We start from the raw sequence: 72,089 nt of genomic DNA, 5'->3' as shown, positions 1-72,089 counted from the left end.
TAGATAAGTTACTGGTGAGATGACAAAGATCATGCTGGTAATGATTTGTAAGGTTGGATTGAGAAGTGAGTATGATGTCGGTGATTGTAATAGTGTCTTGATAGGCTGGGTTGGCAGAATTGTGATGTAAAGTTCATGGATATAAGGGGATTGTGGGTGTCGAGGTTGAAAAGGATTGTGACAGAAGTAGAATCGATGAAGTGATGTAGTAGTGTTTTTAAAAAAAACTTGGTATTCGAGTTGATTTCGTCTTGGTGGAGCCATGCTAGTTGCGTACCATTTCTTTATTTCCATGTTAAATGTGGTCATCATTTCCATGCATTTGCAATACAGATGAATGAACTTCTTGACCGGTGAAAATAGCATTGATTTGTATTTCAGTATATCCTAATATCATAGTCACTGATCTGGAGACCTACAGATCAGTGGCATGTATTTAGGTAAAATGTTGATTTGCACTGACCATGGATATAAAGACAGATGTATGGTTTGCTTGAATCTGTCACTATCGCATCAATTTGGGGCGAGGTCTTGAACTCTGCCATTACTGGATCTTCATGGCTGACTCTGTGTTGACATTCTCCTTCCATCACTTCCACGCATTACCTCTGGTTTCGCATCATGGCCCCTTCTATTCCAATTTCTATCAATCTCTATAACCTCTTCCAACTCTACCGCCTCCAGTGCACATTAAAAAATTCTATATTGTTTCTAAACATATGGTATTAAAACATGAATTTGATGTTAAATAAAACAAGTCAGTCAAATGCATACTTCCTGTGTCAAAACATATAGAGCTGAATTTTATCGAAATTACCACCTAGTGCCCTTTTGTTATGTGGATTACCATGTCATAAAATGCACGATTTAAAATGAAAATGTAACTTTTCCAATCATCCTAGAAATGGAAAATGCCATATGGAAATATATTGGCTCTTCTCAAATTGTTATTCATATTGTGAGCTTTTAAACTAGTCTTTGAACAAAACAACCATTTGAACTGTTTAAAAAGGGAACTTACTAAAAAAAGCTGGTTACAGGTATCTAATGATTCTTTGAAAATTACTGTGAAATTGAAATTCACACAAGCCCACCTTCCAGACCATATCTTTAAAACCAGAATATTACTTTGATATAATATTCTTCTATTTTTGATTATTTCAAATAGAAAATATAGTCATAAAATTTGGCAATTCAACATGGAATGCACCTATAGCGTCCAAAGTCAGCCAGTCATTGACAGCCTTAACACTCATTCATTTATTCAAAAAGCTCTTTAGTGATTAATTACTACCTGGATTCGTTATCGCCTCGTATGATTTTTAGTTGGTTGATTTTTTAAAACACATATCTTTGAATTATCATAAATTTCCATAAGAGGTAAATACGAAACTTCTTTAAAAATCTTATTATACAGTAGAATTATTGGACATGTAGAATGATCCGACTTTCATTTCAAACTCATTGCTCCGGCTTTCAATCTTATACTCTAGTTTAGATAAGTATTTTTTATATATCAATATTTAAAGGCTCTGAAATTATTTTTCAGATGTTATCTTATTCAGTGAATTGTTAAGATTTTCTGTCATTTGCCCCTTTCTTACGAGAAAGCACCGCACATACTCGCCACACGCGAGCACACACACACGCGCACAAGCACACACACACACACTTACGCTCGGCACACAAACACACGTAGACATGCATTTAAACCACTTAAGACCCTTTATCTGTCATTACGCATCTATTTGGGGCTAGGTCTTGAACCATGCCATTATTGGATCATTTCCGACTCTTGTGTTTGACATCTTGTCATCACCTCCAGGCATTGTCAGAAATGTCACATCATGGACCTATTTTATTGCAGTTCCTGTCATGTTACTATTCCCTATCATCTCCAACACTGTTGGATAGCCCGGTGGTCTATCTCAAAATACTTTCCGCCAGATTTATCAGAATTGCTGACTAAAACTCCTGATCAAAATAGAGTCGTTGCATGAGCGAGTGTTTCACCCAATTCATCAGTCGATGTTAAAATTAAGTCCTGTCTGTACTCTGAAGTTTGTGGGTATACATTTGAGTGTTGTCTGCGCGCGCGCGCGCCTGAATGCAAGGATGGCTGAGAGAGATAGAGAATAGAATGGGGATAGGGGGGGGTATATATATTTATATATATTATATATATATATATTATATATATATATTATATAATAATAGATGATGGATAGAAAACAAATAATAATGGGGAGAGGGGGAGGGAGTTGAGGGGAAAGGAGGGGGGGGGGGGGGGTGGGAGTAGGGAGGAGAGTATGGTCTCTTCAAAGTACAGAGTTATTCACAGGATGTACGTTTTAACTCGATTGACAGTTTTCGCGTCCTCCACTGATAGTTCCGTGCTCGTGTAGTTCCGCTACAAGTGATTTTTGGATCATGCAGAAGCAATTGGGAATGTACCATCCGCAGAGTTATTACGTTAAAAAGAAAACAGAATTTTGTGTTGGCCGATCTATATAAGAATGTTGATGTTGAGTAGTATGTGATGATGATGGCATTTGTTGTGATGGTGTTAGGAGGTACTGGAGCAGCACGATGACGGTGACAGTTGATGTTATGGTTGTCAGGGAGAAGATTGTGGGTGTTGGTGAGGATTGTGACGGAGGTAGAATTGGAATGAAGTGATGGTGGTGGTATAGTTCTGGACTTGGCAATCTCAATCCGACTTTGACTGGATGGAGACAGGTGAGTCACACTGGTCGTGTTTCCACGGTCATTGGTAGGGATGCATTGGTTTGTTTCAGTAATGAACCACATACATAAGGTGATCTGGATGTCAGATCATTTGAAAGTATTTGGTCAGGATGTTGGAGATAAGGACGTGTGTGATAGAAGTCGAATCACATCACTGCTAATTCTGGAACTGCCAATATTTAATCTTCAGTGCTGAATCTGCATCGTTGTCATCTCCTTACCATCGCCACCATCTTTGCCACTAAATCAATATATATCCCTTCCAAAACTAACACATCCCATCAAAACTATTGTCATCGGATTCACCTCTACCTCTAACCTGAAGCTCAATTATCTAATTCTACCCAAGTGATGCCGCTTTCGTCATCTTTGGCCTCTGTGTGGGGTCTTTTGTCCTCACATGATGGGCAGGGAGACAACTTGCTGTCTATCCCCCGTTTTTGTTTTCCAGGTTGTTTCTGTCTAAAATTAGGTTGCTTAATTTGTCCTTCAAATGATGCGGCGCTGTGGCCTTGTGGTATGACCCCCCCCCCTTTCGATAAAGTTAAGTATAGTTAGTTTAAAAGTTTTATTTCCTCCTCATCCATCCGTTGTGGACTACTGTAGTTTTTGTTTTCAAGGCAATATTTTTAAACATTGAGTTTATTTCTCTTCGTGGAATCCGGAGCTAGTGTCTGGACGCGACTTTGGTTATTTTTAAAGCAAATACACTGATAGTTTGTCTCTGGAATCCATTTATGTAGACAACACCTCCCTAATGTCTGTAAAGGCCTTGAGCTATATACGAGGCCGTCTAAGTGTAACTCCTTTTTGTTGCTTTATCTGACAACTAGTTCTAAATATAACTTTGTCAGGTGTTTTCTATATATTGTAATTTTCCGATGTAAGAGTTAGACTGATCAACACCTTTGTCAAAATATGCCATTAACGTATGATGTTGGTCATGGTGTAAATGTAGGTCGGATGATATTGTCATAATCTAAACGGTCCTCATGGCTGTATTACGGCATTATGCCTATTTTTACATGTATAGTTTTGGTTCTGACTCGAGAGTCGGTCATGAAAACAAATATAACTAAAATTTCATTCAAATCTGTACTCCACGATTGCTGCTCATTGCATTTTTGAATTGTCATTAGTTCCCAGCAATTTAAAAGATGTTTGCAATGAAGTCTAAACTAGTGCGAGGCGGTCCTTGGCAAGCTTAAGGACCACGGTCCTACGGTCCCTGGGAAATGAAAACCGCAAGGACCGGTCCTAGGACCGGCGGTCCTTTTCGACATTGAACATTCTTGAGAGACCGTTTTGACCTTTGGGACCATGGGATCGTTCATTCTTGAACCGTTAAAGACCGCTACACGATGAAAACCGTGGTCTACAGGAGTAAAACACACGGAGTAGTCACACTCATTTCAAATTGTAACCTAATTAGAGAAGAGGGGTGATGCCTTCTTTATTTGATCACAGTACTTCATTGTTACTTCGATAATTTAGCGTGAATAAAATTTGAACTTTATCCCCATTAACGGAGATAATGGAATCACCCAAGGCGTTGATCGAGTTGTTCGTGGCGTTTATACACACACGCAACTCCTACCCCCCCCCCCCCCCCCCACACACACACACACATGAGAGGGCAGCGAGCATTGAAGAGTAAGAGAGAGACGTGAAGTTATAAGAGGGGGTGGATGCGGTAATAAGTAATAAGTAATAAGTGGGGTCGATGGTGACTTTTCGCCAGATCTAACAAACCCAGCTACCCATTCACTGCTGAGTAGACAAGGATTCAGAAAAAAACTCGACTGCACCCGGGATCGATCTCTGGCCCTTTGCGTATAAAGAGAGTGCTCTATCAACTGAGCTATCGGGGTCCCAAATATTCTATTGGACCTTTTAAAAATACAGACGTTATAACTGGTTTTTTTGGAAGGAAGAAACTAATGAAACTCATATTATTTGATTAGTTAAAACACCAAACGAAATTTTAATATTATTGTATTATTTTAAATGACAACAATGCGATAGAAAGGAGTGGCGACAAGAGATGGACAAAAGAAAACAAAAAATCAGACTTGCAACTTGCTAGGTTTGAGACACACACACACACACACACACACACACACACACATCTTTAGTAGTCACATACATTTCAAACAATAACCCATTAGAGAAGAGGGGTCATGCCTTCATCATAGATCATTGTCATTGCGATCATTATGGTGTAGTAAATTTTGAAATTTCCCCCGTATAATGGAATCGTCCAAGGCGTGCGCCTCCTGTTCCCCCCATCTCACACACGAAAGGGCGGTTTGCGGAGTGGAGGGAGGTGGTCGTCTGCCTCTATGGTCGTCTGTGTCGTTTAGTGTATGGCAAAGGGGGGTGGGTGCGATTAAGTGGGATGGGTGGTGATTGGTGGAAGATAGGCAAAGGACCGAGGCAACGAATCGCTGGGGAAGTAGTATGGCGCCAGACCGTTGAAAGGTGATAAGAAGTGAGGACCGCCGGCGGTCTTCCTCTTTGGGACCAGACCACGGTTCACAGCTAAAAGACCGTGGGACCGGTCCTCGGTCCGGTCCTCAGCGCGGCACTAGTCTAAACGGGAACATCTCCAAACACGAGTCCATTTTATAATTACAGACGTCCGGCTTAAATCGACACATTCCAAAATAAAAGAACAATCACTAAAAATAAAGTTGAGATTCACGGAGTCACAACACTCCCGAAAGAAAATGAAAAAGGAAAAGTGTTACGTGAAAGTTAAGCGTATGAAATGTTAAGAAATATGGATATCCAAAACTATTGAAACGATAAACCCAAATTTTCTTAATTTTCAAATAACAGCAGCCACTGTTCAAACTATTCCATAGTGCGAATTTTAATGCGAGATCGTTTGTTAAAGGTTTAAAACGTTTTTAAAATGTTTTTCTAAATTGATATCAATTTCAATTAAAACGAGTTTTTAGTTTCTATAATCTGAAATAAAATTATGTGAAATAGAAATGGAAATAAATTAAAAAGGAATATTTTCACGATGTCCTAGGTGAACATAGGTCTGATAACCGAACAGGGCTTGTTTAACATTGTAATGAAAACATTTTTGTAGTTTTATTGGAAATATTTCCAAACCTACAATGAGCCCGTAACAATGTGGGTTATTAGACCTCAAAATAATTACACCTTGCAATGGCCATTTTAGCGCCGTCTAAATGCTTTTAATTGTATATACAAATCTAGTATGTTTTATAGCAAAAAAAAAAAAATGAAGCTGAGATTGATGTGCTTTCATTTGAATTAAAAAAAAAAGATTGGGATTTTTTAAACATTTATCAATCTTCTTCCCCTCAGGATGCCGTCTATACGTCATATCATGATAAAGTAAATGTTTCCTTAAAGTAAAGGGGTTGATGACACAGTTTATATAGTCCCAATTTTTTAAGAGTTTAAAATGTTGAAAATAAAGGGTATTTATTAACAAAATGAATTGTCAAATTTGAACAAACGAAAAAGAAATTCAATTAAAAATAGCAGTAGCCATTATGCTCAAACAATATTCTATATTGCTTATTCTTATCCCCCTTTCAACTTATAAACATTGTTTAAATGAAAGAAATGAAATGAAAATTGATCATATCACCAAGTCAACATCAACTTCATCATAATCCTTTCTAATGACATTATACAAGTTGTTTTCAGGGAGGTTTATAGAGTTGTAAAAATTATTTTTTAAAAGAATGTAAAGTCTTTTCGGTTTTAAATATTCTTGACATTTCTATAAAAGATGTTGGAAAGACGAAGTGACCTTTAAAGATAACCTTGAATCAATAACATAATCTTACATTTTATAGAGCTTATATTGGTTATTTTAGTAAATAGATGCATCTAGTTTTGATACGAGTAGTGTGAGCATATTTGTATGTAACGCAATTTTAAAGATAAAAAAGATAATCACTGAAATAAAGATTGAGATCGACGTGCACTTATTTGTCTGATAACCCAAATTTGATTGTGGTTCATTTTTGTAACGCAAATAAGTTTATAACAAGCCCATAATTGTTTGGCTATCAGACCGAATTTGTGCAAGTAAGTTGAGATTTTTAAAACCCTGGATTTTTCAAACAAAAAAGAAAATAGAGATGTAAATAAAATTATGAAACAAATCATTGGAATGTAAGCGGTGAAATGTTTTAGAGATAGAAAATAAAACGGAAAAAGGATGAATACATTTTAAAGAGGACAATTTTTTAAAAAACTCAATGAAAATTGTATAAAGAATGAATATTTTAATGTTGTGCATTTTATCCATGTTGTGCATTTTATCCATGTTGTGCACTTTTATTCTACCAATGACAATGCGATGATATGACAATGTGATTTGACAATGTGATGATATGACAATGTGATGATTTGACAATGTGATGATTTGACAATGCGATGATTTGACAATGCGATGATATGACAATGTGATATGGACAGGACAATGTGATATGGACAGGACAATGTGATATGGACAGGACAATGTGTGATATGGACAGGACAATGTGTGATATGGACAGGACAATGTAATGACAGGACAGGACCATGTGATGACAGGACAGGACAAAGTGATGACAGGACAGGACAAAGTGATGACAGGACAGGACAAAGTGATGACAGGACAAAGTGATGACAGGACAAAGTGATGACAGGACAAAGTGATGACAGGACAAAGTGATGACAGGACAAAGTGATGACAGGACAAAGTGATGACAGGACAAAGTGATGACAGGACAAAGTGATGACAGGACAAAGTGATGACAGGACAAAGTGATGACAGGACAAAGTGATGACAGGACAAAGTGATGACAGGACAAAGTGATGACAGGACAAAGTGATGACAGGACAAAGTGATGACAGGACAAAGTGATGACAGGACAAAGTGATGACAGGACAAAGTGATGACAGGACAAAGTGATGACAGGACAAAGTGATGACAGGACAAAGTGATGACAGGACAAAGTGATGACAGGACAAAGTGATGACAGGACAAAGTGATATGACAGGACAAAGTGATATGACAGGACAAAGTGATATGACAGGACAAAGTGATATGACAGGACAAAGTGATATGACAGGACAAAGTGATATGACAGGACAAAGTGATATGACAGGACAAAGTGATATCGACAAGGAATGACAACAAAGTGATATGACAGGACAAAGTGATATGACAGGACAAAGTGATATGACAGGACAAAGTGATATGACAGGACAAAGTGATATGACAGGACAAAGTGATATGACAGGACAAAGTGATATGACAGGACAAAGTGATATGACAGGACAAAGTGATATGGACAGGGACAAAGTGATATGACAGGACAAAGTGATATGACAGGACAAAGTGATATGACAGGACAAAGTGATATGACAGGACAAGTGATATGACAGGACAAAGTGATATGACAGGACAAAGTGATATGACAGGACAAAGTGATATGACAGGACAAAGTGATATGACAGGACAAAGTGATATGACAGGACAAAGTGATATGACAGGACAAAGTGATATGACAGGACAAAGTGATATGACAGGACAAAGTGATATGACAGGACAAAGTGATATGACAGGACAAAGTGATATGACAGGACAAAGTGATGAAAATGATAGACAGGACAAAGTGATATGACAGGACAAAGTGATATGACAGGACAAAGTGATATGACAGGACAAAGTGATATGACAGGACAAAGTGATATGACAGGACAAAGTGATATGACAGGACAAAGTGATATGACAGGACAAAGTGATATGACAGGACAAATGGTGATATGACAGGACAAAGTGATATGACAGGACAAAGTGATATGGACAGGACAAAGTGATATGACAGGACAAAGTGATATGGACAGGACAAAGTGATATGGGACAGGTACAAAGTGATATGGACAGGACAAAGTGATATGGACAGGACAAAGTGATATGGACAGGACAAAGTGATATGGACAGGGACAAAGTGATATGGACAGGACAAAGTGATATGGACAGACAGGAGCACAAGTGATATGGACAGGACAAAGTGATATGGACAGGACAAAGTGATATGGACAGGACAAAGTGATATGGACAGGACAAAGTGATATGGACAGGACAAAGTGATATGGACAGGACAAAGTGATATGGACAGGACAAAGTGATATGGACAGGACAAAGTGATATGGACAGGACAAAGTGATATGGACAGGACAAAGTGATATGGACAGGACAAAGTGATATGGACAGGACAAAGTGATATGGACAGGACAAAGTGATATGGACAGGACAAAGTGATATGGACAGGACAAAGTGATATGGACAGGACAAAGTGATATGGACAGGACAAAGTGATATGGACAGGACAAAGTGATATGGACAGGACAAAGTGATATGGACAGGACAAAGTGATATGGACAGGACAAAGTGATATGGACAGGACAAAGTGATATGGACAGGACAAAGTGATATGGACAGGACAAAGTGATATGGACAGGACAAAGTGATATGGACAGGACAAAGTGATATGGACAGGACAAAGTGATATGGACAGGACAAAGTGATATGGACAGGACAAAGTGATATGGACAGGACAAAGTGATATGGACAGGACAAAGTGATATGGACAGGACAAAGTGATATGGACAGGACAAAGTGATATGGACAGGACAAAGTGATATGGACAGGACAAAGTGATATGGACAGGACAAAGTGATATGGACAGGACAAAGTGATATGGACAGGACAAGTGATATGGAAGGAAGTGATTGGACAGGACAAAGTGATATGGCAGGACAAAGTGATATGGACAGGCAAAGTGATATGCAGAAAAGGAAAAGTGATATGGACAGGACAAAGTGATATGGACAGGACAAAGTGATATGGACAGGACAAAGTGATATGGACAGGACAAAGTGATATGGACAGGACAAAGTGATATGGACAGGACAAAGTGATATGGACAGGACAAAGTGATATGGACAGGACAAAGTGATATGGACAGGACAAAGTGATATGGACAGGACAAAGTGATATGGACAGGACAAAGTGATATGGACAGGACAAAGTGATATGGACAGGACAAATGAATGGACGACAGGACAAAGTGATATGGACAGGACAAAGTGATATGGACAGGACAAAGTGATATGGACAGGACAAAGTGATATGGACAGGACAAAGTGATATGGACAGGACAAAGTGATATGGACAGTGAAACAAAGTGATATGGACAGGACAAAGTGATATGGACAGGACAAAGTGATATGGACAGGACAAAGTGATATGGACAGGACAAAGTGATATGGACAGGACAAAGTGATATGGACAGGACAAAGTGATATGGACAGGACAAAGTGATATGGACAGGACAAAGTGATATGGACAGGACAAAGTGATATGGACAGGACAAAGTGATATGGACAGGACAAAGTGATATGGACAGGACAAAGTGATATGGACAGGACAATGTGATATGGACAGGACAATGTGATATGGACAGGACAATGTGATATGGAAGACAAGTGATAGGACAGACAATGTGATATGGACAAGGACAATGTGATATGGACAAGGACAATGTGATATGGACAAGGACAAAGTGATATGGACAGGACAAAGTGATATGGACAGGACAAAGTGATATGGACAGGACAAAGTGATATGGAGGACAAGGATGACAGACAAGTGATATGGACAGGACAAAGTGATATGGAACAGGACAAAGTGATATGGACAGGACAAAGTGATATGGACAGGACAAAGTGATATGGACAGGACAAAGTGATATGGACAGGACAAAGTGATATGGACAGGACAAGTGATATGGACAGGACAAAGTGATATGGACAGGACAAAGTGATATGGACAGGACAAAGTGATATGGACAGGACAAAGTGATATGGACAGGACAAAGTGATATGGACAGGACAAAGTGATATGGACAGGACAAAGTGATATGGACAGGACAAAGTGATATGGACAGGACAAAGTGATATGGACAGGACAAAGTGATATGGACAGGACAAAGTGATATGGACAGGACAAAGTGATATGGACAGGACAAAGTGATATGGACAGGACAAAGTGATATGGACAGGACAAAGTGATATGGACAGGACAAAGTGATATGGACAGGACAAAGTGATATGGACAGGACAAAGTGATATGGACAGGACAAAGTGATATGGACAGGACAAAGTGATATGGACAGGACAAAGTGATATGGACAGGACAAAGTGATATGGACAGGACAAAGTGATAAGGACAGAGACCAAAGTGATATGAAGCAAGTTATGGACAGGACACAAGTGATATGGACAGGACAAAGTGATATGGACAGGACAAAGTGATATGGACAGGACAAAGTGATATGGACAGGACAAAGTGATATGGACAGGACAAAGTGATATGGACAGGACAAAGTGATATGGACAGGACAAAGTGATATGGACAGGACAAGTGATATGGACAGGACAAAGTGATATGGACAGGACAAAGTGATATGGACAGGACAAAGTGATATGGACAGGACAAAGTGATATGGAGGACAGGAATGACAATAGTAGATATGGACAGGACAAAGTGATATGGACAGGACAAAGTGATATGGACAGGACAAAGTGATATGGACAGGACAAAGTGATATGGACAGGACAAAGTGATATGGACAGGACAAAGTGATATGGACAGGACAAAGTGATATGGACAGGACAAAGTGATATGGACAGGACAAAGTGATATGGACAGGACAAAGTGATATGGACAGGACAAAGTGATATGACAGGACAAAGTGATATGACAGGACAAAGTGATATGACAGGACAAAGTGATATGGACAGGACAAAGTGATATGGACAGGACAAAGTGATATGGACAGGACAAAGTGATATGGACAGAAAAGTGATATGGACAGACAAAGTGATATGGACAGGACAAAGTGATATGGACAGGACAAAGTGATATAAGGAAGGACAAAAAGTGATATGGACAGGACAAAGTGATATGGACAGGACAAAGTGATATGGACAGGACAAAGTAATGGACAGCAGTATATGGACAGGACAAAGTGATATGGACAGGACAAAGTGATATGGACAGGACAAAGTGATATGGACAGGACAAAGTGATATAAGGACAAGTGATATGGACAGAAAAGTGATATGGACAGGACAAAGTGATATGGACAGGACAAAGTGATATGGACAGGACAAAGTGATATGGACAGGACAAAGTGATATGGACAGGACAAAGTGATATGGACAGGACAAAGTGATATGGACAGGACAAAGTGAATGGACAGGACAAAGTGTATGGACAGGAAAAGTGATATGGACAGGACAAAGTGATATGGCAACTGAGGACAAAGTGATATGGAAACAGTGATAGGACCAAAGTGATATGGAGACATGAGACAAAGTGATATGGACAGGACAAAGTGATATGGACAGGACAAAGTGATATGGACAGACAAAGTGTATGGACAGGACAAAGTGATATGGACAGGACAAAGTGATATGGACAGGACAAAGTGATATGGACAGGACAAAGTGATATGGACAGGACAAAGGATTGGACAGACAAGTGATATGGACAGGACAAAGTGATATGGACAGGACAAAGTGATATGGACAGGACAAAGTGATATGGACAGGACAAAGTGATATGGACAGGACAAAGTGATATGGACAGGACAAAGTGATATGGACAGGACAAAGTGATATGGACAGACAAAGTGATATGGACAGGACAAAGTGATATGGACAGGACAAAGTGATATGGACAGGACAAAGTGATATGGACAGGACAAAGTGATATGGACAGGACAAAGTGATATGACAGACAAAGTAATGACAGCAAAGTGATATGGACAGGACAAAGTGATATGGACAGGACAAAGTGATATGGACAGACAAAGTGATATGGACAGGACAAATGAGTATGGACAAAGTGATATGGACAGGACAAAGTGATATGGACAGGACAAAGTGATATGGACAGGACAAAGTGATATGGACAGGACAAAGTGATATGGACAGGACAATGTGACATGACAATGTAAAGCGCTTGGGCTCGTTTGGTGGATATTGCGCTGTATACATTTTTAATGTTATGATGATATAGTGATAAAAAGGGAATAATCACTGAAAAAGAAAGTTGAGATTAACAAGCACGGAATCACAAGTCTGATATTATTTTTCAAAATAACAGCAGAAGCCATTAGGTTCAATTATCCTTAAAAACAGATTTTAAATTTAAATAATCTTTTTAGACTTAAATGTTTTTAAAATGCATTTTACTAAATCGATAGTAAATTTCAATCGACACAAGGTGCACATATAAGCATGTTTCATGATTATCGAAGCAAATGCTGCTGCTACCAATACTGATACCAATATTGCTAACAACACTGCTACCGACACTGCTCACAATACTGCCACTAACACCACTAATATTATAGCTACTAACACCTAATATTGTAGCTACTAACACCTAATATTGTAGCTACTAACACCACTAATATTGTAGCTACTAACACCACTAATATTGTAGCTACTAACACCACTAATATTGTAGCTACTAACACCACTAATATTGTAGCTACTAACACCACTAATATTGTAGCTACGAACACCACTAATATTGTAGCTACGAACACCACTAATATTGTAGCTACGAACACCACTAATATTGTAGCTACGAACACCACTAATATTGTAGCTACGAACACCACTAATATTGTAGCTACGAACACCACTAATATTGTAGCTACGAACACCACTAATATTGTAGCTACGAACACCACTAATATATGGCATATAAATGGCATTGTCTTTTCGGTTATAAAAATACTTGTCATTTCCATAAATGACAGGGAACAGACAAAATGACGATTAAAGATGTCCTTGAATCAATAACATAATCTTACATTTTATAGAGCTTATATTGGTTATTTTAGTCAATAGATGCATCTAGTTTTGATACGAGTCGTGTGTGCATATCTGTATGTAACTCAATTTTAAAGATAAAAAAGATAATCATTGAAATAAAGATTGAGATCGACGTGCACTTATTTGTCTGATAACCCAAATTTGATTATGGTTCATTTTTGTAACGGAAATAACTCTCAAAACAACGCAAAATATTGTCCATTACAAGTTTATAACAAGCCCATACTTGTCTAACAGACCGAATTTGTGCAAGTAAGTTGAGATTTGAAAAAAAAACCCTGGATATTTCAAACAAATAGGAAATGGAGATTGAAATAAAATAAACAAATCGTTGGAATAGAAGCTGTGAAATGTTTTATAAATAGGGAATAAAACAGAAAAGGATGAATGAATACATTTTAAAGAGGAAAATATTTTTTAAAACTCAATGAAACTGTATAGAAAAATTAAATATTTTGATAATGTTGTGCATTTTTATCCGTGTTGTGCATTTTTATCGGCGTTGTACATTAACAATGCGGCTGCTACCAATACTGATACCAACATTGCTAACAACACTGCTACCGACACTGCTCACAATACTGCCACTAATATTGCTATTAACACCACTAATATTATAGCTACTAACACCACTAATATTATAGCTACTAACACCACTAATATTATAGCTACTAACACCACTAATATCATAGCTACTAACACAACTAATATCATAGCTACTAACACCACTAATATCATAGCTACTAACACCACTAATATTGTAGCTACTAACACCACTAATATTGTAGCTACTAACACCACTAATATTGTAGCTACTAACACCACTAATATTGTAGCTACTAACACCACTAATATTGTAGCTACTAACACCACTAATATTGTAGCTACTAACACCACTAATATTGTAGCTACTAACACCACTAATATTGTAGCTACTAACACCACTAATATTGTAGCTACTAACACCACTAATATTATAGCTACTAACACCACTAATATAGCTACTCATATATGGCAAATAAATGGCATTGTCTTTTCGGTTATAAAAATACTTGTCATTTCCATAAATGACAGAGAACAAACAAAATAACGATTAAAGATGTCCTTGAATCAATAAAATAATCTTACATTTTATAGAGCTTATATTGGTTATTTTAGTAAATCGATGCATCTAGTTTTGATACGAGTAGTGTGTGCATATTTGTATGTAACGCAATTTTAAAGATAAAAAAGAAAATCATTGAAATAAAGATTGAGATAGACGTGCCCCTATTAGTCTGATAACCCAAATATTGTCCATTACACGTTTATAACAAGCCCATAATTGTCTGGCTATCAGACCGAATTTGTGCAAGTTGACTTTGAAAAAAACCCCTGGATATTCCAAACAAATAAGAAAATGGAGATGGGATTAAAATAAACAAATCATTGGAATATAAGCCGTGAAATGTTTTATAAATAGAAAATAAAACAAAAGGATGAATGAATACATTTTAAAGAGGAAATATGATTTTTTAAACTCAATGAAACTGTATAAAATTAAATATTTTAACAATGTTGTGCATTTTTATCCATGTTGTGCATTTTTATCCATGTTGTGAATTTTTATCTATGAAGTGCATTTTTATCCATGTTGTGCATTTTTATCCATGTTGTGCATTTTTATCCATGTTGTGCATTTTTATCCATGTGGTGCATTATTATCCAAGTTGTGCATTTATATTTTACCAATATATAATGACAATGTGATGATATGACAACGTGATAGGGACAGGACCATGTGATATGGACAGGACCATGTGATGACATGACAGGACAATGTAAAGCGCTTTGAGCTCGTTTAGTGGATATTGCGCTGTATAAATGAACGTTATTTTTAATTCGATGATATAGTGATAAAAAGGGAATAATCAATGAAAAATAAAGTTGAGATTAACAAGCACGAAATCGAGTCTGATATTATTTTTCAAAATAACAGCAGAAGCCATTAGGTTCAATTATTCTTAGTACTGTAAATGGCCTTTAATTTAAATAACAAATGTTTTTAAATGCATTTTACTAAATCGAAATCAAATTTCAATCGAAGCGTTTTAATTCCTTTAGTTTTTTACAATGTCCAAGGTGCACATATAAGCACGTCTGATGACCAAACTTAAGTACGTGCTTGTTCATTGTTGTGGAAACATTTTTTTTGCTTTTTAATGGCAAAATTCTCAAACCAACAATAAGCCCACAACAGTTAGGGTTATCAGACATTAAATAAGTACACATTGCAATGGTCATTTTAGCATCGGTCTATAAAGGCTTTTAATTGCATACAATATACAGATCTAGTATAGCATTTTAATGAAAAAATAATGTCATTTCATGATTATCTAAGCAAATGCTGCTGCTACCAATACTGATACCAACATTGCTAACACTGCTACCGACACTGCTCACAATACTGCTACTGACGCCACTAATATTATAGGTACTAACACCACTAGTATAGCTACGAACACCACTAGTATAGCTACGAACACCACTGGTATAGCTACGAACACCACTGGTATAGCTACGAACACCACTGGTATAGCTACGAACACCACTGGTATAGCTACGAACACCACTGGTATAGCTACGAACACCCCTGGGGTAATATACTACGAACACCCCTGGGGTAATATACTACGAACACCCCTGGGGTAATATACTACGAACACCCCTGGGGTAATATACTACGAACACCCCTGGGGTAATATACTACGAACACCCCTGGGGTAATATACTACGAACACCCCTGGGGTAATATACTACGAACACCCCTGGGGTAATATACTACGAACACCCCTGGGGTAATATACTACGAACACCCCTGGGGTAATATACTACGAACACCCCTGGGGTAATATACTACGAACACCCCTGGGTAATATACTACGAACACCCCTGGGTAATATACTACGAACACCCCTGGGGTAATATACTACGAACACCCCTGGGGTAATATACTACGAACACCCCTGGGGTAATATACTACGAACACCCCTGGGTAATATACTACGAACACCCCTGGGGTAATATACTACGAACACCCCTGGGGTAATATACTACGAACACCCCTGGGGTAATATACTACGAACACCCCTGGGGTAATATACTACGAACACCCCTGGGGTAAATATACTACGAACACCCCTGGGGTAATATACTACGAACACCCCTGGGGTAATATACTACGAACACCCCTGGGGTAATATACTACGAACACCCCTGGGGTAATATACTACGCACACCCCTGGGGTAATATACTGCGCACACCCCTGGGGTAATATACTGCGCACACCCCTGGGGTAATATACTGCGCACACCCCTGGGGTAATATACTGCGCACACCCCTGGGGTAATATACTGCGCACACCCCTGGGGTAATATACTGCGCACACCCCTGGGGTAATATACTGCGCACACCCCTGGGGTAATATACTGCGCACACCCCTGGGGTAAATATACGTAGCGCACACCCCTGGGGTAATATACTGCGCACACCCCTGGGGTAATATACTGCGCACACCCCTGGGGTAATATACTGCGCACACCCCTGGGGTAATATACTGCGCACACCCCTGGGGTAATATACTGCGCACACCCCTGGGGTAATATACTGCGCACACCCCTGGGGTAATATACTGCGCACACCCCTGGGGTAATATACTGCGCACACCCCTGGGGTAATATACTGCGCACACCCCTGGGGTAATATACTGCGCACACCCCTGGGGTAATATACTGCGCACACCCCTGGGGTAATATACTGCGCACACCGGAAAAGCACACCCTGGGGTAATATACTGCGCACACCCCTGGGGTAATATACTGCGCACACCCCTGGGGTAATATACTGCGCACACCCCTGGGGTAATATACTGCGCATCACCCCTGGGGTAATATACTGCGCACACCCCTGGGGTAAATACTGCGCACACCCCTGGGGTAATATACTGCGCACACCCCTGGGGTAATATACTGCGCACACCCCTGGGGTAATATACTGCGCACACCCCTGGGTAATATAGCGCACACCCCTGGGTAATATACTGCGCACACCCCTGGGGTAATATACTGCGCACACCCCTGGGGTAATATACTGCGCACACCACTGGGGTAATATACTGCGCACACCACTGGGGTAATATACTGCGCACACCACTGGGGTAATATACTGCGCACACCACTGGGGTAATATACTGCGCACACCACTGGGGTAATATACTGCGCACACCACTGGGGTAATATACTGCGCACACCACTGGGGTAATATACTGCGCACACCACTGGGGTAATATACTGCGCATACCACTGGGGTAATATACTGCGCATACCACTGGGGTAATATACTACGCGCATACCACTGGGGTAATATACTACGCGCATACCACTGGGGTAATATACTACGCGCATACCACATTACCCCGACAACTACAACTACCACCACTACTACTAGTAGTACTACTATTACTGACTCCACGACTTCTACACTTTCCAACTGGCATATCTTCGCAATAGATATTTTCGAGCAATGAAATCTGTATTTCGAAATATAAGTCCTGCATTTTTGCTGGAAATCGTGTATTGTGATGACATTAAACTGATACAAAATGATGATTATTATATGACTATTTTTTAACCATTTGTTATCAAATACAAGGTATGATGAAAAATGAAATTAAAAAAAAAACAATTATTGAACAAAACCTCGTGTTTTCAAATTTATCAGGTTTGTTTTATTTTCCTAGCGGGATCCACTCAGCGACTACCATTCTGGTCCTTTGAGACCGAGTCTTGCTGACTATTTCAAAGCCTGTCAACTGGGTGGGGTTCCTACCTCCCATAGTGGGCAGGGAGGTACATACTGTGTCTTCTATCCCTCTATATCTGTTTTCCAACTTGCTTTCTCTTTTTGTCTTGGAATGAGATTACTTGGTTTTATCCGGGCCCTCGCCGGAGACCCTAGCTGGGAGGGTAACAGTCAAATGTACAGTTAGTTTTGGGAGATATTTTTTCCTTGTAAATCATCTCTCTGTTGTGCACTATTATGTTTTGTTTACGTATTATATATGATTTGTGAACATTTGAGTGTATTCTCTTAGTGGGGAGCCTGCGCTTGTGTCTGGATGAGACTTTTAGGTGATCTCAAACTAAGTACTTTGATAGTGTGCTCTTGGAATCTACATCTGTTTCCTATTTGAACCAATTCCCCTTTGTCTTACCTTTTCTTGGGTGCTTTAATTATAATTCTAAATCTTTTTACTATCCCATTTTCTTCCTTTTTACTGGCGCTAATATGACCTTAATGTGTTGCAAGCGCCGTAAAACCCTTAAAAACAAAAACAAACAAACATCTTCCTGGGTGGGGTTCCCTCCTCCACAGTGGGCAGGGAAGTACTTACCGTATCTTCTATCCCCTTATATCTGTTTTCCAACTTGCTTTCTGTCTTTGTCTTGGTGTGGGATTGCTCGGTTTTGTCCCGACCCTGGCCGGAGTCCTCGCTGGGAGGGAAACAGTCAAATGCGTAGTTGTTTTGGGAGGTGAATTTTTTTCCTTGTAAATCATCTCTCTGTTTGTTATGTGTTATTATATTTGTTATTTTTAATGTATAATGCAAGCATTTGAGTGTATTCCTCTTTGTTGGATTTTGTGCTTGTCTTATAGGTGATCTCAAACTAAGTGCATTGGTGGTATGCTCTTGGAATCTACATCTGATCCCTATTTGTTCCCAGTTCCCCTATGTCTTACTTTTTCTTGGGTGCTTTAATTGTAATTCTAGAACTTTTTACTATCCCATTTTCTTCCTTTTTACTGGCGCTGATATAACCTAAATGTGTTGCATGCCGTAAAACCCTTAAAAACAAAACAAAAAAAAAAAAAACAAAACAAACATGCTGTCTTCTATCCCCTTATATCTGTCTTCCAACTCACTCTGTCTTTGTCTTGGAATGAGATTACTTGGTTTTGTCCTGGCCCTGGCCGGATACTCTAGCTGAGAGGGAAAGTCAAATGTATAGTTTTGGGAGATATTTTATTTTTTCCTTGTAAATCATCTCTCTGTTATGCGTTGTATTATGTTTTCTTTATATTATATACGATTTGTAAAACATTTGAGTGTATTCCTCTTAGTTGGGACATGTGCTTGTGTCTGGATTAGACTTTTAGTGATCCCAAACTAAGTACTTTGATAGTGTGCTCTTGGAATCTTATATCTGTCTGGATTAGACTTTTAGTGATCTCAAACTAAGTACTTTGATAGTGTGCTCTTGGAATCTTGTATCTGTTCCCACAGCCAAAGGTACTTTTAGGGGCACCCGCCATAAGAATAAGGATTATACTCCTGACCTCACCCTCGTCACGAAGGGAGCGAACAGTGAACCGCTGCAGGTGAAGCGGAAAGTCCTCGGCGACTTCCCGCATAGTCAACACAGGCCGGTTCTTGTCATAGCGGGGGTGAGAATTCCGAGGGCGCAGTCTCTCCCACTCTGCAGATGGAACTTTAGGATGGCTAACTGGGAAGAATTCAGCTCCTATATCGAGCAGGTTTGCCCTGTTATTTGGTAACGTCTTCACTTCATCTCTGTCACTTTATCCTTCATCGCTTAAACGTAATCGCAGTCCTAGTATTAGACTATATTGATGCTGTGCGTAGTGCCCACAACATCCACCCGCTGGATCTAACGTACCAACACACAAAACTTGGTGTGTAACCTTAAACTTTATAGACTGATTGATAGAATTTAGTGAGTAGTAATCATAAACTCGGTAGCTTTCGGGTACGAAGCAAAGACCTAACCGCTGAGCCACCCTGACAAAAAATGGAATGGATTCCGCGATTTTTTTGATATATCCTTTTTTTTTTTTTGGAATGACAAACGAAAAAAAAAAAACCCCCCCCCCCCCCCCCCCCCCCCCAAAAAAAAAAAAAAAGAACCTTCATCAGTAGAATGGACAAAGTATTATAAAAGAATCGTACGTAACAAGAAATATAACATCTTTTCCTCTTTTTAAAAAGATTAACTGGGTGGGGATCCTGACCTCCCATAGTGGGCAGGGAGGTACATGCTGTGTCTTCTATCCCCCCATACCCGTTTTCCAATTGTTTCCTGTCATTGTCGTGGAATGAGATTTATCCTGACCCTTGCCGGAGTTCCTTGGCTGGGAGGGAAACAGTCGAATGTCTAGTTATAGTTTTGGGAGATGATATTTTTTTCCTTGTAAATCATCTCTCTGTTATGCATTGTTTTATGTTTAGTTTATTATATGATTGGTAAACATGTGAGTCTATTCCTCTTCGTTGGGACCTGTGCTTGTGTCTGGATGAGACTTTTAGGTGATCTCAAACTAAGTACTTTGACCGTGTGCTCTTGGATTCTACATCTGTTCCCTATTTCAACCAATTCCCCTTTGTCTTACCTTTTCTTTTGTGCTTTAATTGTAATTCTAGAACTTTTTACTATCCCATTTTCTTCCTTTTTACTGGCGCTGATATGACTCATTATGACCTTAATGTGTTGCAAGCGCCGTAAAACCCTTAAAAAACAAACAAACAAAAATTAAAACAATAACATGACGAAAATAAAATATACAAAGGGTAGCCCTATTCGTCCTTAAGGTCGAATAGCATCAACCGCCATTGCCGTACGTAAAGACAAATAGTGTTGCTTGCGCTATTCGTACTTCACACTAAACCTGGGCAATATTCCGTTTCTGTTTTTACTGAGCTAGATTCGATTCCACGTAATTACATGATACATCCGTATCGTCTTAAAGTTTTGACAAACCCCACCTCCTCTGTTAGTGAGTCAAATAATTAGTTGTGTGTGTGTGTGTGTGTGTGTGTGTGTTAATTTCGTGTGGGGTGGGGAGGGGGGAGTTTTTTTGGGTTTTTTTTTCTGGCATATGATTTTTTTCCAGAATGGTGATCGTTTCCTTATTAGGAACTATTTTCGTGTTCTCCTTTTGGCAAGTATCCCATTCAAATGCCTGCTCGAAAGTTAGATATTCTTTTCTTTTTTTTTCTTTTTTTCTTTTCTGGGGGGGGGGGGGGGGGGGGGGAGTGTTTGATTTTTTGTATTTTCTTCTTCTTCTTAGCAAAGAAACGGTTCGTATTTCTCTTGGGTTACAATAAGTAGAGACCAGCATGGAAATCCCAACAATACATGATGAGTTCACCAAATCCCAGTCCCTATTTAATAGGGTAAGATAGTCGTTGGATAAGGCATTGAATTTCTACCCCGAAGATCCAGGTTCAAAACACGCTTCAGCATGTTATTTTTTTCTCCCTTCCTTGAGCAAGAAGCTTAGACCTTGTTACTCACTTTGCAGCCCTGCAATGCGACTGACACCTGGTTTACCTCTTTTCTCAAGATAAGACCCTTGACAAAAAAACCCCCCCAAAAAAACAGGGGTCAAATTTATTGCCTCAAAACAAAAACGAGGGAGGTGACCTCCGAGGGATATATTTATTCTCGCATCTTAATCTAAGAAATGGAGCAATCCCAAATAACACGTAGACGAAAGCGATTCACTCCAAAAAGAAAACCACAAAGGACTGGATTGATATAATATCCGCACCAACAGTAAAAACTATGACCAAAGCATTCAACAATATTCAGCACTCGTCAGCTACACGATTGTTTTGGCACCAAAGGAAAGAAGTAAAGAAGATACTATTTAATTCTTCAAGGGACACCTAACTATAGCTTTTGTTTCGCACTTGGTAATGGATCACAGGTTTGTTTTTATGGTGCTTGCGACACTGTCATTTCAGCATCCGTAAAGAGGAATATGATTATCATATTATGATAGTGGAAAAGTTGGAGATCTGAAGTTATTTGTTTGTTTGTTGCTTTAGGTCTCTTCCAACACAATTGAGGTTATATGAGAGACCGCTGAAACAAAAAAACAAGCAATCTAACACAAATAGTACAAATGTAAATCAAAATCATAACCTAAAGATATCATAAGCTAAATTATAAATAACAAAGAACAAACAGGCAGAAGATTTACAGAAAAAAAATATCCCCTGTCAAAAATACAATCACAAACCAAAGAAGCAGGATAGGCTAGTAAAGAGAAGAAGAAACGACATCACTATCGGATCGTACACCCATGCGAACATCATAGGTATATGATTCAAAGGTGATGCTCCCATCCAACCACCCGCGATCTGAAGTTAAAAGCACCAGAAAAAAGCAAGACAAAGGGAACTGATTCAAATAGGGAACAGAAGATTCCAAGAGCATTCTTTACGAATTGACATTACCTAAAGTTCCATCCACGCACTAGCAAAGGATCCATATAGAGAATGGTCAAACGTTGAAAAGAAGGAACAACAATCAACTTTGTTATTTTACAGCACCTTTATTTTTTTTATGATTTACAACATGAAAGTTACAAACATAAAATATATCAACATGCACACTACTAGAAAAGATGAGGCAATGATAATTCTTAAAGGTTCATTAAAATCTTTTTTGAATGAAACAAAGGAGACCGAAAACAATGGATAGTAAATCAATTATTATCATAAAATAGGTTTCTGTTTTGCGTCTTTATGTGTGTGTTTATGTGTTTTGCAAAATGAGTTAACGGGAGTTCTGATAAAAAGTACAATAATATTAATAATATATAAAAATGCTTGCCTTTTGCTGAAGTTACTTAATATTTTTATATACTCCCGCCTATTATAATTCATTTTTTTTAGTGATGACCATTAGTGCAAGCTTGCCGTTATCCTTTAAAAAAAAAAGACTAAACTCACGCTAGTAATAAAAAATAATGTGTATTAGTGTATTGCTTTTAGCAATGTTAAGTTTGCATGTTTTCAGTTTTATGGCAACACTATTAAGTCGTTTTAGTGCTGATAAAAAAAGGATGATAATAGAGGACCATTGAGGATCTGAAGTTAAAAGCAACAATACAAAGGGGATTGGTTCAAATAAAGAACAGAAGATTCCAAGAACAATCCACCAATGTGCCAATTTTGACATTACCTATAAGTCCTATCCAGTCACAAGCAAAGGATTCCCCCATGAAGGATACACTCAGATGTTTACAAAGATCAAAATACAATATAAAGTAAACTAACAAAAATAATAGTACCTAACAAAGGGATAATTTTCAAGTAAAAAATATCATTCGCTCTCTCTCTCTCTCTCTGAAAAAACAGATATAATACATTTGACTGCTTCCCTCCAACCTAAGGATCCCCACCTGGACTAGGAAAAAAAAACAGAACAAAGACAAAGAGCAACATGCAAAGGGAAAACAGAAATGGGGGGTAGAAGACACAGCAAATGACCTCTCTGCCCATAGAAGACCCCACCCAGAAGTAGCTAATGCTTATAATTTGAACAAATTGAAATTTCCCTATGATTGCTTGACAAACATCACTGATGTATGCACGTTGTACTCCGCCAATTCTATTATGGCATTAGAGTAAAATGGCCTAGACTAAAAGCATTTAAAAAAAACCACATAAAAAACACTATTGCACATACGTTTAATTCTCAATAAAACCACATTAGAAATTTAAATGACATACATCGTTAATATAAATCATAACATACCTGAACACTAAATATATTATAATGCATATAAAATCATATATACAAAGCAGTTAAAAAAGACACATTTCAATCGAATATTATGTACTTGAACAAGAATAATACAGATCAGTTGAAAATACTGATTGACAAATATACTTAAGTAGCATTTTGATGCTTATCCAGCCAGCCAATGAAAATTATGAGACCAAAACATTTTAGCTTACTTATCATTTATTTTCATGATAAAAAAGACCCAAGTCCCCTGACTGAATACTCCAATTTTGTTAATATATTTTTTCAAGCTGGATGCAAACTTTAACCTCAATTTTTTCAAACTGGCATTATGTTAGTTAAGTTCAGTACTCAACCACAAGAGTCTTTGAATGCTTTTTTCATCCTCAGATGATCTATCATAAGGCCTACTTCCACATAGCTTTCTTTTTCTATCAACATTTCACAAAAATACAAGAGCAGTAGGCCAGTTTGGAAAAATAAATTCAGATTCCAGAGTAAGGAAACGCTACAAAAGACATCAACCAGATAAAATGCATATCAGTAACAAAATATTTGTTGAACCCCCCCCCCCCCACACACACACAAATAAGATATACATATTTATTGTAATTAGAAATTAGTATTACGAAGTAGAGATCATTTGAGCTTTGAGGCACAACTCTTTGCTTTGTACTAAAGGGTCCTGAGTTTGACTCCTTGCGCCCTAGCTCACTTTGCAACACTGCACTGTAGCTGATGCCTTGGTTATTCCGGTCTTCCCCTAGAATAGACCCTTAAACTAAAGGCAAATTTCCCCTTGGGTATGAATAACAGGAAGTTTATTTATTTATCTTTATTTATTTGTTTGTGACTCCTGGGGTCTGATTCATGGATCAAGACTATAATAGTCTTGGACACTAACGAAGTCTGAGACTGCATTGTCCAAGACTAGGGAAGTCTGAGCCTATGACAAGTAAGCTATTCATAGAGTCAGACTTTGTCTCTAACTATCAAGTCAGGTCTATGTGTGCGAAGTTTCAGATTACAGAGGTCAATCTATTTTTAACTGGGGATTCCCAGAGATAGTATGACAAAACGTCATAGAAATGTGTTATTTTTCTAGCTGCAGATGCAAAGTAGCATAGAAATCTTTCTATTTCCGCTTCTTGTTTGATTTGAAGTTTTTTTTCCCCACAATCTTTCGGAGCATTTAGCCATGGAACCCAGGGTTGCCAGGTTGGATTATTTTAATTCAAACTGTCTAATTTTGGATTATCTTTGATGTCTTTGGATTGTCATTTCAAGTTTGGATTGTTGGATTATTTTTGGATTACTTTGTCAGTAAAAATCTATCAAAAATTCATTTTTTTTCATGCAATAACAACACATTTTGGATAACACTATAACTCTTATGGGTGACATTTCTCTAATTCTAGAGGTATCAGGGTAAGCTAGACCTTTTTTCTGAAATTTGGATTATTTCTTTTAAAATATGGATTATTTTTCGTAATGGTTTGATAAAATATCTGGCAACCCTATTGGAATCTGCAAAAGGTTAAAAAAACCAAATTTTACAGATGAAGGGACTGCAGTGATGCTAGAAGAAATTTCCACGGAAGTAGCTTTCCTGTTGTCTGCCTTGCAGAACGATAAGACAGTAAAGAAGAAAGAGATTTGGACAAAATAACAAATAATGTGAACGCTATAAGAGGGAATGGGAGAACGCAGGAGCAAATAAAAAAAGAAGTGGAAAGATTTGAAAAGTTCAGTCCTTCAAAAGAAGCAAGAGGCATCACGGACAGGAAGAGGTTTTGATATTTAGTCCCAGACAACGCTATTTATGCCTGCTAGATCGCAGGTGTAAATTTCATCCGCTTAGTCAATCGTTTAGTCTAAGACTTTGTATAGTCGGGATTCATGAATAGCTTGTAATGTGTTTTAGTCCCAGACGACGGAAATAGTCTCGAACTTTTGTCAAAGTCGCAGCCCATGAATCAGACTTACAAAAAGACCATATTTGAATCTGTGTAAAGCTGTCTTACAAATAATGTAATTAAAATGATATTCACGTTTCATATCAAAGGACTTGGGTAAATTTAAAGTAAGAAATTAAAAATTGACTAAAATTTTACTTTGTCAATTTGATCAAACCAAATATCGTTATATCTTCTGACTCAGGAAAACACTTTATGACTTCCTTTTAAGATTGGTTGGTTTCATGATTTTCTTCTGTAGCTGTTATAAATTGTCCACTTCCAAGAGAAATGAAATTCACAGTAAAAGTCATTACTATGAGAGATAATTGTCTTTGAAAGTAAGGACTTTACACAAGAAATCAAATATGTTAGTTGTGAAAACACAAAAAAAACAAAAAAAAACAACAATAATTTTTTAAAAACCCCTCCCCCTAAAAACACACACACACATACAATTGTGACGTTACAAGCTGTCATATTATCAAGAGTCAATTTAAATTCAAATAAAAATACATAAGAATCTAATACTCTTTTCAATAATGTACATAAACATTTACAATGTACAGGAACGTATATAAATGTAAATCGACTGTAAATCGGAAATAAAACCAGAAACTAATTATATACTCATGACTTAATAACATAACTTCATTGTTAACTGGTTTAATTAATTTTCTTTTTAAAACTGAAATAAATATAAAAAACAAAATCCAATCTAAAAAATCCTATATTTTCCTTATGTAAAAAATATACAATCAATGAAAAAAAGTAAAACATAATTCCAAACAGTTTTTGAAAAAGAAAAAAAAAAAGATTTCTAGTAACTTTTTAGACTATCTCTAAAACAACTTTGAATTGTAAATCGATACTGTTCATGAATTAACACAAATTTGGTACAATAACATTTTCTAATATATTACCCATCACAATGGATAATTTTTAAAAAATCAAAAATATAAACAAAACATCCTGAAGGATATTAAGAGTAAAATACAATTTCAAAAATGTTTGAAAATTGCAAATATATGAAATTTACAAGATTCTCTTTACTTTTTCCTCTGGTTTACCCAATAGCCTCAAGTGCAAAAATAATTAACTTGATGGAAACGGAATATGCCTGGTGTTAGGGACTTGTCGATATAGGCTGACCGCGGGCAGATATGGATAAAAAATAATTAAAATCATTTTCAATTGGTTGCCTGTTGTTATTTGTTTAAGGTTGAAAAAAACCCCAAATCAGCCATTGTTTTTTTCCACAGAAACACGAGGCAGAACTTTATAATGCATCAATATCATAAAAAAGCAAGACTCATTACATACAGATCATAGCAGATTGTTGTATAATGTTGATATCAACACGTTGAAGGCAACTCCCAAGAATTAACAGATGACATATGTAGTAGCAATAATCGAGCATGATAACTGTCAATTTTGTCACCATTGTGAAATAAAAATTTGATTATGTCACACATTAGAGAGTACATAAAATTGGAATTACAATTTTTTAATTAATAACTGATACTGAAAATTGGGAGGGTGTCAACGGAATGCATTCATGTACAATTATATGATGGAGAGAGAGAGAGAGAGAGAGAGAGAGAGAGAGAGAGAGAGAGACAGAGAGAGAGAGAGAGAGAGAGGGGGGGGGGGGGGTATTCGTGATATTAGCCATTTTAAAACAGTTCTTCATTTATCTTAACAACTTTTACTCGGTAAAATTTGTAAACATCCCTGACAACTCCCCAAATTCCGTAGCTGGCTGACTAAGCATACCAAAAACATCACTAAACTCTTCTGTCTGTGAAGGTTGGGGTTGTTGTGCTGCCTGCTGATGTTGTTGCTGCTGTTGTTGTGAGTTTGTCTCTTGGGAAGGCCATTGGGACCACATTGACCCTGAAATCATCAATTTAAAATTCACATTAAAAAAAAAGTTTTTAAAAAAAATATGTCTATGTGAGAATGGCATTACCAACAATGTTACATATACTGAGCCATAAGGTCAATTTATCTTAACTGTATGATTTTGTTTGTTTTTAAGGGTTTTACAGCGCTTGCAACACATTAAAGTCATATTAGCGCCAGTAAAAAGGAAGAAAATGGGAAAGTAAAAAGTTCTAGAATTACAATCAAAGCACCCAAGAGAAGGGGAGACAAAAGGGGACTTGGTTCAAATTGGAAACAGATGTAGATTCCAAGAGTACACCATCAAAGTACTTAGTTTGAGATCACCTATAAGTCTCATCCAGACAAAAGCACAGATCCCTACTAAGAGGAATACACTCAACTGTTTACAAATCATATATAATATAATATAAAGAAAACATAATACAGTGCATAACAGAGAGATGATTTACATGGAAAAAAATATCATCTCCCAAAATGAACTATACATTTGACTGTTTCTCTTTCAGCCAGGGTATCCGGCCAGGGCCAGGACAAAACCAAGTAATCTCATTCCAAGACAAGACAGAAAGCAAGTTGGAAAACATATAGGGGGATAGAAGACACAGTAAGTACCTCCTTTCCCACTATGGGAGGTCAGGAGCCCCATCCAGTGTATGATTTTGTCTATTTACTAAGAGATGGCTTCAGTGTCTGAGCCACATTATTTGACGTCAGTTCATTTTTAAGCCAGTGCTTTTCTCTTAACAAACTGTTCTTGTTCAATTGATGTCATGCACTTGAGTAAAATACTCACAACATCTGCCAGCCCAATTGAACATGCCAACACACAAAACAGTGTGTAACCTTTGACGTTTATAGTCTGACTGATATAATTTAGTGAAAATCACTAACAGGCTGTCTAAAAATAATAACACAGAGCTGAGTGAAGTCAACTTTGTTCCCTCTATATGAAAGCACAATTCCAACTGTTTCATCACCTTGTGAATTAGATGCTAATCCCATAGGATTGAAATGACTGTGGGTGGATGATGAGCCACCAAATTCTGAGGCGCCATCCTGAAAAAGAAAAAAAAAAGAAGTCAAAACAAGTGAATAAAATAAATAAACAAATAAATAGATGAATAAATAAATAAATTAATTGAAAAAAAAAATAAAAAAATAAAGCAGACAAGATAATAAACTATTTACTATGAAATGTATTAAAGTTAAATCCTGTTATATTGACTGCTGAACAAACTGTATCAATGAAAAGACTTGGTCACTGTTTAACATTTGTGAGATTGATAACCAACCAGTTATAATGACTAATGTCAGACATACTTACCTAATTTTACGAATACTAATTTGTGGTCATTACTAACATATTACAAAAGACTTTATTTAATGAAGAAAAGATGCTTTCACTAGAAAAAATATGAGTAATAGATGCTGTCAAATTTTATCCCAAAGCAATTTTAACACAATATAAATTATGTATTATAACTCACATGAGTTGAAGATCTTGGTGGTGCACCGAATGAACCTTGCTGGTGGGACCAGGTCCCAGGGGGCGTGTTCTGACTGGATCCAGCCCTCACAGCTCCAATCCCTTGCCCAACGGGTGCCGCAGAGCCAGACTGCATTGGATACTTGATGCTGCTGGCAGCTGTGGGATAACCTGGATAGACTCCCTGTGCCATACTACCTGGTCTTTGTCCCATGTGATAGAGCTCAGCAGATGAATAGTCAGGCTTGGATGATCCTGGAGCTGTCGTGATATAAAACAGAGACAAGGCAATGTAACATATTATTTCAAAGTGATACAAATCAGTCAAGGTTCATATAAAAAGTAACAATAGAATGATGTGCTTTAGATAATTTTAAAAAGAGTTATGACAAGTCTTCAACCCCCCCCCCCCCCCCCCCACACACACACAAAACAACTAAAAATACCCTAAAGATTACAATGCAATATCCTTAAAATTTACTCATAATAAGCGCAATCATTTAATTGCATGTCAATGTAAAATTCCTGACAAACAAAACCAATTGTCACATTTATTTTCTTGACCCCACAAATCACAATGAGGTTGTTTTATAAATTCTTTGTTACCATAGATGAATAACACTTTTGATACAGACTCTTAGATTTCAATACATCAGCTTCGTATATATTATGATGAAAATTGTATTTAAACAGCTCTGAGAATATTCATTTTATTTTTTAAAAACGAATTTTTACATATAACTACAAAAGAATATTTCAAATCCAAAGACATGTGACAATAAAAGAAAAATGTTTACTAATCAATAAATGAATAATAATAATAATAAAAATGATGATGTTAATAATGATGATGATGATGATGATATGGTTCATTTCTTAAATGTTACAAATAAAACTAAACTCACTTAGCCCCATGGGGTCAGGCTGCCTGGTACCTGGTGGATACGGCACAATTGATCCCATGGCGGACCCATCAGCTGGTGTTGGCTCTCCTTGACCTCGTAAAGGACCGTTTTGATTTTGCTGGGAACCTCTGCGAATCACAAAGTATTGTAATTCTTCACATAATTCATGAAGTAAAAAAACAAACAAACACAAAAAAAAAAAAAACAAAAAAAAAATCTACATCAGATATAAATGGAAATATATCTAAAGGAAAACAGAAAATAATAATTAAAAAAAAATTAATTAAAAACAACAAAATACAATAAAAATCTCCCCCCCCCCCCCCCCCCCCCAAAAAAAAAAAAAAGATTTAGGATTTTAAGATCAATAGTAATAGCACTACCAAATTGGATGCCTCCATGAATTTCAACTATAGACAGGAAAAGAATCTCCTATATTCTTATATATAATCATGTCCATAGTAATAATTTACCCCCCCCCCCCCCCCCCACCCCCACACACCTCCTAAACAAAAATAAAGTAAAAGACGAATATAAACAAACAAATCTAAATTCCACTATTTTTTTTAATAAAACACCATTTTCAAATATACTTGTATAACACACAACGACAATTCTAAAGTTATAAAAAGCAATACATACTTGACAAGACTGTTGGTGCAGACAATGTACTCAACTTCATCTGTGTAGGGGTTTTGGAAACTGAAACTGCTGGTTCGGAGCCACACCCATTCTCGATTGGAGGGACGGAATCGGTACATAATGGACATGACTTGACCTTTCAATTTTAACACTGAATCGAATTGAAAAAAAATTTAATGAGACAGATGTGTAACATTGTCCATTGAAGTGCAGAAAAAAATACAGTATCTTTTAATTTTCTGTTTTGTTTTCAATACACTGTGGCAAATGTTGAAACAAAGCAAGAGCAAAACAATAGATACAAACTTTAATGAAAATTGTTTTTTTGTTTTTGTTTTTAAGGGTTTAACGGCGCTTGCAACACATTAAGGTTATATCAGCGCCAGTAAAAAGGAAGAAAATGGGATAGTAAAAAGTTCTAGAATTACAATTAAAGCACCCAAGAGAAAGTAAGACAAAGGGGAACTGAGAACAAATAGGGATCAGATGTAGATTCCAAGAGCATACCACCAATGTACTTAATTTGAGATCACCTAAAAGTCTCATCCAGACACAAGCACAGGTCCCAACTAAGAGGAATACACTCAAATGTTTACCAATCATATAATATAATATGCAAACTAAACATAATACAATGCATAACAGAGAGATGATTTACAAGGAAAAAAATATCATCTCCCAAAACAATAACTATGCATTTGACTGTTTCCCTCCCAGCCAGGACTCCGGAAAGGGCCAGGACAAAACCAAGCAACCTCATTCCAAGACAAAGACAGAAAGCATGTTGGAAAACATATATAAGGAGATAGAAGACACAGTATGTACCTCCCTGCCCGCAATGGGAGGTCAGGATCCCCACCCAGTTAATGAAAATTATCAACTGTTCAAGAACATTGTAGATAATTCATGAATATTTATTCAAATGAAAAAATAAACCTGATTCACCTTACAGACCATTCCTCATTTACTTTTTTTACATACTCAAATTATGTTTGAAATTAGTTTAATAATAAATAAATAAATAAACTTTATTATCCATACGGAAATTAGTTTTACAAACATGAATTACAAGAATAAATAAATGTTATAAAAGTTATATCTATATAATTTTATAAAGTAATATAGATAGAAAGATAGAAGAAAGCATAAAATTCCAATAAGCACAAAAGGTCCTTATTAATTTTGTTGTTGTTTTTTTTTAAAAGTGTTTTATGGCGCTTGCAATACATTTAGGTCATATCAGCGCTGGTAAAAAGGAGGATAATCGGATAGTTCTAGAATTACAATTAAAGTACTCAAGAAAAAGGAAGACAAAGCGGAATCAGTCAAACAGGGAACAAATGTAGATTCCAAGAGCACAATATCAGTGTACTTAGTTTGAGATCACCTAAATGTCTCATCCTGACACAAGCACAGGATTCAACTAAGAGGAACCCAAATGTTCAAAAAAATATATGACTATCAATACATAATGGAGAGATGATTTACAAGGAAAAAATTATCTCCCAAAGCTAACAAGATACGTTTGACTGTTTCCATCTCAGCCAAGGACTCTGGCAAGGACCAGGACATAAGCAAGTAATCCCATTCCAAGACAAAGACAGAAAGCAACTCTTAGAAACCAGAAACAGGGGGAGAGAAGACACAGCAAGTGACCTCCCACCCAGTCCTTATTAATTGAACTATGCCAACTATTTTGACATTAAAACATGAAATTGAATTTAGCTAAGATTTTTTAACTCTGTTGTTTTTAGCTGATACAATTTCAAGAAACCAAGACAATGAAGTCCGGAAAATGAAGCAAATTCTACTTGAAATTTGGCGTTAAATTTACAGAATTAATTCTCACCCTGTTCAAAAGTTTCCTTCATGTGAGCTTGGTCTTCAGGATGATAAAAGTCAAAGGCCATTTTCCCAAGTAACTCCTGGGGTTGGTAACCTAACAGTGGTGTAACCCTAAGAAAAAAAAAAAAAAACAATTTTAAAAAAAGCTATTTTTAAAACATGACATAAATAAATTAAAAATATACATTTGCTCATCTTCATACTGGGCAACCCATAATTCATGATTTCGACATCGTTGGCAAATCAGCAAAATCTTCAAAAATAGTATAGTCAGCAAAGAGGGGAAAAATTGAGATTCCTTATGGGTAATGACAGAGGATGAAAAAAATTAGTGGAGGTTGAAATGTTGATTGGATTGTCCTGGATTCCCATAACTGTACAGTATATCTATTGAACAAAGAGAAGAAAAAAATATGAGAGACAAAAGAAAAATGAGCCTAGTTTATTTTACGAATCTGAAAAATATGACATTTTATTTTACTATACTTTTCATCCAATGCTTCTTCCCCCTCCCCCCGCTCTGTGCTTCACTAATGACTGAACCAAATACCTCTGATCCACAAAAGTAAACTTTCCATCCACACTGTGCCTTGAGATAAATTCAGAGGGAGGGTTGGATCCCATGATGTCACTACAGTTTGGAGTGTTGGTCACCTGTAATCGTCCTATGGCCACAAGACAGCAATGGTTGCCACTGTGTTCATCAGTGTCATTATGGTCTATCTGCACACCTGATATATATAAATGACATCATAATGAAAAAAAAATCATAAAAACTCAAGGCTTAACAATTTTTCTAAATAATGTATAAACATTTTTCGAATGTATTTAATTATTCTAAGATAATATGATTTTACTTATTTTCATATATGGGAAGAATTTCTAACAATACTACAATTCTATGTGACAACAACAAATATTTATTGAATAAATTATTCTATGAAAATAAGTTTTTACTTATTATTTTTATCTACATCAATACTACAAATCTATGACAACAACACATATTTATTGAATAAACATTGACACTGCTATAATTTTCACCACATCAAAAGCCCAAGACTTAAAAATATTTTTTTTTTCTCTATTTTATTTTAGAAAATTCATACTTTTGAATTGTCTGCTACCTGTAGGGGGCCAATTTTTAATGTAACCCGTGATATGCACAACAGCATAATGGTTTCCATCACTAGCTGGTCCAAGAACTGTTCGGTGACGCATCCTAACTGTGTGATTGGCTGTCATGGGATCTGATTGAATATTCCCCATGCGCATCCTGCATATAAAACCTCTTCTTGATCCCATACATAATCTTACTGATGCTGTAGAAATAATGAAAGCAAAAAAAAATAATTTTATGGACAAAATCATAAATTAAAAAAAAAAAAGAAGCAAAATAATATGATTAAATAAAATTGAAATTGAACATGCAGTGCAACCTCTGGATAGCGACATTTCCCTCTGGTCCTGATTTTTTTTGCTCTGTGTTATTAGTAATAAAACCCCAACATAGTGACATACATTTAAGTAAAACCCCTATTTAGTGACATCATTATAAAAATAATTGGCAATTGATACCGATGCTTGATACTCGACCATCATCATCTTATACTCTTAACCAATAAGAAAAACGTTTTTTTCACTTTCCTCCCAATGAGATCATTTGTTACCGACTAATAAGAACATGTTTACTTCACGGCGTGGAATCAGCGCTAGTTCATATGGAACCACAGCAAAAGAAGTTTATCAGTGGATGGGACTCTCAGGGGTCCATTAACCTTCTCTGTTAGCTACCTGTCTGGGGTCAGTGGGTGTTAACTGATATCAGGCAATGCCATGCCCAGTAGGGACAATTATGAATATTTATGCTCTTATATGTTGAAATAGCGGGGAAAACAATAGCAGCCTTTCACTTTATTATTATCATTTGAAAAATCAAGTTGTTTTTCTAAACCTCAGTCCAAATTTGATGTTATTGTGGTTAATACCTAGGTTTTTCGTTTTTAATATTACACAATGTGAATCTACTAATTCTAAGTGCTTGTAAATTTTGGTGCACTTAAATAAAAATGTCGGACTTCAAAACTCATCAGCAGCATATTCATATTGGCACTTGGTTTTCTTGATTTATTCTTAGTTTTGTAAAATGGCGTTCAAACACTGTTTACAATCAAAACCTTTGTAAACAGGAGAAATACATATTCTAATGTTGGGACATGTCTTCTCTAAGGCACAGGTCTGCATATCACATCATTATGTATTCACAGGCCTCACCACACACCATTATTCCCCGGAATAACGACATAATTTTCCAATCCGGGCAATGTCGTTATCCAGAGGTTGCACTGTAACTAATTAAGTAATTAATAAAAAAATAAAATGAAGGGGAAAAGTAAAGACGCTTACATTGATGTCCCTCCTTTTTGACTGTGCCGGCTGTGGGAAAAAAAACAACCCAGGAATTAACCATTTAATTCAATATTAAAAAGGAGAAAAACAACAACAAAAACAACAACCCAAAAGTAGCCCTTATGAGCTGAGTTCATCCTGCCTTCTGTAATTTTAAACAGACAGTAACAACAAATAATCTTTACAGTACAAAGCTCCACCGCATATTTTGCAACACAGATTCAACTATCAAATCAATGGTTTCTAGACAAGAAATGAAATGAACACCCCCCCCCCCAACTTGACAGCATGTGGGACAAGTGCTCTACATTTGTGATTTACTAACTGATACTACAATTGCCTTGAAATTCTTGATAAAAGTTTATTAAAAGTCTAAGACTTTTTTTTACTGCACTACGTAACACGCTGAGGGTAGCTGATCAGAAGTTTTTTATTTAACAGACCAGAATATTAGAAAGTTTAAGAATGGTTAACTGTAATTAGTTCCCTTAAATGTCAAGAGAACACAAAAAGGCAACTCACTTTTTAAGTCTAAAATCCTTCCTGTATTTTGAGATTCTGTTGTTGAGAGCTGTTCTCTAACTTTTTCTATGTCGTCAGGGTGGGCCAGATCATAAATAGTTGTTCCAAACAAGTCAGCCTTTAGCATAAAAAAAAAAAAAGAATGAAAATGACGATTAGCTTTTTCTCCAAAAGCCTTCATTAGAATCACAAATCAAAGTAAATACTGAACTACAAGAAACTGTGGACTGTAAAAAGTATTGAACAATCCTGAATATAAGAGCTTCAAAAAAAAAATTTTAAAAATAGAATGAAAGACTTAACAATGAATGTTTCTAAATCAAAATCCTTCTGCTAACAAAAAACAATTAAACTAGTAATGTAGAAAAACGTTGGCTGGAGGGTTTTGAGCCCGAAATGTATTTCATTCGTTTTTAAAGCTGTTATGAACAAGATTCACAATATAACCCAGAGATGCCCTATCCTAAAAATTTAAAAACCCTGAAAAAAAATATCTCGTAGAGACCATTCTATTGTTATATGAAAATATTTCAAGCAAAGTTTCTCTCCATTAAATGACATCATGCTTAAATCATAGAAAAGGATGCATATCCACATAGCTTCCCATTAACTGGGTGGGGTAGGGGGGGGGGGTGGGAGGGGGAGATAAAAGCTAATTCGCACGTGAAGGCAATATTTGGACAATATCAAGTTAATTGATATCTTACTGACAAAACAAAGCTTACTCTTAGAAATAATTATAATTATACATTTTATGGCGGCCGTTCCTTTACGACACTGGGCCCCTTGTGTGAAATGACCCGCCCAGAAGGGATAGGAGAAGCCACATCTATTGATAGTTTTAATCATTGTTAAAGCACTACCTTTTTACCGTTACAACTTCATGATATTGATACGATATTACATACACTGCTGCTATTGTTATCACCTCTAATAAAATCAACTCACCAATAAATACAGACTGAAGACTTGAAAATGCCGATTTTCCTGCTGCCAGAAAAAGGGCATCCCTGATAAGTTTTAAAAGTAATTCCCTTGTTTGAACATTTTCAGAAATTGACATGAATAATGGCTATTCTAAAAATCAAATCTAAATTTTGGGAATGATTGTCTCTTTTCTAGGGTTAACAGCAATCAACATCTATAATTACCTGACTTTGGTTCAAAACAGGAGTGATAGAATCAGATACATATACCATTCTTCCAGTGTCACACTGTACCACAAAGAGAAATCCATCAGCAGCCTGACAGAAAAACAAACAAAATTAGTTGACGACATCATTTAATCAATAAAGTTTGAAAATGCCTCTATAAAAAGAAAAATACTTTCTGTTGATTTCAAGAATATTTTGACCAATTCATTTATACCATTGACACCAAATTGCTTCAACAGTGATGATAATGGCAATTTGTCAAAAAGGAGGAAAATGTATCAGCCCATTGGGCAAACCCAAGCCGAAATGCAAAAATTGCATATACAATATGATAGTTACGTAATATTATATAACATACTTCTTTTGTAAATATCCAATGAAGTGTCCTTTCCTGAAAATAATTTTAAAGGCTCACAATATTAATTAAACTGCTATCTACATCAAGAGGTGATACATTTTTGGGCCACAGGCTATGTTACTTGTTACTGCAACTTAGTGGTTATGCAGTTTATACATTAAACTCATGAATATTTAATAACTTGCAAAACATTCTCTAAACAAAGGAAAAATAGTAAATTAAAAATTAATTTGAACAATTGCTTTCCGAGTTGATCATCACCTTTGGTTATTGTAATATTTTATCATTCTATGATAAGATTCTAAAGACATAAAATGAAGATAGAAGAGTGGTTGAGAGAGAAATATGGGTAAGGGAGAGAGGCGGAGAAAGACAAGAAAGAGAGAGGGAGAGAGAGAGAGAGAGGGGGGGGGGAGGGAGAGAGAGAGATAGATAGAGACACACACACACACAGAGAGAGAGAGAGAGAGAGAGAGAGAGAGAGAGAGAGAGAGAGAGAGAGAGAGAGAGAGAGAGAGGTGAATTGATTTTCTATTATTTTTCTATCCAATCTCTACCCAACATCTATTAATATTAATAATTAATCCAAGGACACCACTGGCCTTGTGTCACTTTTGACACTTGGTGCCGCCCTGTCTAGGTTGACGTCATAAAAATGCGAGTGCCACGAAAAGTTATGCAACTGAGCACAGGTGTCAAACTTTGACACAAGACATGATGGTGATTTTTTTATCCATCTACCGTGTAGCGTGAGTGCTTTTCATAGAAAAATGTTTGACACTGACACTGCAAAAACAGCGGAACATTTCAAAGAAAATCACAAAATCCCGGTATTCCGCGGAAGATTATCATCACTGCTTCAAACTTTGACCTCTTGACCTATCTGACTAACCAATCCAAATTCACTTCCTACCCAATTCTCTTCTCATTTCTGATCAAATAATTCAAGAAGAAAAATGTCATCCTACAAACCTCTAAAATAAGATGTTTCAGTTCTTGATCTGTTAGAAATGAAGGTCGATATGACCCATCGTTTGAAGTATTCCCTGTGCCTGTATGAAAGAAAAGATGAAATAATACAACAACAAATACAATGAAAATCAACAACAAAATAATATATAAACAAATAAATAAATATAAATTGCAAGTGGTAAATTATCTATCAATCATATAAATCAAATCCAAATACTACTATATTGATTTGGATTAATGCTTGGTAGAAAGAATACCCCAATCCCCCCCTCCCAAGAAAAAAACTGCCAGTCTTCATGTGAATAACCTTTTCATTAAAAATAATTCACAAGTCTATACATAATACATGTATCTGTATGCTGCAAATTAAGGAGAATTGTATCAATGAATCTCAGAGATGTAAAAAACACTTTCAAATAAATCAAAACAAACACGGTGAGCCTCTGGTACATTGTGCGGCTATGTGACCTAGTGGTCATCTTCGGGCCAGACGGTCCAGGGTTCGAGTCCCGCTCTGAGCAGTGCATAGTTGAGTCTTGAGAGCTCTTTATTCACATTCTCCCACCATATTAAGATGTAAAATGAAAAGCTGGCCTTTAACGGTATTGGCTCTGTCAATTAAAAATTTTAATATCATCAAACAAGCATGTCTCGTCTTACATGTTAAGTGGTGTGTTGACTAGGGAACCTTATAAAGCGCTTTGAGCACGTTTAGTGGATATTGTGCTTTATAAATGCTCACGTTTTTTGTCTGGTTTTTTTTTGGGGGTGGGGAGGAGGATTATAATGGAATTGACGAAAATCTTATTAAATCCCAAATCTCATTGAATTTACGCTGTAAATAGCTACAGCTAGGTCAATTAGGGGGAAAAAAAAGGGCTATTTCTTTTTTTTTTTTTTTTTTGTTGAATCTGAGGCCTTACTTTGTGAAAAAAAACAAAACCTAAGAAAATAGTTAATAAACACTTCATAACAGCATGCTGTCAATGATATATATATAATTCCTATACATTCATTATTTCAGCTTATGGAAGGATGCACCATGGGTCAAAGTTGGCAACGGTCACTTCGCCTGAAAATGTTGATAGTCGTCAAGTGGTGGTTGGTGATACAGTAAATGATGATATTATTATGGTAAACGTGGCAAATGCGGAGGGACCTATCAATTCCCTCACCAGCAAAAGTATCAATTAACCGACAAGACAGTCCAAGAAATTCTCATTCACCGACATTTCCGTTATACGCCAGTAAACTTTGACCCATAGGATGCACAGACTATCCAATATCATTAGAGTAACTGGCAGGTTTATTATATAACCTTTGTAATGTCCCACAATACATTTGTGGATGAGTTTTAAAATTTGAAAAAATTCAATTTTACACAGAAACTGCTACTTTTAGTACCTCGCAATGTTTTCATGTGTGAGACTGCCATTCTTAGGATAGTGAGTTTGTCAGGTTTGCGTGCAAGTGTGCTGCAGGTAGGAACCATATCGCATAACTCGTTAATATAAGCTGTCATTTTATTCCTTCTGCGTCTTTCAATTTCACAGTGACTCTCCCTGAAAACAATAATAAAAGTGTGTAAGGAGGTAAGCAAAATTATCGTATATTATAATCATGTAAGTCTTTAAAATTTTAACACACTTAAAATGAAATTCCTAAAGACAATATCATATATACTATACATCAATGCAAAGCAAATTAAAACCATAAAAATATGGCATAAAAGTTCAAAGAATTTAACTTGAGATTTGAGGCCAAATTTTTCAAAAATACAATGTACCACTGAAATCTCAAAAAGGTAAAACTCAAATTTGTATGAATCTTCAACAACTATGTATTTTTCTTTTCAAAGGATTTACACCACTTGTGAATTTTCACAATACACTTGTGAAAAATACACCCTTCTTTTTGAAGAAGACAAAATGAGCAATCATTTAAGGTAAGGTATTTAATCCTGCAGAAATGATACACAATTACACACCTAAGTTTTTAAAAAATCAAATAATGATACAGTGGTCTTTGTTAAACAAGCCTGATCTGGCTATAAATATAAGCACAGACACATTTTTAAAATTCTATAACTCGAATGATTCTGAAAAACAACTCTTCTTTTAAATTCCTATGGAACATAATCACACCCACACACCCACACACAACAGTCTCACAAATTTCATATATGTACAGCACAGTATCTTTCTTGATGAAAACTGTCGAGCCTTTAGAGTTCTACAATAATTTACCGGGCAAATCTTTCTTTGTCAGCACTTTCTGCACCAGTCCCATATGAACCACCCTGACTGTCATCATCCTCAGATCTATTGAAGAAAATAATACAATATATATAATTAAAACCTCAAAACTGAAATAACACTCCTGTTAAAAAAATATAAGAGTGGGAGGAGGAAAGTAAAACTATGGGTTTAATATTATTGATGTGTAATATAAAAACCAAACAAAAACAAAAAAACAAAAACAAAACAAAATGTGAACTTATATTTATATAAAGAGCAATGTCCACTGTGCTTAAAGTGCTTTTTAAGGGATACCAAGCCAACAACATATAGGACGAGACATGACACCCGTAAAATGCAATTACTATTTTATTTATGACAAAGACAATACTCATTTTACACCTGACCATGGTAAAAGAATATAGTCTTTTCAAAGGACTAAATTTTGTGACCCTGACATCAGGGGTCAAATCAGGAGGTAAAGTGTTAAACCACAAGACAACAAAGCAACATAATCATTAGACATTATGTCTAATACAATCAATTAGAGACAAAACATAACCAGAAAACAATATTTCTTCTTCAAATAAACCAACTGACTCAGACTGAGTAGCTTATTTCTTTCAAATGTATATCCAAAGGAGAAAAAAAAAAAAGATACTTTCCTGATAGTCTATAGTGAGTTAAAGGTTTCAATATTGTTCAGAAACTGATAGGTAAATTGTTAAACTTAAGAATTTAAAAGAAGCCATCTCTGAGAACACAACAGACTAGCAAAACCCTCTTAAATAATGTTGATATCAGATGCATCTGAAAAAGCTGTCCTAATATGAGGCAATCAAATAGTCATATTTTTTATACCCTTTTAACTTTGAAGAAAACCAGATTATGCCACAGCATAATAGCAAAAAGAAATAAAAAATTCATGAAGCATCCCTATATTCCTTCTATAAAAAAACAACTTAGGAATTCAAGAAATATTCATCACCCGCACACATCCAGTTTTATAAAAAAAAAACAAACAACAACAACAAAAAAAATATTTAAAAAACTGACCATACTGATAATTCTATTATTATAAAATATTTCACTGTTGGTTAAATGTTCATCCATTGGTGTAAATATAGTTAAACCTTGATGAGAAATAACATGGGTGAGAATCATCCTTGAATTCTAGTGTTTGAAATGTTGAACTCGTTTGTAATACACATTCCTAGTATACTAAACAAAAAACCCCCCACAAAACACAAACAAAAAAATATATTTAAGAAAAGGAATGTTAATGTTTAGCTTCACTGAAGCCTGGATCAAATTGCTGTTACTACTCCCTTGGAGTGGAGAAAATAGTTAGGTCCACAGTGTATACCTAGAACAGACCTGCCTATTTGGGAATTTAAATTTAAAAATTCATAATTTTTAGGAGATAAAAATTGTAGCCGCTATAGTTAACTTTAAAAGTCAACAATTTACCCTCACAAGAATCAATTAACACTTCAAAATAAATCCTTAAAATTTTATGTAGTCTAGCTTCAATGTTCACTTTCAATACATTTTATTGACTTAGAGATGCTTCAATAAGTTCTGAAATTAGAGTTGAGAGACAAAATGTTCGTAATAGTAGGCGGGTCTGAACTAGATTAATAATAATAATGATAGAAACTGTGATTAAAGAAATTCAGTCTCTCCAGTAAATGGATAAATATTCTACAATGAAAACAAGAAAACGAGAATGAAAGAAACTTACTCTTGATCAGTTTTTCTTTTTCTCTGTTTGCCATCTGAAATGAATATTTAAAAATTAGATCACTATGCATGTGGCAACCAATACAACAATCATTCATTTCATGTGTGTAATGTGTAAGTCAAAGTCTAGAGCAATACCCAGTGGTGGAGTAGGGTGTCTAATGTATAATTAAAGCCATATCCCCTTAACCTTCATAGATTACCAATGTGGCCATTATGGCTATGATCTCGACAACAAACTCAACCAATTGTGGGACACAATTCCTCCCCCTCCCCTCCCAAAATCCATGCAGTATGGTTTGAGTACTGCAATTCCCATAATATCATTGTAATATGAAAATGCGCCAGAAGTTAGAGGTTATCAAAATTTAATGGTATTAACATTTAGGGAGTGTCTACGTACACAGTAACCAGGCACCCAGCCTCAGTGTACACCGTAAACCGGTAACTGGTTTGCTGCTGCAATACAAGCAAAGTATGGGCTTCTCTCTCTCTCTCTCTCTCTCTCTCTCTCTCTCTCGCCCTGTGTGTGTGTGTGTGTGTGTGTGTGTGTGTGTGTGTGTGTTATTTAAAAAAAATCAAACAATACACTTTAACCCATTAAAGGTAAGCTTCAATTTTAATTTAACCTAACACCAGATCTTAGTCTTAATGTTATCATTAAAAGACAAGCTGTGCGATAAAAGGTTATTTGGTGGAAACGATTTATTCTACATTAACAATAGGGAAACTACTATCTGGATGAAAAAAAATAATCAGTGTCACTGTTAAGAGGTTAAAATTGCACACACAATGTATCGTAAAGCACCTCCGTATCACCCATTTGATCTACGTCATCAGACGACCCATTGTTTCTTTCCTTTGACCCCATGCCCCCCCCCCCCCCCCCTCTCTCTCTTGTCAGTGTCATCCTCTCCCCTTCGCATCTCAGGGTAAAACGAAAACTTTCTACTCTGTTTGAAAATACATGTAGTTCATGTAGGATTTGTCTCTCACTAGGCCTAGGCTAATGACAAGACATCAGGTAGTGGGTGTCTAATACCAAATTATAGATTCTATGTTTGGCCATTTAATCAATTTAATCAGGCATTTGGCCGTCTGCTTACAACACAAACACACTCACACACAGGGGGGAGGGGGGGGGGGGGAAGAAAGAGGCAAGATCAAGGTCATAAGTTACTGTGCACCAAGCTCACACCCCCTCGCCCCTCCCTCCAAAAGAGCGGTACTAGGTTACTGTGTATGTTACTGTGTATGTAGTCCTGAGGCTAGGAGTCTGGTTACCATGTACGTAGACACTCTGTAAAAGTTAATATTAATAGTAAAAGTTGAAATTATTATTTTTTGTTTCGATTTATCTCAATGTTCAAAAAGTGGCATTCCATTAGCAGTTTAAAAAAAAAGAATCAAAATGTAGGAGAGTATTTAGTATTTACACTCCACCACCCAATCCCATGGCAAATCCAAATCCAAAAATTAAAAACTGTGGCTGTGGTGACTAGTGACTATGATAGTAGAATAGACTTCGACTATTATTATCATTTAGTCAGTACGCTTGGCCACAAGAAGCAGGTAATTTTAAAACGGAGTGTTTTTTGATACCCGAAACTCAGGTGTATCTTGTCGCCAGATTATTTAACACCTAAGTTGAAAATTCAACTTCCGTCGTGTGGATAGTAATCAGTAGCGCTAAGTGGTTGTTGTCTGACTGAAACCTAATGAAAAGGTGAAAATAAAAAGGCTTTGGAATGAAACAATAGTAACACTGGACGATGCAAACCCATTGTCAGCAATACAGAACAAAGAAATCGTCAAAACAAATAATCAGAGTAATCGTATCAGTATCAACAATCATGTTTTCTCCCGCTGGGTGAGTTTGAGTTTGAGTTTGAATGAAACAAAACTGAGTTTAGTCCAAAATCAAATCAGGCTTTTCTAGTCTTAATTCTTCTAATAATACGTCTTAATTACTTTTTCTTCAATTAACACCCTGTAGAAATAATATTTTGTTCTGCTGAGCCGAGACTGGGGCTTAGGAATGAGGACCGAGACTGAGAGGGAGTGAGTGTGAGAGTTGAGGCCGTCAGATGATGACTTAACTAACCTGAACCAGATGTGCCAGGAGATAAAGTGACTGCCGCCATTTGGCAGTGATATTCTTCTTTCAGTAGCTTCTCCTTTGACTGGATGACTGTTTAAGTTATGGATAATATTTTAAGAAATGAAATAACATGGACAACTATGATGATTTGCCCCGAGATTGTGAGAAGTTGCTTTCTTTACAATGTTTTCTTTCAGGTACCGGAAGTAATTTTTTTTTGTGTGGCTAAATTTAGAATGTTTTTTCTCACGACTTGAAAGTATTCCATACACCCAAGATTATTGTTACGCTAATTATACCTGCTTGTCAACAAAAACAAAGATGATGATGATGATGATGATGATGATGATGATGATGATGATGATGATGATGATGATGATGATGATTGTCACGAGAGAAATCCGACATGGTATTGCCTTATCTTACGATGACAGCACCCATGTGTTTACTGGGTTGACAACGAAATTACTTGATGATGGTGGTGGTGATAATAACTATGATAAAATACTACTACTACAACTACAACTACAACAACAACAACAACAACAACTACTACTACTACTACTACTACTACTACTACTACTACTACTACTACTACTACTACTACTACTACTAATAATAATAATAATAATAATAATAATAATAATAATAATAAGAAGAAGAAGAAGAAGAAGAATAGTAATAATAATAATAATAATAATAATAAGAAGAAGAAGAAGAAGATAGTAATAATAATAATAATAATAATAATAATAATAATAATAATAATAATAATAATAATAATAATAATAATAATAATAATAATAATAATAATAATAACAATAATAATGATGATGATGATGATGATGATGATGATGATGATGATGATGATGATGATCATCATCATCATCATCATCATCATCATCATCATCATCATCATCACATCATCATAATATGTAGTAGTAGTAGTAGTAGTAGTAGTAGTAGTAGTAGTAGTAGTAGTAGTAGTAGTAGTAGTAAAAGTAGTAGTAGTAGTAGTAGTAGTAGTAGTAGTAGTAGTAGTAGTAGTAGTAGTGGTGTGTAGCTTTGTGGTCCAGGGTTCGAGTCCCGATCTGAGCGGCGCGTTGTTGAGTCCTTGGATAGGTACTTTAGTCCTATTCTCTCACCATACCCAGGTGTAAAATGAGTACCTGGCCTTTAACAGCGTTGTCTCTGTCTAGAAAAAATAATATTGCCTAGCAGGCGTCATGTTTCCTTCTACACGTAAATTGTTGCTGTTGGATATGGATCTCTTGTAAAGCGCTTTGAGCCTTTGAGCACGTTTAGTGGATGTTGCTCTACATATAAAAAGTTCAAGTTTTTTTGTGTGGCCTAGTATTTGTATTAGTACCAGAATGGATTCGAGTACATTCCCAGGATAGCCCTCTGGAGGATCCATCTCTTTATTCTGCAGCGGACCTCCCCCGGGGAATTAGAAGAAGGAGTCGCCAGCTGGGGGAGGAGTTTGGGGAGAGAGATGAAAGCTAGTGGATGGTCTTGTGGACAGATGACAAAAATGGTCTCCAACCGAGAAAGATGGCGTTCTAACGTGTCAGCCTTACCTATGTGCTGATCAAGCACCAAGATGATAAGGAAAGGTAAGTAGTAGTAGTAGTAGTAGTAGTAGTAGTAGTAGTAGTAGTAGTAGTAGTAGTAGTAGTAGTAGTAGTAGTAGTAGTAGTAGTAGTAGTAGTAGTAGTAGTAGTAGTAATCTTACTATAATAATGTTAATTAGATTGTGTTTAGCGGATATTAAATAAGTGTGAAGAAGTTTTAGTTTCATGACTATAGCTATCTGTAAAGATGAGGTGATAGCAGATCAAATAACCAACATCATTGACGCTTGTTACAAAATGAGACAGGTTACCACTGATCCATCTACACACCAACAACAACAACATCACACACATACATACACACATAAACACACACACACACACACACACACACACACACAATAATTATGAACACGAGCATACAGAGAGAGAGAGAGAGAGAGAGAGAGAGAGAGAGAGAGAGAGAGAGAGAGAGAGAGAGAGAGAGAGAGAGAGAGAGATGTACCATTTAAATGATTTACAATATTATCTATTTAATTTACAATTTATTTGAGGACTTTTTAAAGTCCATGATATTATTGACGAAACTAATAAAAATCAGCTTTGGTTGCTTTGGCCTGACCTCCACGTCACTAACAGGAAGTTTACAGTCATTTGATAAAAATAGCATACAGTAACCTGAAGTAACCCCAGACAACCCATGTAAATGAAAGTGGTCAAAGTTGGTAGACTTGTGAATTTAAATTTGTAACATTTCCTTTTCGGTCTCTTTAAAACTACCGCATTTAATTGAATCTTCATTCATCAAATTCACATTGTTCAACGTTTAACTGAAACAGCATTCTCATTATGATCTTACTGTGTTGAGTCTGGAGTCGGAGTGACTGAGTGGATAATTTTAGAACACTTGGGGTAGGGGAAATCCTGTTTTGAATTGACGTGTTTTTGATTGCGTGAGATATTATTCCTGGCATTTGACGCTGGCACTGGTATACATTGATCCATAGTTACAACTTACTATCAAAATGGATTCAAGTAATTCACTTGAATCAACTGACATTCTGGACATGCTGTTTGACGAATGTGGAATATTGAAAACAGACATGGTAAAGTTCAATGAATCCAACGAAAGTGGGAATGTACAAAAATCGGGTAGTGATCATTCAAACACATTTTATGATGCTGATGTTGATGGAATCTCAAACGTCAACTTTGTAAGTATATTGTTATGTTTTCGTTACACTTAACTCAAGGTCAAGACACAGATCATCAACTTCTTGATATTTTCGTTAGTCGTCATCATTTTGCAAATCTAGATTCTATATTGTTAATCACTCCTAGTAAAATAAAAACCCCATTTCCTCATCTAATGTCCACTTCAAATAAACTATTTTAATTCTATCATTTAAAACGAGACTTCTATTCTTAGCAGGCTAATTTTGCAGGACATTCTTTTTAAGCAGTGTCTACGTACATGGTAACCGGGCACTTAGCCTCAGGATCTACGTACACGGTAGCTACGGTAACTAGTTTGCCGCTACAATACAAGCAATAGATGGACCTCACTCTGTATGTGTGTGTATGTATGTGTGTGTCTGTGTGTGTGTGTGTGCGTGTGTTATTTTAAAAAATTAAACAATACAATTTAAACCCATTAAAGGCGAGAGTCAGGGTTACCGTGTATAAATGTTACCGTGTACGTAGATCCTGAGGCTAGATGCCCGGTTATTAACGAAAATAATGATACCAAAATATCTGCGATTTCCTCTTTATAACGAAGTTATGCATCTTTATATTGAACCCCCCTAAAACTTTTAGTAAAAGCGAACGGCAATTTCCAGTCACAACTCTTTCTTATGGACGAGTTGGGTCACAATTTGACTCCCACTGCTGCTGCTCACTAAATTGCACAAAGTTTCCGTTCTTTTTCACAGTGGACATCATATTTTAAGTAATGTTATATGATAACATTTATATATGCCTGGTCAAGCTAGAAAGATAGAAAAATAATTAGTGACATGCTATCAGAAAAAAAAAGCAAATTAAAGTATTTTCTCTGTTAATACGTTGCAATACAATTCGTGTACAACGTCCTCGGATCGATGTGTATGTATATATGCAGGTCTGACATCTGAATGCACTTATGGGCCTAGTTTAACATTATTGTAATAGACAATATTTAGCATCATTTTTTGAGATTTCCATGACAACAATGAGCCCATAAGAAATTGGGTTATAAGACCTGCAAATAAGTGCATGTTGCCCCGGATGTAATGAGAGATCGGCTACAACATCACTTCATCCACATCAGGAAATTTATAAAAGCTGTGGCTATTCAGACTCGAGTCTGAATAATCTCCCATGGCTATTCGTACTCAAATTCCATTGCACATGTGCAATCAATAGATTATTAGGACTAAATAGTCTCCCGTGGCATTCATTTGAAACTGTTAATTTTTTACATTTTCATTTAGTGTCCATACATTTACTTTTTTATTCATTTTGATATTCATTTCTCTTTTGACTATGTCTGTTAAATTTTTTTTTTGTTTTTTTTTTTCAGGGCGATTTTGATCTCACAGACAATCTTTTTGAAACTCTGCTAAATCAAGCAGAGCCAAATTCGTTCCTTGAAGAGGAAGCTTCATCAAAACTTAACAATTCATTTCACACAGATCACACCTACATTGCCCACAAATCTCCTAGCCAACACAGTGATAGCGGAATATCTATTGTCTCAGATGATTCTTCTAATGGGATCTCAGCACAAAACATGACAGATGATCAACTTGAAAAAATGTACTCTCAGAAATATCATTCTTGTAACTCTAATTTAACCACATCTCCTACTTCTGATTCTCACGTCTTTGATCTGATGGGCTTGGATGATGGAAGTGAAATCATCAATGGTTGCAATGAATCAGAAAGTATGGTAACTGGGACATCTATTGGAGATGAGTACGATATGGATGATTATGAAATGTCACCTGGCTTAAACGATGATGAATTTTCTATTGATTTTGGTAAGTTTAACAAATTAGGAGTAAAGTATCTACTTTGCCTAAGATCTAAAAAGTTGTAAAGTTAGCAATTGTGCATTTTGTAAAAGGCATAAAGAACATTATAACATTATTAGTCAAATATATGAATGAGTGACCACTTTCTGATATGTCTTGAGTAAACTGATGCCTGAAATTTAATTTCAAGCTTAACATATACAATTCAGCTAAAATAAGTATCCTCAATAAGGAGATTGACCTCTATTTCAAAAACTTAAAATACAAAAGCGAAACAAAACCTATATCTCAATTCTGATCAATTTGACTTTAAACTCATATTTTCCCATCAAGTTCATTCCACTACGATACCAGATTGACACATTAGGTCACATATATAATCTTGCTTAAAGTATAGTATGGAAATTAAACCTATCTTTGTTTAACGATGGAATGCACTCTTACAATTCATAGACAAAAAGCCTTAACACAAAGTTATCACTCTTTAGCGAATTGTTGCTATCACTAGCGGGTCATGTACATTTTGAATGATATATTCACTAACAGTAGATTAACAAGACACTTAATCATGATTGCTGAATTTTCTTTTGTTTTCAGACACTTCAGACCTGATGGAATTTCCTCCAAGTTTATATACCAAGGGGACACAATCTATTCTACTTGTCGATGGCTCCAGTAAAAAAATTATTCCTGTGAAGAAAAACAGTAAAGATGACAACTCTTTGCCATTTACAATCAAGGATGTAGACCCACGTGTAACTAGCACAACAGATGTAAGTTAATTTTCCTTTTATTATTCCTTTAATCATGGCATTTACTATGCATGGTGATTCTGTCCCCCTTTTTACACCATTTATCCATTGCCAGTGTAAACTGATTAAAACATTTCTCATATCACTTATATTAACAAGACTTTCCTTTCATATGTGTGGCCCTTTTAATAAGATTATGTCTCCTTTCAAATTAAGGCAGTGAATCACGAAAGTTATCGGAAGCAGTGGGTATGAAAACTGGGTGGTCACAGATCATTAAGTACTCTACTACTGCTATTCCTGTTCTTGCAGCTGCAGCTACTACTACTTTAACTACTACTACTTTAACTACAACTACTACTACTACTACTACTACTACTACTACTACTACTACTACTACTACTACTACTACTTCTATTATTACTACTATCCTTTTTACTGTTATTACAGCTGCTGCTTCTGCTACAACCATCACTACTTCTTTCACTCTAACTTTTGTTTAATATTTATATTTTCATTAGGTATAGTAGCATCAACTTTTTATCTTAACAAGTAATACTTCCAATCATATAAAGATCCACGTAAGGACAGCCATAGCTGAGACCTATTGCAACATGATTTTATTCAAGTTAATGTTGTTTATGCTAATGATCTTTTAATTTTGTTATTTTCAGTTCCCTGAATTGCGTTTAACAGATGAGGAAAAGGATCTTTTAAATAAAGAGGGTGTTACACTGCCAACTCACCTTCCCCTGACAAGGGAGGAAGAAAGAGTCTTGAAGTCTGTCAGAAGGAAGATAAGAAACAAGGTATACATTACATATCAAAATATCATGAATTATATTATATCCAACATTAAGCAAGGGTATGACATGTCGATACAATGCTCTTGGAGACAAGAACACTTACTATTACTAGCACTCAATTTAAAGATGGTTAGGGAAGGTGGTGAATTATTTGGAATTGGAAAATGATTAGGTAATAAACTTTTCCAAAACAATATATTATAGCAATGAGTTTTCAGTCATCACAAAATGAGAATAAATTCTGTTAGGCTTTTTCGCAAATTTTTAGACTACTTACTTTATTCTCGTTTTGATCTTTTAAAAATTTATGTTAATTAAATCAAGTTGATCTCAAATTATGTCGAATACTGAAAGAAAATATTACCAATTTAGGTATCTGCAAAAGAAAGCCGGAAAAGGAAGCAGACATATGTGGATGGTTTGGAGCAGAGAGTAAAGATGTGTACAGCTGAGAATCGAGAATTACAGAAAAAAGTCAATAATTTGGAGAAACAGAATGTGTGAGTATTTTTTTCAAATGAAAATGAATATTTAAAAAAGAAAAAAAAAACGCCAACAATTTCCTTTACTCTCTCTTCCTATTAGACCTAATTTCTGCAAATACGTCACAGTGATTGATAACAATTCTTATTCCTTTCTGTTACCATTAACGGGTGTTTGCCAATTAAAAAAAAAAATTGTTTTTCTTTATTTTGTTTTTTTTGTTTTTTTTTGTTTGGACCGTCAGACAAATATAAAATCCACTTAGGCTAGTTTCAATTTCTTGCTATCCGTTGGATTCACTGCTGGGTGGACAGGGGGTGTGGGGGGGGGGGTGTCAAAAAATAAATCTTGACTGCACCCGTGATTGATCTTGGTCCCTTTGTGTGTGAAGTGAGTGCTGTATTAACTGAGCTATTTATGCATTATACGCTTCTTGAATTATGCAAAATGTTTATACATTTAATTAGAGGGGAAATATTTTATAAGTAGCCTGTTATGATGATCTAATCTAAGATACGGCAAGGAACCCAAACATAGAAATTTTGTCGCATTGACATTTATACATTTCAGGGATATGGCCAAATTTAAGGATATTTGAGTCTGTGAAGGATATTTCATTCAAATTTTACAATCAATTTCAGGACTCTAATCAGCCAGTTGAAGCGTCTCCAGTCTCTTGTTGGCAAATCAAAGGTGTCAGCACATGCGTCAACTTGTGTCATGGTAAATCTCATTTTCTGGTCTATTAGAGTTATGTAGATTAATATTTATGTTATTTTTGAAAAATTAAATAACATCATAAAGTAGATATAATTACTTACAAAAAAGGGTTGAATGAATAGGATCAAGTGGTGATGGCTTTTAAAAAATTATTTACACATAAATGTGTGTATCTTAATTTATAAACACTGATACCATGATTCAATTCTCTCTCTCTCTCTCTCTCTCTCTCTCTCTCTCTCTCTCTCTCTTTCTCTCTCTCTCTCTCTCTCTCTCTCTCTCTCTCTCTCTTTCTCTTTCTCCCTCCTTATCTCTCTCTCTCTCTCTCTCTCTCTCTGTCTCTCTCTCTCTCTTTCTCTCTCTTTCTCCCTCTCTCTCTCTCTCTCTCTTTTAAAAAAAAATTCTCTCTCACGACTACATGGTTGATACTAAGTAAGTTAATATCAAATTAAAAATTATTGAAATGAATTATTGTGATGATTCTGTGAAAATATATATTCGAAACATTATCTTTATCATTATTTTGAGATATTTTGACAGCTGTACTTACTAATGGAATTATTGCTTCCATTCCAGGTACTGCTGCTGTCCTTTGCCCTTCTGGTCATCCCGACCTTTAACCCATTTGATTCCTCCAATGACAATCACAGTCCTGTTTCCATGCCCGGCAACTCAGTCAGAGGTAAACAATACTTTTTATTAACCATTTAAGTTATCATGATTTAAAAAAATTTTCTCTGAAAAAGTTAAAGTATATTTTAAAATCTAAGAAATACTAGTTACATTTTTGCTGATTTCAGCAATCATCTCAATGTTTTTATGTTGGAGTGATCTTAACATTGAAAATTCGTAATTCTAAATAATAAAATTTGAGTTTAATTTTACGTTTTGTTTGAAAATAACTGCATTTTGTTACTAAAACTGCAAAAGATGAGGGGGTCCCGATAGCTCACTTACGTCACAAGCAAAAATGGGACCGGATGACTGTTTTTTTGATTGTTTTTTTTCTGTCCACCCAGCAGTGATTGGAAAGCTGGGCCTGTTAGATCTGGTGGAATTACTCTCCAGTAAACTAGAGTCTTTTCCTGATAGTAGCAGCCAATTGCTATTGTCCGTTTCATGCCATAGAAACCGGGATAAAATCCAGCTCTATGGGTCTGATGGCTCTGAAGGACTACTTTACATATTTCAAAAGATGTCAATTTTGTAATTCTGACCATTAAATTCAATTCTCATCATCTGGTGCATCCTGACATGATGCCATATTAAAGGGTGGATCACATTTTGACCAGTTAACTACCATGCTCTGGAAAGACGTGATTTCAAAATTTGGTTAGAAAACTCATCCTTCACATATCAATCAATTTAAATGACCTTATTTTCGCAAAAACTCTCAAACATGGGACTTCACAAAGGTTAAAAAATATAGATTTCAGGTTTGAGCATACTATTATGATTTGTTTTTTTTGGGGGGAATAATGACCAAGTGATTGAATCCAAAGCTGTGCCACACAGTAAGGTCCCCATTTGCAAATCAAAAAAGAGCAGAACTTCGATACAATCGAATAATACACCTGCTTTTATTCCATGTTTCAATGAATTCTTGTTATTGGAGTTACTTACAAATTGTGTAATAATTACCTGTTATTTAGAGGTATACCGTTTTAACTGAACATAACATTTTTTTGGTGATTTACTGCTCAGAAAGGAAATACAAATATCTCTACACTTATAGAGAAGTTTAATATCTTCATACAACATTATTTGGCTTTCATATTTAGCACTATTCAATTGCTAGATTCTAGACATCTGCCCTTTTTTTGTTTTTCTATTGAAATTATTTTGGATTGACACTTATGATATACATTATCTCCCCTTTTCATTTTCAGGCAAAGCAAGAAGTTTGCTGAACATGGAAAATACAAATGAAATACAAGATATGGACGACGATCCATATGGTGTCACAAGCCGACCTGTTGCTCCTTGGAATCAGGTGCCAATGTCTATGTCTGCTGCTGTTATTGACACCCCAGATGAGGGCATTCAGTCAGATGTCAAGGTCAAGAAGATGGTTACAGATCAAGATATCCAAGTCAAAACTGAGTTTGTGGCCAATGATTTGAGGGATGACAAGAGTGAGTTGAATTTTGCCCCAGAAAATGTTCTTGGAAATGAATCAAATGCCACAGAGGATAATCCACGTTTTTTAGAAGTTCATAAAGTTGATGAAAAACAAGAAGTGTGAGAGCGGAGTGTGTTTTGCTTTATGGGCAGAAATTGTCTTTATGGACTCGTGAACCATTTCTTAACCTCTTGATGATGCTGGAAAGCTGAAATGTGATTGGTTTCGTATATTAAGATTGAGAAAAGACTGTGTCGATTGTGCTGACAATAAACGTTAATGCTACAGCTTTCGTCTAGTGTGATTCCAGTTCATACCACAAATCTTAATTTGCTCCCTCACAAAGTATTGCATTTTAGTGTGGTGATGACGAATTTGACTTAGTTCAAACAGCATCGTGTTGCCATGTGAACAAAGTTTGAGCTGTTCTCGACATCTGGATCTCATTTAAAAAATAGATCTTAAGTGTTGCTCTTTGAGCTAGACTGGCTTACAAGGAAGATGAGAACAAAGATTGTTATCATTCTAAATGTGTCATAATCCAGAATAAAATATATCTCATTAGATCTTTGGTCATGTAGGATTATTAATTTTCCATTTGGGGATAGGTTAGGGATTATCTCTTGACTACTTGCCTAGAGATCGAGAACCATAAGTATTTGGTCTCAGTGATCATTAAGTATAAGTGCTGAATAACACGTTCAGTTATGAAGGATATACAACAATACTAAAAGAATATATATCAAATACTTCAGTGTCCACTAGTATTAAATATATCTTATTTCAGTGGAGAAAAAAAAGGTTTTTAATTCAGTTCATTGACTTGTTCCATCCTCTCAAAGTTGAATGAATGAATTTGTTCATTGTACATGATCAGTGTCATCAATACATATATACATCGGATACAAAACGGTGTAAAATTATTATTTTGCTCAATTTAAAATGACTTATTTTAAGACAAATCAAATGAAGTTCTCCATTCATTAATGCCTGACTGTTTTTTTTTTTTGTTTGGTTACAAACAAGGCGAATACGGATTGACTTCCGGATCAATTCTAGTTGTAAATGGCATAAGAGTGAATTCTAATGGGAACTCAGTGATTTGTTTCTTAAAGTGTTTGTAGACTAACCCATTAGTCAAAAAGGATTCCATTTTTTCTCCCTCATTGGACATAACTTTGATTCCCTTCAGCCCCCCACCCCCATTTTCAAAAACAATTTTTGTGGGAGTTAAGAATCTGGTTTAAGTATGTAAAAGTATTTTGTATTCTGACCAGTATTTATGACGACTTCAAACTGAACTTAATACGTATTCTAATAATTTGTAAGCAATAGTTTTCTCTTTAAAAGGATTGAAACCATCCATTCAGTATATCAGATATTGCATGCTTGTTCAAATTCTACAGTACAAGCACATTTTTTGTATTTTTGAAATCCACCATTTAGGTAAGAAATGGATACGTATTCTGCTTGTCTTGCCCAGGATTTCAGACACAATATATCATATATCCTTATCGTGGATTCATTATATATTGAAAACATCAAAGTGACAAATTAAGGAGTAGGCACTGGTGTAAAATAAAGTTCTGAAAAAGTGTATAAAACATTGCCAGTCTAAACAGAACAAAAACCAACCAAAAAAACAACCTTTAAGAATCAGCCTGCCTCGACTGGGGATTTAATCTCAGACCTCCTCAGTAACCTCTGTTGTGTGATGGTAACACGTCTGACTGGTAATCAGGAGGTCTCAGGTTTGATCTTCAGTCAAGGCAGGCTGATTTTTTTGGGATGTTTTTTATTTCTTGTATTTTTCTCTCTGCTTTGACTGGCACTGTTCCACACATTTTTTCAGATCTTTATCTATTCATTATATAACAGTTGATAACATAGTTTATATAGACTATCTAGGCATAAAAGGGTTGGAATCTCAAAACACACAGTCAATACAGATTTGAAGGTTCTTGAATTTCAATGACCTCTCTATTAGTTTGAATATTACCCCACTGCTGCCGCCGAACACGATTCGAACCTACAAATACTCCAAGAGTAAATCTTGCTGTCACACAGTATACCATGTCATTGTTGCAATCATGCGTTATTGTTTTTTTTTTTTTTTTCTGTTTGCTTTTATTTTTTTAAATTTTTTTTGAGTAAATAAAATGTGTGACTCAACTTGTTGATATTATGTAATGATTAATTCATATCTCTCTTTTCTCTCTCTCTCTCTCTCTCTCTCTCTCTCTCTCTCTCTCTCTCTCTCTCTCTCTCTCTTTCTCTATCTCTCCCCTCCACTCTCTCTCTTCTCTCTCTCTCTCTCTCTCTCTCTCTCTCTCTCTCTCTCTCTCTCTCTCTCTCTCTTACACGCACACATATACTATCATTTGTCATGTATGTATTTTTACTGATATGGTATCAAAATTAGCAATTATGATTTTAAAGGTATTTGATCTTGATGTGTAAGAATTTACATACAATTTTGATGCGTTGCTGTTCTTGTTGCAGTGGTAAACACTCCCTCCCCCCTGGTTTCATTCTCTTTTTTTTCTTTGTTCAAATTTTCAATACTCTTAAAAACAAATGAAATATTTTGATAATAGTTCATTATTCTTTAACCTGAAAATCCGATTTGTTGTCTGGTTTGATAATTTCAGACACAAAAACTCGATTTTAACTCGATATCGAAATGCTATAATTCATCATAGACTTTAATGATATCTAATTTTACAATAAAACTGCCATATCATTAGATCAGTATTCTTAAAACTTATTTATTTTTTTTGGGGGGGGGGGGGGGTTATTACAACAATTCTATAAAGTAAAATGTTTAAACTACAATTTTAAAAAATTGTTATGAGACGTAATTTCTGTGCAATGGAATGGAAAAATAATCAAACCCTCTTAATTTACAAATCATGTTCATCATAATTCCTAAAAAAAACCACCATACCATCGGTGTGTTGTGTCACTCCGTTGGATGTAATCAATTTTTAAAAAATTGTATTAAGTTTCTTTTGTATTGATATTAATTTTGTAATTGAATTTTACATAACAATGTGTTGAATGGCTGTTGGAGCAAATTCCTTCATTGTGAATTTATTAAAGTTTTCTTTAAAAAAGAACAAACTTGACAGCATGAGTCACCTTATTTATCAAGAAGCAATTGTAATATGCATAACTCTGATGGTTTACTTAAGCCTTTCGCTCCTACCTCCAGGAGCATAGGCCATTAAAGATGCTGCTCTACCACAGCTCTTCTTTTTTCTTTTCTGACCATCTTGTGTTATAGATCCGCCTCAGTCATGAGTTCAGAAATGTCTGTATCTTGTCAAGCACAGTTTTTGTTGTTTTCCACGTTTTAGTGCATAAAGGAGAGCTGACTTAACATTTGTGTTGAAGATGCAGAGTTTGATTTTCAGATACATTAAAAAAAAAAAAAAAGAAGCCAGATGTTCTTCAGCAAAGCGAATATTTTTCGGGCTTTGCCAATCCTTGATGATAAATCTCGGTCCGTATCCAGGGCACACTTGTCTGTATCCCATATATATCCAGCACACTCCCCAAGTAAAGGACTCCACCTCTCTGATAAGCTCTCCACCCAATGTGACTGGTGTCTGAGCTTTCTGTTATTGGTTTTCAGCCCCGTACTTGTTGAGATTGTAGCTTGGAGGGTTGTTTTGTCATGCATATGCCTGTAGTTGGAGACAAGAGGGTAATGACATCAGTAAAATTCAAATCGCTCAGTTGTAACCAGAGCGTCCATCGAATTTCATTGTTTCTTCCTGTTGTCGATTTCACAATTCAATGGATGAACAGTAGAAAAGGAAGGATGGCAGTCAACCCCTGTCGAACGCCCGTCTCAACCGCAAAACTTCCTGAAAGCTTGTCAGCATGAGCCATGTGACATGTCATTCTCTGGTTTGTGCAGCGAATCAGAGAAGGAGAGAGAGAGAGAGAGAGAGAGAGAGAGAGAGAGAGAGAGAGAGAGAGAGAGAGAGAGAGAGAGGGGGGGGGGTCTTTTCTGGTATCCAACAGTGCCATAGAAATGGCAGGAGAGTCTTTGATTTTGTCTCAACAGGCAACGCCACAATTATGTCCTATCATTTTCACAATCTTAGAAACTGACGTCTAGAAATGCGACCTCCGATGCGCCAAATTACTTGATAAGAAAAAAAAATATATTCCGTTTATTAAATTGAAGCTCCCTATTGTTATTTATTTCTTCAAGCTTCAACAGCAACATGTACATTTGTTTGTGATACAGAGCGGGAATCGTGATCTTCAAATATATTAAAGACTCGGCAAATGTTCGCAATCTCATTGAGCTCTATAAGTCCCAAACTACTCTTTCTCCTCCTATCTGGAAGTCATTTCCTTATCAAGATCCCACGCTTCATGGTATGGCTGGCGAGCCGTGATTTCAATATTTTGGATAAGAATGTGAGGCAACCTACCCTCTGACATCCGAGTTTCGTTTACCATAAACACTTATAAATCTCGTCTTAAAACCTATCTACTTACTGAAGCGTATTTTATAGTTACCGGTGCGATATTAAAAGATTTTGTATTGCTGGAATGCGCATAGAGCAATCTGTTTACAAGGGGAGCATGATGCAATATAAATTCTGTTCACAATGATGATGATGGTTGGTGATGGCCGCGATCATAATAAATGATGATGATAATAACAATGGTAATAATAATCTTACATTATCCGTCACTGCCTCTAACCAGAAACTCATTCACCTGAGTCGAGTAGGGTAATGTGTATAAAGTGTCTTACCCGAGGACACAAAATTGGGACCAGAATTTTCCACAATACTGTCACCTTTCCGACCACTAATCGCGCGTACAGATGCTTGGCTTTTGAGACAAGACGAAACACCGGATCATTTGCTAACTCCCTCACTCCCCCCCCCCCCCAAAAAAAAAAACAAAAAAAAAAAAAAAAAAAAACAACAACAAAAAAAACCCAATAAAATTCACAGCAAGAATATCTAATTCAGAAAAGTGAGTGGAGCAGGCACTTATGTTGGTAACAACAAGATATGAAGTGAATAGAAAAGTGCCAGAAGACAATAGAGAATAAAAATTTTTTTTTCCGCGGCGGTGGTGGGGTTTGAACCTGCGACCTTATTGGTACGACAACTCCGCCTGGCAGGTGAGAGCGTGGCTCTACCGTGTGAGCTATCCACGAACACAAAAATATTCGTTTCAAACCCAAAGTCATTTCTAGATCCCTCTCTCACCCACTTCTTGAGATCGCCGATTCGTTCGCCACCATCGCGAAGTAATTTTGACCAGCAGTTAAGCTTAATAGCCAATATTCTCATCACAAACATATAACATAGAAACGATTGAGACATTGAGTATGCTCCGGTGTATGGGGTGAATTTTTAATTCAGAAAAGTGAGTGGAGCAGGCACTTATGTTGGTAACAACAAGATATGAAGTGAATAGAAAAGTGCCAGAAGACAATAGAGAATAAAAATTTTTTATTCTCTATTGTCTTCTGGCACTTTTCTATTCACTTCATAGCAAGAATATCGCAGCTCCGGAATTCCACACAAATGACAAAAGGGAGGCAACTAAGTAATAGTAAGTGAGTATAGACCTGAACGAGTATCGTCCCGTGATTATTCTTGGATTTCGGTCGCAATGCTTTTCAACTTGGATAACCAAGCTCCTTGTATTTCGGTTTAATTTTTTAGTTTATAGAATACTATTCAGTTCAAACCACTGTTTTTCGAGTTTTTTTGTTTCGTTTTTGATGATGACTGACTTCTGTGGCAGCCATAGGTGGTTGGCACACCCGTAAACTGAATGTCCTAGTCGGGGACCAGCCACTCCCATATGAGCCGCGTCCAAAATATTTAGGGGTGACGTTGGATCGCAGCCTTACCTATCGGGCTCATCTCGAAGGGGTTGCCCGGAAGATAGAGAAGCGGAATAGTCTTCTGAGGAAGCTGGCGGGATCGACTTGGGGCGCTAGCCAAGCGCTCCTGAGAACATCCGCCCTGGCACTATGCTATTCCACCGCGGAGTATTGCGCTCCAGTGTGGGGTAGAAGCAGAAACGTTGAGAAGGTGGATGTAAAACTTCGCAAGTCGATGCACATAGTGTCGGGAACGCTAGCAACAACCCCTAGAGAATGGGGCCCGGTAATGGCAGCGATCCAGCCCCCCGATGTCCGGAGAGAGACCATTACGGGAAACTGGCTGAGTAAGATCAAAGAGAGAGGGAATGGGGATACCCCTCTCATGCGCATAATGAACGGTGCCCCCGTTTCGAGCCGAAATAAGTCCCGGCAACCCTTGTACGCAGAATCCCTGACTACGGACAGAGCTGCACATACGAGATGGAAGTCGGTTTGGACGAATTCAATCCCTCGTGGGGGCGGGGACCTACACTCCTCTAAGCTTGGTGAGAAGTTGCCAGGCTTTGATACCAGTAAGAGGAGACACTGGGTAGCTGCGAATCGGCTTCGGTCGAGGAGCTGCCTAACGGCCGGTGCGTTACATCAGTGGGGTCTAACTTCCTGTCCTTTATGTCCACGCTGTGGACAAGAACCCGAAACGGCAGAGCATCTAGTCGAAAGGTGTGTTGTGACGATGCTACCAGGCGGGTTCGCGACGGTGCACGAATGCGGACCGGACTTTGCTGATTGGGTCGATCGTCATAACATAATAGTGTGAACCATAAGAAGCTGCTGCCATAGGTGAAAGTGGACTAAGAAAAATTTGGTCCCTTTTTGATGGTAAAATTATCACGAATTTTTATTATCATTGGAGCGCGGTCGTCACCGAATAACTTATCAGAGGAAAGAAAAGCCAAAAAAAAAAAAAAAAAAAGGCTTTACTGCGCACAATATTATAAGCAGATCGAGCGTACATTGATAGAATAATTTACCAATTGATTAACCGGTTAACTGCCGTACTCCGGAAAGATACGTATTTACAAATTTGGCCAGAAAATTCGAACTTCAAATACCGATCGAATTAGGGAAAAAGGGGGGGGGGGGGGGGGGGGGAGATTTAGCAAATAATCTAGAATCTAGATTCAAAATGAGCACATGTGCCAACATTTTGACAAATTCCAGTTGAACCCCCCCCCCCCCCCCACCCACCAAAAAAAAAAAAATAAAAGGAAAAAAAAAAACAACGAAAAAACCAAAGCCAAACAACCCCCCGCCCCCACAAAAAAATATCACACAAAAAAAAAAAAAAAACAAACAAAAACACGAAAACAAAAACAAAACACCCCCCCCCCTAAAAAAAAACAAAACAAAAACAACAACAACAAAAGACAAAAAAAAAAACAAACAAACAAAAAACAAAACAAAAACGAAAACAAAAACAAGCGAATACCCGCAGCAGACATCTTAGATTTTGTGTCTTGATTTTTCAAATCAGTGTTTCTGCTGAACCATTGGGGACAATGTCTAAATAGAGCAGTAAAGTTAGGTGCCCCAAACGTAAACAAAGGTCGAGAAGCACGTGGCAAACCACATGTTCCTGTCTTGACAGCTCACGTTCCAATGTAAATAATAGAAAAAAATAACCTTTAAAATTTGGCTGTTAGGTGGCAAAAGAAACACATATTCATAAATACTCGATCATGCATCAAATAATGTCTAGATATTGATATTTTATGGAACAAAAGGTAAAATTTTCTAAAATTTATCAAAAGTTACAGTCTATCTATTTTTAGACCAGAACAAATTATTGCGCTGGTGTGAACAAAACGAGAATTATTCGGAGCCTGATTTTCATAATAATTTAGCCTTATATTATTATTTCTGCAACTGTTAGATTTTATGTAAACATATTTACAATACTGAAAGTGTATTGCCTACAACTCAAACTACAAAATTGGGAGACCTATATTGTGCGTAAATTATTCCGGTCCCTAACGGAAATCACTAGCAACTTGTTATTGTTTACGTTTGGGGCACCTAACTTTACTGCTCTATAAAATTGTCCTGTATAATTAACAGGCCATTATTAAGGGTTATGTGTAGGATATACAATATATTCGTTATCTTTGAATAATCGGGCGATTCAATATTTACCATTTTTAGGTACAGAAAAATAAAAGGGGTCACATACCAAAATGAGTCGTAACTTCTAAACAAATAAAAATATTGTAAAGAGCCAAAACACTAACCTGCCTCATATGGTTGATAGTTTATATGCAACAAATGGACACAATTTATTGAATGCAATTGTTTATCCATATTTCTTGCAAAAACGCAATTTTGAGAAAACCACAAACACACACAAAAAAAGATTATCTAGTATAAAATACGATATAATGAAGACAAAATCATGGGATTTGAAACAGAGCAAAATTGTGATAGGCACGTGCTGTGTCAACTTTACAACCTCTCTTTTCCTCTTAACAATTTCTTGCGCAGCATACTCAGCCCTATCCAATCTCTTCTTAACCCTATTCTCCCCTAAAATTTCTGAAATGTGAGTTACTGTGTACCCAACTCCATTAAAAGTATCTATTTCCTAACGACCTAATAATATTATCCCACCCCCAATAAACAAGCTATAATATAGTATACATTAAAAAAAAATAACCTGACCACAGATGCTTAAGGCACATTAGCCAAATCATGCTGTGGAGTGACTAATTTGCATTTTGAGTCACACAAGCCAAGAAGGCATATCTCTAACAAGACAGGATTGTTGAGCGTCTCATATCCAGGCTTGACATGGCAGCGATGAGCTCATTCAGAAAAGTCGATTGTTTTCTGGATCCAAGTTGAGACTCCCTGATCAGTTCTCTCTAGAACCAACACCAAGGTTCCGGGCTGTCATTATGCATTCCAGTCGAATGGTGATAAGAGGTCCAGATGGCCTATGGCATTGATTCCCGCCCACTGCCTTGGTGTAATAAGAGTGACACCAAAAGACTGTGATTATTGTTGATTGAAACAGTTGACCCCTAAAAATGACACCGCACAACACCGAGGCCCAACGTGAAAGAAATAGATTTCGAGAACAAACGTGACTTTGAAATGAGAATTCAGTTGGTGACAGAACACGCTTAATGTAATGTTGGCTCACGCGAGAAAACGCACACGCTACCTTTGACAATACATTGAACCTTTGAAGACTTGCTGATTTCAGCCATACCAATCATGCCTGGAGTCTACGAATCTTTTGATTTATGCTCCTACCCATGTCCTCAGTATATCAATAAAAATATTTTCTAGGCATTTTTAGGCATGCATATCAATACGGTATGTATACTGTACTATTAAATCAAATTAATCTGTCGAAAAAAATACGGGGTGGAAAAATTTATTTTGACCTTATATTTCACTTATTTATGCCCTAGCCTCTCCTTAAATGAACCTCGTCTTGGCAAAAATTCTCAAACTGCCGAACTCGAGAAAAACCCGTATTTAAAACTTTGGCCAGAAAACTGGTCCATCAAATATCGATCGATTTAAATTACCCTCCTCTTGGCAAAAGCTCTCAAGCCTGGGACTTCGCGAAATAAATAAATACGTGTTTTTCCCCGAGTACGACAGTTAACTAGTTAAACGCTATCCCTTATAGAACAGTAAAGGAAGGTGCCCCAAACGTAAACAATAACAAGTTGCTAGTGATTTCCGTTAGGGACCGGAAAAATTTACGCACAATATAGGTCTCCCAATTTTGTAGTTTGAGTTGTAGGCAATACACTTTCAGTATTGAAAATATGTTTACATAAAATCTAACAGTTGCAGAAATAATATTATAAGGCTAAATTATTATGAAAATCAGGCTCCGAATAATTCTCGTTTTGTTCACACCAGCGGAGTAATTTGCTCTGGTCTAAAAATAGATAGACTGTAACTTTTGATAAATTTTAGAAAATTTTACCTTTTGTTCCATAAAATATCCATATCTAGACATTATTTGATGCATGATCGAGTATTTATGAATATGTGTTTCTTTTGCCACCTAACAGCCAAATTTTAAAGGTTATTTTTTTCTATTATTTACATTGGAACGTGAGCTGTCAAGACAGGAACATGTGGTTTGCCACGTGCTTCTCGACCTTTGTTTACGTTTGGGGCACCTTCCTTTACTGTTCTATATCATGCGTTTTGATAAGAGTGGTTGTGTGCGGCGAGTACCAAACCAATAAACGGCTACGACGGCGCAAGCGAGTTGAGCTTTTCACGTCGGACACGGTCGGTACAAAAACATGCACGCGGCATGCGATGCACAAGAAGATTCTTGGCCGTACCGTGTGCCTGTCAAGTTGATGTTTACCATAGAGTCATCTGTTTGCATAGTAGACAGGTTGGCGGTAATATCTAACAACACAAACTTTTAGACTTGTTTTGTCAATAGCACGGTTTTAATGCGGTAAGATATCCCCACGAGCATGATCGTGTGTCTAGATTCGATTGGTCCCGTGTAATATAGAGCAATATTCTGTATTATAACGCGTGAAATAGCAATACAGACAACAAAATAAGACTTTTAATATCATCTTATTACATTGATGGATCACAGAGCATTATGCATTTGATACCAATCATATTATCGACATAATATAAGATTTATACACAAACAATCTTGGATAACTCGACTATACCATAAGGAAACGGTAAGTTTTTATATGTACAGAAGATCTATCTTATTTATAATATATCAATTAATTTCGCCCCTGTCATTGTATTTTATCTCTATTATTTAGGAGTTTAATTCAACATCTCATTTACCTTGTTCAAACGATCTTTATACACATTGATAAATAAACATTGATGAAATGGTGTATTAGTTATTGCCTGAAAAGAATTAATCCGAAGAGCTTAAAAGTTTGTAAAGGTAGAGACACCGTTTTTTTTGTTTTGTTTTCATAGTGTATAAAAGTTGAACAAAAGTTTATGTTTTATTATAATGTTTTTGAAATGTATATAGATCTAATATTGTTTCTGAATTGCGCGATAGAAATATAAAGATAAAAGCGTGATTGTTGACAAAAGTATTCCATCAGAATTTAAGCCGGTTTCTGAAGCGTTGCTACTAATACTTGCTGCTAATACTTTATGTCAAGTCTTACAGACCCACCGACCCAATCACTACTGGATGGACAGGGGGGGGGGGGGGGGGGGGGGTTCAGATAAAAAATCCCGACTGCACCTGGAATCGATTGTGGCCCCTTTTCTTGTGAGAAAACTATTCTATCATCCAGCTATTAGGACCCTCTAATCCCCCCCCCCCCCAACACACATATACACACAAACAACCTCATGGTTGCTGATGAACTTTGTTGGATTTATCGATTAATTCATTTTTAAAACGACCAAAAAGAATAGAAAAGAAACAAAACAAAACAATACAATTAAATGCAGAACAGAACAAAGCAAAAAGTTTTTTAAAAAAAAAAGAAAAAAAAAAGAGAAAAAAGAAAAGAAAAAAGAAATAAAGGAAAAAAGGAAAAAAAAGGGAATAATAACAGCCAGACAGAAAAATGCCTATATCTTAACTTGATAGTGTTATACAATTATATTTTCTAAACGGACGAAAATAATCCCTCTGTTTTTTTTTCAAAGATGAATAAAATGAATAAATGGATAATTAGATAATTAATCACATAAATAAATAAATAAGTAAAAATGAGTTATTGAATAAAAAACATTAAAAAAGTAAGAAAGTACGGACAAATGAACTAATAAATAAATGAATTGATTCGTGGGTAGATGAAGGAATGAATAAATGAATGAAACAATTAAAACAATGGATGAATGAATGAATGAATGGATGAATAAATAAATAAATGAATGAATGAATGAATGAATGAATAATTTTTAACAAGTTAATGGACGAGTACAATTCATAAAAAAGCTTTACAAATTAATCGGGAGTTATATGTTTATTTCAAGTATCTTGATTGGTTATATCGCGTATTTAACTCGGGCTATAATACATTTAGGTACACTAATCCATACCTTTGTGAATAAAACAAAATATCGCGTAACTGTGGAGACATCATAGACACATTTCCAAGAGTATTAGGTTTTTTAAGGCTCTGTCCCATGCATAAAACCTTTTCGCAGACAAACTTCAAAGCTAAGGTCCCAAGTGCTACATTGGATAAACTATTTTTAAAAAGAATTCACGAGGAAAAATCATTTTCTCAGTTAATCAATCAATCAATTGATCAATCGATCCATTCATCTATCTATCTGTCTATCGTTCTGTCCATTTATCTATCTTTCTGTCTAATTATATATCTATCTGTACATCTTTCTGTCTAATTATCTATCTTTATATCTATCTATCTATCTCTATCTATCTATCTATCTATCTATCTATCTATCTATCTATCTATCTATCAATCTATCTATCTATCTATCTATCTATCTATCTATCCATCCATCCATCCATCCATCTATCTATCTATCTATCTATCTATCTATCTATCTATCTATCTATCTATCTATCTATCTATCTATCTATCTATCTATCTATCTATCTATCTATCTATCTATCTATCTATCAATCTATCTATCTGTCTGTCTGTCTGTCTGTCTGTCTTTCTATCTATCATATAATGTGACGAGAGTCTTGAAGTCGTATTACTCTTCCTCTGTCTCTGCTGAGACAATAATGCCTGACTATGACTTTTAAGGCTATCCGCCATACAAAAATATGGCATTAAAATGGACCGAAAAGATATACAGACATTTAAGCTCTAAATTAGTTACGTTAATAAAAATCAAAGACGTGTTACTGTTGTCTATATATTCCCCTCTTTCTTTTCATGTTGTCAAACAATATTTTCACGTCTTGGCCAAAGTGCCGTGATCTATCACAATGTATGGGTTTATGTGACACCGTATGTAGGTATTTATGTTAAACCTAATTTAAATCTATAGTTTGTAATCGTTCAAATGTCATTTCATTCTTTTCCGTGCATAAAAACAGTCGGTGTTTTATTACATGCTTGCGTATTGAAAATGGGTTAAACAGTATCGGCCCTTTGTTGTCAGTTGAAAAAAAAATATTCGAAAATATTTTCGAAGTTCTACACCTTGTTATTCATTGTATTTCGGCATTGGAGTAGATCAGCTGCTGTTGTACTCTGACAAAATGTCTTTTTAGATTATAGTCAGAAAACTTCTATTTCCTATATGATAAGAAATGATTGAAATGACCTCCCCCTCCACAACTTGTCAAATATCTTTTTTTGAAGTCTCAGGCTTAAGTATTCTTTATCAGTTTAAACTCATTTTACTCAAATGATATAATGGGGAAAAGTATTCTGGTCAAAATGTAAACAAAAAAGCCGTTTTGTCAATGCAGGGCAGATAGCAGTCTCAGCACTAACAATTCATGAATAGTTTGTAACGGTATCGTATCTTGTCCACGATTCATTTAATAGCTGATAATTGGAGCTGATGAGATGATGCATTTTTACATAATCATTGACGGAATCATAACACGTAGGTAAGCCTTTTACATGTGGGATTATTTTCTCGCGGCGTCGTGTCTCGGTGTTAAGTGTTTCTGTTGGCTATGGAAGAATTGTAAAACGCTTTGAGCACGTTAAGTGGCTACTGCGCTAAATAATAAATGTTCTAGTTAAATGCTCTAGTCATGTTGAAGCAACGGCCATGGCCAAAATATTAAATCTGTATGGAGATACCAGTAGATCGATACTAAATTATGAAGTCAAGTGAAATATGTTGCCAATCGCCTCAAAACGATATTATGTTATGATGAACATGTTGCTAAAAATAGGGTCTTAAAATTGAAATGTACAAAAATATAACATTATGTTTTTGACCCTTTGAGAAATTATAATCACTCTCCTCATTTAGACGTAATAATTATAGGAAAAGAAATGGAAGCTTCAATTTAATCAACAAAACACGATGGATAAAACTCTTAAGACGAAATGTTTCCAATGGGGTTGTTAAGTGTTTCATTCATCGTGTTTTGTTGTTAAAGGGAAACCCGAAACGTCCATATTATCTGGGTTCGTTGATTAAATCGAAGCTTCCATTTAATTTCCCATTCTTATGTATTTTTTTCCCGACGTTCAAGCAGTAACATTTTCATAAAAGAAAAATAAAACCTTAGACCAAGTCTCATTTTTTGACTATAAATTAAATTTTTAGCAGCGGAGCCACTCCGACGTATTACCGGTTTGAGGCGACGTGCCACATATAAACTAGGCAGTAAATGTATCCAAGTTTTATTACTTCCTCCCCCTGATTTTGACAACGAGACGATCGTATTTAGTATGTTTAGGTTAACAGTCATCACTACAATCATCCCCCCCCCCCCCCCAATTAATACTTTCCGTTTAATGGAACAACCTGCATGCTTGTATCCAGTTTCTGATGAGAAATATTGAGACCTTAACCAGTTAACTGTCGAACTCTGGAAATACACGAATTTAAAGATTTGATCAGAAAACACGTCCTTCAAATATCAGTCGATTTAAATGACCATCATCTAGGCAAACACTCTCAAACTCGAGACCTCGCAATGCAAATTGTCTTGCAAGTACGTTTACTAATGGAGATGAAATCCAAATATTTATTTCAGGGTTCTCGACATCAATTAGAAAGATTATATTTATATTTCCTACTGGCAAAATATGCAACAATTTAGAATTTCAAACAAAAAATACTAAAATGAATTTTAAAATGCCCATTATTTGGCTTAAATTTATGATTGAGCATTAACAATATTTCAATAATAGAAATGGATGTTAAAAAAATATCATTCTCTGATTTTATATGTTTCTCCCTTTTTATTTCATATTTTTCTCAAAGAATATGTAATGTGTGATGTGTACATCCTATTGTACTCGTACAATATACTGTTCCTGATGTATTAAGGTAGTATAAATGTTGCTGCTGTTGTTTTGTTGATAAAGGGGAAACCCGAAACGTTCATTTGATCTGTTTTTGTAATTAAATTGAAGCTTACATTCAACTTCACGTTATTATTTATGATGTATTAAGGGCATTTTAGAAACACTTGGTCCATTTTCAAGCCTTATTACTGATCTGATACGATATGAAGTATCATACTTTGTGTTCTTTGGACGTACTCCTCCTGTCTCAGATATTTCGATTAAATTAAAGACGTTTGATTAATACATCGTGTTTGTAATAAGGCATTTCTGTGAGCGTGAATGTGCATAAAAATGGTTATTTAGGCCCTGGTTTTATTCCTGTAAATAAACAGTGTACAGAGCATTTTGACAGTAAATATGGCTTTTTCTTTCGTTTCAGAGAGAATTTGCGATGCTCTCTTTGTACTGTCCCTTGACTTTAAATTCAAACAATAAACATAGCATTGACCGCCCCTGATAGGTATAAAATCAGAATCGGACTTGTAAAATTTCAACAGGACAAAACCAATTAAAAAAAACAAAAAAACAAACAAAAAAAAAAAAAAACAAAAAACAAAAAACAAACAAAAAACAAAAACAAAACAAAAACAAAACAAAACTGGAAATAGAAATAAAATAGAAGTTGTTCTCAAAACATCAGTAGATGTTCGTTAAAACGTCAGAGTTAATTGCAGGGTGTACTGCTGGTCTTAATTTAAACCTTTACAGACGGGTCTCGATTTCATTCTCACACGAAATGACATCCCATTGCTAAGAGAGTAGCAACAGCGATGTGTCTTGGGCTTATCGAAGCCAAAGTCGCATCGCTGTTACAGATCTTATGATAAAAAAAACACGAATCAATTGTTTTAAAACTAGATAATCAATGGGTGAGGGGGGGGGGGGTAATAATTTGAAAGGATTTCAGTCTCGGAGTTTAAGGGTTAATCAAAGACCACGACTTCATTCGCAACTTAATCAATAAAATATTGAGATGGGTTGTTTGTAGCTTTTGTCGCTGGCACGTGATTTGTAAATGTCGAGGATGCTCATAGTCAAATGACTCTGACAGCTCTTATCTTGTTAATCAAATTAATCAAGCTAAGATGAGTTTGCTTCTAATACGAATTCAGCAGATGAGGATTTGCGAGGACTGCCTTTATCTTTTTGGATCTTAACCCCATAACTGCGAGAGTGAGTTGGAAATAAATAGATAAGAGAAATGATAGATAAAATATCTGGATTATAAGTAAATAGATAAATATGGTGAGAAATGAATTGATGAACAAATGAATGATTGAATAAATGAATATATAAATAAATAAATTGATAACTAAATGAATGAGTGATAAATTTGGGAGCGGGGTGTAAGATAAATATCTAAAAAGGTTTTATGAAACAGTTCCAAACAAAGCAGAAAGAATAATGCAAGAACCCCCCCCCCCCCCCCCCAAAAAAAAAAAAAAAAAAAAAAAAACAACAACAAAAAAACAAACAAAAAAAAACAAAAACAAACAAAAGAAAAACAAAAAAAAAAAAACAAAAGGAAAACCCAACAAAAAAATAAAATAAAATAAAAAACAACAAGAAAACAACAACAAAAAACTCCAAACATCCTCGCCCCATCTCCAGATTGAGACACACGTACACAATTTTCTCCTCTATGCAACTAGTTGTAACAACAGGTCTCGGATGTTTTCAACAAGAGAATTGTAACTACAATGCGACCCCTTATTCATTAGTATCCAAATTCGCGTTACTATTGTAGGTCTCGAGATGAAAAAGCGAAGATTTGGTTCCAGGTTAGATTCAAATCAAACCCCGTTGTACAGGGTCAAGCAAGTAAAAATGAGATTGCATTCAATGATGGAGATGCGGATGATGAATTGGGAGAACTGTCTTGGTTTTCATTGAAAATCGTTCTCACGAGTAAAGCGTCTCATACATTGCATGAGAAATAAAGACTACCATTATGTAACTTGGAATGAATAAATAAAAACTGTTAAGAAAAAAAAAAGAGATTTTAAGAGTTCCAAATTGATGTTTAGCTCCTATCTAAAAAATTCAATTGGAATATGCTATTTTTGCTGATGAAAGCCTGTTATGTCCCTATCCCTGTAGACCTCTCGGATTGGTGTAAAAATAAACGAGAATAAATGATAATAATAAAAATGATAATAATAATAATAATAATAATAAATAATAATAATAATAATAATAATAATAATAATAATAATAATAATAATAATTATTATTATTATTATTATTATCATTATTATTATTATTATTATTATTATTATTATTATTATTATTATTATTATTATTATTATTATCATTATTATTATTATTATTATTATTATTATTATTATTGTTGTTGTTATTATTATTATTATTATTATTATTATTATTATTATTATTATTATTATTATTATTATTATTATTTCTCTAAAGACTTGAAAAAAAACACCAAACGATGTTTATTTACATGGATTCCTTTCCTCCACCATAAATAATGATACTAATATAATAGGGCTCTAAAGGCACCAGGTGGAATCAGAAGCCTAGATACTCTCCAGACATTGTCTTTCATCATGATATATTGATAAAGAATGCGGACGCTCGGACAGTCTCGTTTGGTCACAAAGGTCAGTAATGTTAAGCGAGGTCAATGGGCTACGGTAATAAATAGTGATCATGTAAAAATTCGGTCCCGATGCTGTGTCCTTGGATAAGATTCTTTACCCCCCACTCGACTGAGGTCTGAATGAGTACCTGGCTATTGGAGGTGACTGATATTTTAAGTGTCTTTGTACAAAAAAAGACGCCAAACTGACAACTGGTAGTGTATGAATCGGAAATATGATTCAATGGTCACATATTTATTTTGCGCATGACATAACTTATAATTTTTGTGCACTAATTATTTTCGTACGATAGACATATTTGAAATCTGACTCGAAATAGTTAAGTAGCTATTGTTTTCCATAAACAATAATTTCATGAGCATGACAGCTTTTCCCGTTTTGAGACAGGATTTTAAATTCTGAAAAAACAAAAACAAAACAGAAACCCACCAAACTGTTTTCCACGACTCGAAGAACTATAAAAGCAAATTTAATATTTGAGGTTATATAGTTCAAAAAAATAAAAGAAAAAAGAACCAAAACAAAAACATATACCTTTACTATTCTTATCTAAAAGCATTTGATCAGT

At 35.9% G+C, this 72,089-nt stretch overlaps 3 protein-coding genes across 5 annotated transcripts in view; 2 read left to right on the top strand and 1 right to left on the bottom strand.

Annotated features, from left to right (window-relative positions):
• Positions 1-23,084: 23,084 nt before the first annotated feature.
• Positions 23,085-44,764, bottom strand: LOC144965288 (aryl hydrocarbon receptor nuclear translocator homolog). 2 transcript variants are annotated; one of them, XM_078900481.1, is made up of 16 exons: positions 44,544-44,764; positions 42,441-42,474; positions 40,706-40,780; positions 39,864-40,021; positions 38,460-38,539; positions 37,127-37,219; positions 35,976-36,093; positions 35,451-35,480; positions 34,172-34,366; positions 33,595-33,775; positions 33,049-33,155; positions 31,200-31,350; positions 30,558-30,685; positions 29,654-29,913; positions 29,144-29,222; positions 23,085-28,154 (listed from the first exon to the last, which is right to left on the bottom strand). In XM_078900481.1, the coding sequence occupies exons 1-16, from the start codon at positions 44,581-44,583 to the stop codon at positions 27,967-27,969; spliced, it is 1,917 nt and encodes a 638-aa protein (XP_078756607.1). In that variant the 5' UTR covers positions 44,584-44,764; the 3' UTR covers positions 23,085-27,966. The 2 variants fall into 2 exon arrangements, with proteins under 2 accessions (XP_078756607.1, XP_078756606.1); XM_078900480.1 differs by having other exon boundaries at positions 34,154-34,366; positions 44,544-44,763.
• Positions 44,765-46,762: 1,998 nt separating this feature from the next.
• Positions 46,763-57,137, top strand: LOC144965287 (uncharacterized). The gene is made up of 8 exons (XM_078900479.1): positions 46,763-47,328; positions 48,678-49,137; positions 49,729-49,904; positions 50,558-50,692; positions 51,062-51,189; positions 51,814-51,895; positions 52,469-52,574; positions 53,782-57,137. The coding sequence occupies exons 1-8, from the start codon at positions 47,140-47,142 to the stop codon at positions 54,135-54,137; spliced, it is 1,632 nt and encodes a 543-aa protein (XP_078756605.1). The 5' UTR covers positions 46,763-47,139; the 3' UTR covers positions 54,138-57,137.
• A 7,092-nt stretch (positions 57,138-64,229) lies between these two features.
• Positions 64,230-72,089, top strand: part of LOC144965286 (calcitonin gene-related peptide type 1 receptor-like) — a 262,580-nt gene continuing 254,720 nt past the window's right edge. For both annotated transcript variants that reach the window (XM_078900471.1, XM_078900473.1), the window contains exon 1: positions 64,230-64,628. The gene's annotated coding sequence lies outside the window, so the exon portion shown is untranslated. The remainder of the gene's footprint in view (positions 64,629-72,089) is intronic.

This window comes from Berghia stephanieae, chromosome 2 (assembly GCF_034508935.2).
Source record: "Berghia stephanieae isolate SIO BIC M18660-M18661 chromosome 2, UCSD_Bste_1.3, whole genome shotgun sequence".
Lineage (NCBI taxonomy): Eukaryota > Metazoa > Mollusca > Gastropoda > Nudibranchia > Aeolidiidae > Berghia > Berghia stephanieae.
This window is presented reverse-complemented; position numbering and strand designations above follow the sequence as displayed.

Coding starts and splice junctions, on each gene's coding strand:
- LOC144965288 (XM_078900480.1), bottom strand. CDS start 44,583: ATGGCGGCAGTCACTTTATCTCCTGGCACATCTGGTTCAG. Junction 40,022..40,705: donor GACAAAGAAAGATTTGCCCG/GTAAATTATTGT, acceptor TATTGTTTTCAG/GGAGAGTCACTGTGAAATTG. Junction 37,220..38,459: donor TGAAACATCTTATTTTAGAG/GTTTGTAGGATG, acceptor TTTTTCTGTCAG/GCTGCTGATGGATTTCTCTT.
- LOC144965287 (XM_078900479.1), top strand. CDS start 47,140: ATGGATTCAAGTAATTCACTTGAATCAACTGACATTCTGGACATGCTG. Junction 49,138..49,728: donor TGAATTTTCTATTGATTTTG/GTAAGTTTAACA, acceptor TTTTGTTTTCAG/ACACTTCAGACCTGATGGAA. Junction 49,905..50,557: donor GTGTAACTAGCACAACAGAT/GTAAGTTAATTT, acceptor TGTTATTTTCAG/TTCCCTGAATTGCGTTTAAC.